This window comes from Trachurus japonicus, chromosome 3 (assembly GCF_045865225.1).
Source record: "Trachurus japonicus isolate A0001 chromosome 3, Traja_1.0".
In the NCBI taxonomy this organism is placed as follows: domain Eukaryota; kingdom Metazoa; phylum Chordata; class Actinopteri; order Carangiformes; family Carangidae; genus Trachurus; species Trachurus japonicus.
Window position 1 is genome coordinate 2021548 of NC_140909.1, and position 72089 is coordinate 2093636.

The window sequence follows — 72089 nt, forward strand, 5'->3', positions numbered from 1 at the left end:
TGTCATGGAGACGTTTGCTCCTGAGGACGGTGTCGGTGTTGTTGACTCAGACCTCTGCTTGGGTCATAACAAGTGAACTGAGCAGCAGACCTGGTTATACACACCACTAGCCCATTTATATGTACAGTATTAGTAGTGACGTAGTTGAAATTGTGCACACTGGCTGAGTGAGTGGAAGCAGCATAATAATAAGTTTATTTGAAAACAGGGACAGTGCACATTAATAACATCCCTGTAAATGCGCCAGAATTAGCCAAGAGGTTATTTTTCATCTGTAGTCCCCAGACAGATGTTAAAAAGTCACCCTAAAAACAGAATATGAATATGATTAAAATTACAAAGTTATTAGCCAAGGAAATCTACAAACATGCACAGCAATTAACAACTTGACAAAAGAACATATATGACATCAATCAGAAAACATAATTCAATACATCCCCAACACATGCAGCAAAGACACATGACGCAAGACGCATCACACCACAGCATGCAGAGCAGAAGCACAGACACAAACTGCATGCATACACAGTAAAAACGACACCACAAAAAGACATGCATGCTGACACAGACAGACAGACAACAACAAGATGAACAGCAACAGCTAATATAACTGAGTGGATGGAACAAGTCAGTAAAAACACAGAGTTCTGCCAAAATGTTAATGCTGTGAGTTTCTGAGATGTGACAACTTCAGACAACGTTCATAGACGGATTATCATGACCACGGGCCCTGGGCACAAACTCGCCACGGGCCCCTGCCTACACATGCAAACACACATGCAAACAGTGGCAAAGGCGCTCTTCCCATTACGCACACCGGGCAACACACAACAAAATTACTGTCATTTTAGGTCTTTTTTGCGAGGGGGTTGGGGGGGTTGTGCTCCCCTGAACCGGGCTCTACAAACACTGGTGCGCATCATGCCACGTAGCAATGGGATTGGATTATTAATAAGAGCCTATTGCACAACTGAAAAACTGTAAATATTGTAGCGACCCCGCAGTAACGTTCTTGTTATGATGTTTAAGTTCTGTGATTTCTGACTGACTGTGAATGTGTACGGTACAGTACGGGCAGGTAGGGTATGGTTGGATGAGGGGCCGGGGTGAGTGTGAGGAAGACAGATGTGTGTGTGTGTGTGTAGGTGAGTTAGTGAGGAGGAGCAGAGGAAGAAGTGAGAGCTGTCAGATACATTTGTGTTATGGTGTTATAGTTACGTCGGATCGGACACGACAATGTCAATAAAAACGTGAGTTTACCATAGACGTCGGACGTGAAATAGCGGCGCAGTGGAGCCAGTTTCCTTTCTGCGCCGTTAACAGATTGTGCCAGATGCGCCAGAGCGCGCACCTCTGTGCCAGGCTCGCGCTCTGCAGCGGTTTCTGTTCATTCATTTAACAACGCGAGAGAGATTACACACACACATAACCAGGGGGTCGGACTGCACTCGGATGCCGAGTAACCTACTCGAGTATAGACTCACCAAAACCACCGGCTTTTTCCTGGTCTTCTTCGAGGAAAAGTCTTTCATAAGGTAGTCCAACACTCGGATCAGTCTGTCCTCTACGGCCACTTACATAGCGCAGTTTCAGCCGTTTCAACCGTTTCAGCTTTTTCTTTCCTTTGTTTTCGTCTAGCAGCAGCGCCCGCGTCTCCATTTAAAAAACGCACTGTATATTTGACCCCAGCGCACGTAGGCTACGTCATTGTGTCATCACACATTAGCCTACTGATTTATAATTTCTAAAGCATTCAATTGATTTTATAATCATACTACATTTTCAAAACCACATTCATTCCAATATATATATATATATTTTTTATTGTACAAAAAAAAAAAACTCTGAAGGCCAAGGGCCCCTATTGGATCTGGGGCCCTGGGCACACGCCCACTTTGCCCATGCGGTAATCCGTCTATGACAACGTTAAGGATTTTTATGTGTCATAGACTGTGTTGTTAACAAAGTAAATGTGACTCTCATCTTAATCATGAAACCTTAATAGTATGTGGGTTTGAAGTTCCTTTTAGGCTCTTTTGCACAGGTATTGTGGATATATTGACAGGTGAAGCAGCTCCCTCCCACTGAGCCTGCATATGGACACGGCCCATATTTGTGTGCTATGCCAGTGTTTGCACATACAACACAGCGTGACAAAGCAGACATAGAAACATATCATACACAGCAGCAATAACCTAACTGGAGCACCAACAACATGAGAATGATATCGGTGACTTAGCGAGAATGCAGGGCAGTGAGAAGAAAGGAATGCATCTGACTGGTTTCTGTAACAGGTGTGTACAGTATTAGTACGATGATAGCTGGGAAGTATGTGGGGCAGAGGGCACGTTCCCTGACCAGGAACTGACTGAGGCTATGAATAAAAACAAACAGTGGAGTTAGAATTATATTATATAATATATAAATTATATTTTTATATATACAGTATATAAATATTGGATTTTTTTTTATGGTTGTACAAACTATAGAGTTTGATTTTTCTTTTTTTTTTAGTTAGTTAGTTAGTTTTAGTTTATTTCAGACATGTTAAAAGGAATAAAACATAATACAGAATAGACAGACTTAACAAATAAAAACTTTGCAAAGACAACACATGAACAAAAATAAAATAAAATAATTGAAAATAAAGATAATTTGATCAGTTTCTTTTTTCATATCCGAAAAGGAGTGGGAAGAAGCAGGGCCAGATTAACACTTCGCTGTACCCTGGGCAACAATATTCAAGGGCCCCATCATCGCGACCCCAGGATCACTATAATCTGGCAAAATACAGAATAAATTCCAGTAATATACAGTAAATATACTCAATACTTCAATATCTAACTGTCATTAAGTGCACTTTGATGTGCAAATGCTCAGAACTACAAATACACCACTGTGTCCTCTTGTCAAAGCCACTCACTCACATACGATGCTATGAAAACAAAACACATCAGCACTTTAATCTGGCAAAATTGACCCACTGCATAGAAAGAGAGGGAAGTGTCCTCCATTTTCACAAAAAAATAAATAAGCAACCACTTTCAAAGCCTTCAATATTTATTTAACAACACAAATATTATATATATTGTATTGAATTGATTTTGAATTGATTGACATTTTGAAATCTGAGAATTTTCTCTCAACAACAAACAATTTACAGCATTTTCATGGAGCCACCACAAGGAAAAAATAAATAAAATGCAGTATCATCTGCTCAAATTTTGGTCCTAATCTCATTTTAACTTGTTGTAAAACGGAAAACAACCTGTCACATCACAATTCAACAAGACAGGCAAGGGTTAAACATTTTTGTGCAACATAAACATCTAGAAATCTGTCAATTTCTCTCAATTAGACAAGACAAAATCTGGCAAAATACACATTTTTAATAATGGGGAGGTGCATTTAAGTGCAGTTTGAATTTGGAATGCCAGATTTCATTTGGCACCTTTTACACTGGCATTTTTCTGCACTTTGAATGTGCAAACTGTTGTACAATATCTTCGAAATCAAGGGCACTAACAAGTTCATGTTCGATGGCCAAGAGAGAAAGTGCAGAGAGCCTTGTCTGTGACATTGTGGTCCTCAGCTCATTTTTAACTCGTTTCAACACAGAAAACGTTCTCTCACCCTCGCAGTTAGACACAGGCAAAGTTAAAAACAGTCTTAGTGCCACATAAACGTTTGGAAACGTCGTCTTAAATCCATCTCTCACAAGAGCTTGCAGCAGCTGTACAGGTGAAATCTCATTCTGCACAAAGTGCTTGAACTGAATAAGTTCGTCTGACAAGGAACCATCCAGATCTGTTGGATAGGTGGAGCTCAGCTTAGCAGCTTTTTCACGCACATCACAATCACTGCAGTCCCTCTCAAATAAAACTCCAAAGAGGTCACATACGTGTGTGTAGGCTTCAATGCGCTTGGATAGGCACGAACAAAGTCTGTCAATGATGACATAGTACGTTTCGACCTTAAATCTCTGACTACTATCAGTAAAAGCTACTTCGCTGTCATCACCAGACTCGTCTGCAAATTTCTTTCTTTTTCTCACACGTCGCGTGTCAAACTGGTAGTGTTGTGTGGCACTAACAGCACGTGCGGATTCTTCGAGCTCTGCAAACTGCTCTCGTAGACTGCCAACAAATGAATGCAGTGACTGCAAAAGTCCACGAGCAGTAGCTAAATCCATATCGCTTTTTTGGAGTTGATCACTTGTTGCCTTAAATCTACGCAGTACACGGTCCCACAACATAGTCATTATTACTGTCTCAAGTTTATCAAGTTTTGCGACCAATGCAGCAGCTTCGAGTTTGGTTTGTGTTTTCTCATTACAGTCTGAAGCTATTTTGGCTAATGTATCTCTAATTGCCCCATAATTCTCATTGAGAGCTTTTGTGGAGTCTGCTCTGCAACTCCATCGAGTGGTGCTGAGGGATTTTAGAGTGTATTTAATGTAATGTTCGCTATTATGGAAAACTGTATTCCAGCGATGTGTTGATGCGCTGCAAAATGTATACATAGACTGCAACAGGTCAAAAAAAGAGTTCACCTCCTCACAGGAATTCTCAATGCAGTTAACACCAACGAGGTTCAGTGAATGGGCAGCACACGGTGTATAATGAATTAATGGGTTTTGTTTTTTCAAGTGCGCCTGTAGCCCGTTGTATTTGCCAGACATGTTGCTAGCGTTGTCATAACTTTGGCCACGGCAGTTTGACAAGTCTAACCCCAAGCCTCGCACCATTTCAATCACAGATTCAGCTAGGCTCACACCTGTGTGGCTGTGGATGGGTTCAAACCCAATGAATCTTTCCACTACTCTGCCATCTGCACTGACAAAACGAAAAACAAATGTGAGCTGATCTATGTGTGCTAAATCTGGTGTTGAATCAACGATTACAGAGAAATATTTAGCGTGTTTGATTTCCTCTGCTATCACTTGCTTAGTTTTGTCACCCATTAATGAAATGAATTCTTCGCACACAGTTGAGGACAGGTACGATGGCTTACCTCTACCCTTATTGCCATGCTTCTCAATGTGCTCCTTTAAAAACGGATCAAACTCCGCTATCAGTTCAAGCAGTCCCAAATAGTTCCCATTGTGCGCAGAGCCAAGCAGTTCGTTGTCGCCTCGAAATGGCAGTCCTCTCGCTCCCAAAAATTTAATAACAGCAACCACACGTCTAACCGTGCGTTCACACCAAACGCGATGGACGCGATGCCATCGCCCATAACGCGAGCATCGCGTCGCTTGACATATTTGTCACATTTTTCACCATCGCTTCATCGCTTCATCGCGCTATGATGCAACCCACCTCCCGCTATTTTCTTTCTCTCCTCAACCATGGCTGAGAAATAATAATAAATATAAATACATATGAAATATTCACAAGGAGGAAGCTGTAGGTCCTCTGACCCTCTGCAGGCATTATCTTTTTTTATTACGACCGCGGTAAAAGTACGACGTCGTGTCATAAAGCTCCGGGAAACGGCCATGGATGTATATTATTGATCTGGGGAAAACACACACAGCCCCTGGGTTGTTTTTTTTTTTTTTTTACACAGCCACAGGTTCTCTGGAGGAGGGTCTGGTGAGCGAGTACAGCCACAGTGATCTTCTCCACCATGTTTTGAAATGTGTGTCTGCAGCTGTGTCGGTGACGTGGTTGAATATCAACACTGATTGGATGTCGCGGCACAGCGTCACGCGATGTCGCTTGAAAAGTTCAAATTTTTCAACTTCAAGCGATGGACGCGATGATGCGATGGCCGCGATGGACGCGTCATCGCTTCATCGCGTCGCTCGTATCGCCCGAAACGCGCCGCCCGACGCGCCATCGCGTGTCATCGCGCCATTTACATTGACTTTTAATGGAAAGTTGTGGCGTTCATCGCGTCCATCGCGTTTGGTGTGAACGCACCGTAAGGACTTCTTTCCAGTACTGCTGTTCCGCCTCACACTGTCGAGCAAGAGAAGCGTCCACTCTGCTTGTGTGTTTAGACCGGTGCAAAAAAGAAAGCATGTTTTGTCTGTGTTCTGCACTCCTTTCGTGGTCACTAATCCTCTCTGGATGTTTCCAATCACAGAATCCGCTGATAAATGCATGCTTTTGGGATGACAGTAGTTTACAGGCATAGCAATAAACTGACCCGGTTGATGGCGAGTAAATAAGCCATTCCCTTGGCACAATGTCGTTGTTTGGGAGACGGCAATGAAGCAATTCGTTGGTGAGGGAGCGTGTCCTACTCCCAAGACCGGACTCCCTTACCGATGCAGGATACTTGACAGCCCGGTTCTGGAAAGCTGCAGGCCCGCGGTAGATCGCCTCTTCCCGGATCTGCTCCGTAACGGGCCCCCACAGTGCAGGATCCCCAGGCAGTGGAGACGTTGAGGTACAGGGGCTGCTCGCAGACTCGACGAGCGGCTCAGATGGAGGTGAGACTCGAGACCCATCACCGCTTCCCTCAGCGGTCGCGCTGGCAGCAGAAGTCGGGCCGTCGGTTGAAGACGCTGCCGGGAGCTCTCCGCTCTCCGGGCTGTTAACATTAGCTAACGTTAGCGCCGCCGGCAGTGAAAATATGTCCTGGCCAGCTGAGCTGGCTGAGCTGTCCGGCTCATTGACGGAAGCTGCCTTAGCAACGGGAGTGAAGAAATTACCTATTTTCGGTATGTATTTTAAACCTTCTGCGTTTCTGCTGTCCTTCTCCTTTTTTAATTTTCGTTTAGCGCTCCCACTTAGCTTCTTCTCCATCTTTGCATTTTTTGAGTTGTGTAGCGGCGCTTGACGTCACTCGCCATGGTCAGCGCACGTTGATTTGCGTCACCTTTGACCAGCCTTTTACGGCTGACCAATGAAGAGAGTTTCTCAGCTCATGATCAGTCACGGGCTGACCAATGAGGAGAGGGTCTCAGCTCATGTCACAGACACACACAGACACTCACAGGCAGGTGCAGGAAAAAAAGAGAAAGAAGTGTAAAAGGTGCAGCGCAGCGGCTCGGGCGGACAGTTTAATTTATAACGTACAGATAATCAGATGTTTTGCTTATGCCTTCACTGCCCTGGGCCCTTTGAGGTCGCGGGCCCCTGGGCAATTGCCCAATTGCCCATATGGTTAATCCGGCCTTGGGAAGAAGTAAAACATTTTTTTGATTTTTAAAAAATGTATTTTAACAGTAGAGTTTGTTATATATATGTCGGTACATAGGGCCTCTATATATATATATATATATATATATATAAACTTTGCAAAGACAACACATGAGTGTAAAACATTTCTTGGATTTTCATTTATTTATTCATTTATTTTTTATTTTAACAGTAGAGTTTGTCATACATATACATATACATATATATATTTCGGTATATAGGGCCTATATATATATCTATATATTATATGTATATATATTTTTTTTTAAATAAAAATATTTTTATATATATAGGCAAAAATGCCTATATATATATATATATATATACTTAAATATATATATACATATACTTTAAAAAAAAATAAAAAATAAAAACATATATATATATATATATATATATATATATATATATATATATATATATATATTTTTTTAAGTATATAGGCATTTTTGGGGTTGTTTTTTTTAATGGTTGTAGTATACTCTGTGGAGTTTGTTATATTGAAAAAAATATAGATAGGCTATATATTATCATTATTATTATTTTTGAATAATGATAATAATTTATTTTATTTATTTATCTTTGCTTTTTTTGTTGCTGTTTTTTAACGGTTGTAGCCTACAAACTGTGGTGTAGTTGGTGAAAGTGAATAACGCTCAGTGCAGTAGCGCGTGATGTCCAGCAGGGGGCAGGCGGTAAAACAATATGGCGGATGTCAGATTCCAGAGAGGAAGGAGAAGAAGACGAGGAGGAGGAGGAGGAGGAACTAGAAATCAGGAACCAGCTGTCAAAAAAAGTAGCTGAAGTGTAACATCGGACCAGTGAGAGGTAAATTTACAAACTCGATCTTATCTAATCAAACATTTGGCCTTTGTTCATTCTTTTCCTACAGGATTCACCGCTACCGTTGAGCGGGATTATCGCCGTTGCCATCGTTACTGCAGCTAACGAGCTAGCCCAACGGTTAAGTGCGTGGAGCTCCCAGAGGCTAAGATGCTACATGCTAACTAACATTATGTAGGCTATGTAGATGGAGACAAAGCTTTAGTTTAACATTTAATTAGATTAACGGGGTTAACTTGAAACAAACCGAGCTGTAAAACACTCGTCAGTGTGGTAAACTGTTAACCGGCCGAGCTAAAGCTACGTTAAAAGGTCAGCAAGAAGGAAACTATCTAATGTTGTTGTCGTCATTGTTGACAACATGTCCTGCGCCAGCTAACTACTGTACAACCACAGGAGGAAACAGACATAAATAGAGTCAAATAAAATGAAATGGAATAATAATAATACGGTAATAATAAAATAAAAATAGAAACGACTACAACCAGAAGCCGACTAATGTTGGCTGATGTGCTGACAACAACCAAAGCTGCGTAGTTTAATGTAACTTACTGAAGCTGTGACATGTTTTTATCTCCGTGTAAAAGTACTTACAGTAGTTGTTAAATGTCTGCTGGCAGATAAGTCAAAGCTAGCAAAGTAGCGTGTCACTACAGGGGTAAAAACAATAAAATAAAAATAAACTAACATATCACAATAAAACTTCCCAAGTTTACCACTTACATGAGGTGAGTTACAAGTTTTGTCAAATTTTATGTTTAGATATGTAAATGAGGCAATGTCTAGTTAAATATGCGCTAATTTGCATAGGCTACTTTCCCAGAACAGAAATCTGAACAATGGATAAAGCTACTTTCAAAATTCTTGTTTTATTTTGTTGACACATTAGAGTCAGAAGTTTTCACAGAGGAGGATTTTGTATATCTCTTTTTATCACTCTGTAAATGAGAAAATACTGTCACCAGCCCTAAAAAAACATAAAATGTCTCCATGTTTTTAGTAATAAAATGTTGTATAAATGAGGCTGTGAATGATATGTCAACAAGCCCCTCTGTAAAAACCTTCAGAATATAGAAAGGAATCAAACTGGAAGCAGGGCCGGCTCTAGCCATTTTGGTGCCCTAGGCGAGATTACTCTCAGGTGCCCCCCCAACAATGATCATAATGATCATAACGATAACATAGCAGTGTATCTCTACGTCCTCTCTGACCCTGAGATACACAACTTGCACATACAAACTGTTGTTGTGCTTGAAATGGGTATACGAAAGTCTGGGCTTCACAAAAGCAGTGGAATATACTGTATGATATAAGGCGATAAGTGTAGAAAAAGATTTGTGAAATTGCTTTTTGAGCATAAATGTTATTGTCATTCTCACCAAATGTCTCAAATGTGGGATAACAGAAGCTAAATATTGACTTCACGTTACATTTCAAACTTCATGAGATGTGTGTAGCCCTAAATGAGAACATTTCTCCAAATATCAACTAAATAGACAAAAAACACAAAATTTACAATATTTAGCCTATACAATGTACCCTATATGTGTTGTCACTGTGGTGCTGTTTGAGAGGTAAAAAAAAAAAAACTAACTGGCCCTGCTGTCTGAGCAGGCTGAAGTCTCAACTCTCTCTTCTTTTTTCATAATCTTCATCATCAAATTAGTCAGAACTTTCAGCCTCTGAAGCACCGTCGTCATCCTCACTGCTTCTCTCTCTTTCTCTCTCTATCCCTCTGAACGACTGCTGTTTCGAAGCGCTTCACAGTTGGTGTTTTGATTGACAGGTCATCAAGGGCGTGCGGCCGTGCGTATTTGAAAGAGGAGAGTTTCCCGATCACAGTAGTTGAACCGCATTTCTACTGCGTAAATGACAGACACATGAAAAAAAAAAATATCAAGACGGTCGCGCAAACGCGCCGGCATTTGTGCCACACCTCTAATTACAGTAAAAATGTGCGTTGCGACTTGCACCCCGTCCTGACATACAGCGATGTGACAGCGACGCGAGCGAGTGAGGAAAAGTGATCAGAATGCGTTACTTTTCAATCAGCCTGTCCTGACACGCCGCTCTGTCTCTATCTGGACGACATTTCGCGGCGGTGTCCCGCCCCTAAACGCTTCTTATTGGTTGAAAAGTTCACGCTGCTTCCTGTTGACAAGCTAGTTATCAGAGAGAGGAGAATATGAGAGGAATAAAATTTAAAAAACACTCTCACAAGATGTGAAAAACGGCAACCAGGAAATGCCAGGAATCTCAAAATAGCGCCAAAAGTTTGTTTACGTCCCTCGATAATTTGATTGGTTTGGATTCTGAACCAATAGAATATACTTGTGACAAAATCGTCACGCTGCCGTTTCGCTCGCTCGCTGTATGTCAGGACGCGGTGTTGTACTGTAAAATTACATAGATTGTTATTGTCAGTTGTACTTTTATGATTAGTTTTTGGAGATTTACAGCGATACCTAACATGGCATGGGCCAGACAACAGGCCACAGTAGCATGTTAAAGCAGAAGTAAGCGATATTTTTGTGTTAATATAAGTCTTAAATAGTTGTATCTTCCGACAGCAATCACTTACATAGAGTGTTTGGACCGAAACACGGGTCTGTCAGTCACTCTGCTCTGCTCTGAGCCGAGGAGAAAACTTTTCTCGTATCCTACAAGTTTTATCCAATGAGGAGAGAGAACGGCATGAAGGGCTGTGTGTGCAGCCAAGGGATGCGCGTGAATGTGGTGACGTAGGGACGAGGACCAATAGATCCGTAACTCGTGTTTTTCCGACCTGTGAAGTCGTACCAGTTCGATCTGGTACGAGTTCACGGGTCGGAAGTTACAAGTGGCCGTTATAGTGACTTTCACAGGTAAAACAGGTGCAACAGGTTGGAAAAACACGAATTACTGGTTGCCTGGAACGCTACAAAGTCGTAAGTCGTGACTTGAAGCTGTAATTCACGGTTTCAAAAGCCTTCCTGGAACGCAGCATTAGCCCAAACGACTGGATCGCTTACTTCTGCTTTAACTCTTGGTGAATTTAGGAGAAATCTACAGACGGAAGAGACAAAATGAAGTAAAATAAAAACCTTAGTGTGGATTTTCTATCATTTCTTTCCACTATTCTGAAAGAAGACATGTTAAAGCAGAATGTTTGTGTTAATATAAGTCTTAAATAGTTATATCTTCCGACAGCAATCACTTATATAGAGTGTTTGGTCTGAAACACGGGTCTGTCAGTCACTCTGCTCTGCTGTAAGCCGAGGAGAAAACTTTCCTTGTATCCTACAACCTTTATCCAATGAGGAGAGAGAACGGCATAAAGGGGCGGTCCTCTCTCAATCTCAAAATTGATCAGTGCATGAAAAAACAAGAATGTTTTTGCCTGCAGTGTCTCGCCTTAAATGTAAAATATTTATAGTAGTTGCTATGATAAGTGAAAGCTTAATAGTGTTATCTGCTGACCTAGTTGATAATAACATAAGAGAAGCTGATGATCATCGAACTGTAGTGTTGTAATGTTGATGCTGCTGACGCTGGTTCAATAACAGTTAACGGGAAGAGGAGCAGCAGTTGTAGTTGTTGTTGTTGGATGGTTCATGTGTTCACTTCATTTGGTTTTGCTGTCACAGACATTTGTTCCAGAGATGTCCAGAGCCTGTTTACAACAACACTGACTGGTTCCCTGCGCTGCTGTGACCGAACCCCCCCGCAAAGATGCCTGCAGTGTCCACCGGCGTCAAAGAGCTGTACCTGTCCACATCTCTGGGAGACCTCAACAAGAAGGCCGAAGTGAAGCCGGACAAGACCAGCACCAGGAAGTGAGTGGCACATACTTTATTTATTGATATAATAAGTAGAGAGCTGCAACAATTAATCAATTAATCCAACAATCAACTATTTTGATAATCGAATAATCGGTTTGAGTGGGGAAAAAAACTCCAAATTCTCTGATTCCAGCTTCTTAAATGTGAATATTTCTGGTTTCTTTGTTCCTTTATGACAATAAACTGAGTTTGTGGACAAAACAAGACATTTGAGGACGTCGTCTGGTGGTTTGAGAAACACTGATTGATAGTTTTCAACATTTTTTAACGTTTTATTGAGCAAACAACTAATAGTTTACATAATTGACAGATTAATTGATAATGAAAATAATCGTTAGTTGCAGCCCTAATAATAAGCCACCACCAATTACCAATGAAGATTTATTTTATTTTCCACCAAACGTAGGTGGTAATACTCTTAAAGCCGTGTTAAGAAACCCCGATGCATAGATTTGCAGTCCACTTTTACAAAAGTTTCTTAAAAAGCATCTCTACATGTACGACACTCGTTCATTCCAGTTTCTTGCTGGGATTAAACATAGACTCTTCTAAGTTAAAATATTGTTGTTTTTTTGCATTATTATTCAAGGTCTGAAAAGACTTGATATTTTTTGTTATTTTAAACCAGTTGTCATTTTCTGCCAATAAATAAAAGCTCTAAATGACAATATTTTTATTTCAGTTTTGGGAGAAATGTTGTCAGTGGGCAATAGAATAAAACAAAAATGTTTATTTCACTCAAACACAAACCCATAAATAGTAAAACCAGAGAAAAACTCATCATCACCGTGCTGGAAACATTGGTACAGATGCATCTTTCTATCCTTTTAGTGATTTTCATTTTATGAATGTTATTAAATATGAACTTTTAGCTTTCATCCACTGTTTGGTGATGTCTGTTTTTGTGTCGTGTGTCTTGTGTATGGACCCGATTCCATAATAAAGTTAAACATGTTGACATCTTGTCTTGTCCAACCCAAAGATGCTCAGTTTACTGTGACATATGAGAAAAAAAACATTACATTTTAAGAGAGAAAAGTTGTAGTTACAGATAATTTTTCTGTTGATCCACTCATCGATTACTTGACGACTTGTGTCAGCTCTTGTTGGACTTTATATTCAATGGTGTCCACCCATCAAAAGCCCTTTAAACCCTTTAAATTGCACTCGTATACAGAAGAAGTGTGGATTTGAACCTTTTTTTTTTTACTTTTTTGAATTTGCTTTCTTGCAGCTATGTTCAGAGTGCCTGTAAAATCTTCAAGGCGGCAGAGGAGTGTCGCCTGGACAGAGATGAGGAGAAGGCGTACGTACTGTACATGAAGTATTTAACAGTATATGACATCATCAAGAAGAGACCAGAGTTCAAGCAGCAACCGGTAAAAGAGTTAATCATTGTAAAACTGCAACTTCTTTTCATCAAAAACCTCGTTGACCTGAGCAAATGTTCATATTTAAAGTTATTCTTTTCTGTTCCAATGCATACAGGACTATTATCTGACCATGCTCGGGCCAACCAGCTTTAAGAAAGCCATCGAAGAAGCAGAGAAACTTTCTGAAAGCCTTAAACTCAGGTCAGTTGTACACTTTTAAATCCACATAGTTGAAGATATGATGTCAGAGAAGTATGTTAACTGCATTTTTTTTTTTTTTCAGTTCTACTCGGCTAATTTTGACATTTTTTCAACAGGTATGAAGAAGTTGAGGTTCGAAAAAGACTCGAGGAGAAGGAAAGACAAGAGGAGAAGAAAAGAAAGGAGGAAATGACAGAGAAAGAAAGTGGACGATCATCTCCGAAAGCACCGTCGGCAAACAAGAAGGACAGCAAAAAGGTAGAAACATCAACTAATGCTTTCTGTGTGTTACAACACATTCACATTAAAATGTACAGTGAACATCGTGCGTCCAATCTTAGGTCACGCTCACAACACACCCACCAGACAGACACACAGCTGGGAGTCAATTATACATTTAACAAGTGGATGTTTAATCTGTAGTTTCACTGAGTAAAACTTCAACTTCTACCACTTATTTATGTGTTTGTGCTTAAAGCGGCAGACCTGTTCTCTGCTCTATCAGATATTATCATCTCCACATTTTTAACTCTGTAGTTACCAGCAACAAGAGTTTTATTGGTCTTGTTATAAGTCATAATATTTGTTCATCACTCTTATAGTGTTATAGTCGACATAAACAAGATGATTGATGCAGCATCTGTTTTTCTGTGTGTGTTGTAGGTTAAAGCAGAGCAGAATGAACTGAAGAATGCAACTCCAAAAGGTAAAACCGGGAAACCCAACACAAGTCTGATAAACATGTGCAGTAAAAATCATTTTATAAACTGCCACAGTGTTTAATCTGACACCAATTTAGTCTTTTTCAAACCTTTTTTTTTTTTTTTTACCTTTTGTTTATTTAACGGCCTCTTTTCCGACAGCTGCGGTGCCAGCCGGTGGAATCACAGCAGAGAAACTCTTCCACATGATGAAGGACCAGTCCATTACGATAATCGTTATGGACGCTCGCAGCCACAGAGACTTTGAGGAGTCTCACATTCAGGTCCCGGCCCAGACGTGCATCAGCGTGCCGGAGGAGGCCGTCAGCCCAGGGTGAGGACGCCAGTGTCATAATGAATTAATAACATGATAATAACACGAATTAATGCATGATCTAATATCACTGTTTTACTGTTCATTCTTCTTTTGTCATTACCGTATTGACCCGAACATAAGACGACCCTGAATATAAGACGACCCCCCTTTTTCAAGACCTGTCTTTGGAAAAATACCTTTTTCAGAAAAAAATCAAAGAAAAAATTAATCTTTTAAAAATCATGTTTTCAGTATGTGTGAAATAACGTTCTGGTAGATTGTAGCGCCCACTGATCTCTCTGGATGTGTGTAGGTGTGTGTCCATCTCTCTTGCGCTCTGTTAAAGGGACAACGAGGAGTTTCTCCATCGGCAGAACGAAAAATTCCGCAACAATAAAAAAGTCTCATATTAATGTGGATGAATCTACGCTACCCACACTTGTGAATGGGCCCATTTTAGATAAATATATCGTTTTGTCTCTGTCGTTATTTTGTTATTATTAGTGGTGGTGGAAACGCTGGTCGAGTCGACCAGCGTTTCTTTACTTTCGGTATGTGATCGTCTTCCAACCTCTGACTTTAATTCTTGATGAATGAAAACATGAGTCTGTCTTGCGCCGGTCAAAGAATTTCACGGTGCGGAGGCTCATAAATGAAAACACTTTGCGTTTCCAAAACGCCTCGTTGTCCCTTTAAACCAATCATTGAGCCATGTAACTTCTCCCTGCTCCTCTCCAACCAGGGAATAAGAAAGTTTCGTGTTTTGGTATGTTTAAAAAATGAGCTGAACTCTGATTTTTCTGATCTGGACTTTTCAGAATCACTGTGACTCAGATCGAGACGAAGCTCCCGGACGTGTCGAAGGAGCAGTGGAGGCGGCGAGGTTTTGTGGACTACATCGTGCTGCTGGACTGGTTCAGCTCTGTCTCTGACCTGGCACTGGGCACCACGCTGCAGAGCCTCAAGGACGCACTCTACAAGGTAACTGGTTGTCTGTGTGTGTGTGTGTAGATTGGCTATTTGTGCAGTTGCGAGCTCCAGTATTAACGATGTGTTTGCGCTCTCTCTCTCTCTCTCTCTGCAGTGGGACAGCATGACCATCCTGCGCAGCGAGCCGCTGGTGCTGGAGGGCGGCTACGAGAACTGGCTGCTGTATTTCCCCATGTACACCACCAACGCTAAAGTTCGACCCCCCAGACAGAATATTATCAGCAGCGCCCCTCAGTGTGAGTCTCACTACCTGTCACCACCACACAATACACAACAAACATACACACACACACACACACTTAGCTTTGACACAATGATGATTCTAAAAATAGCTTGCACCGACAATTAAAGGATCATAGGGCAGGATTAATGAGAACGGCCAGTGACGCGACGGCCGCTGCGCGTAACTACAGCAACCAGCGAAGCCACCGGCACGGGAGCGCGCACAGACTTTTCACTGTTTACTTTACTCTTTACAGTCTTTCCTATCTGGGGAGGGAGGGGGGGTATTTTACTGTAGGTTCTCTCTCACACAGACAGACACAGACAGACACACACACACACACACACACACACCTGCCTCTTCACTGTGCTGCAGCAGGAGGCTGCTTGTCTGTTCCTCTGAGCTCCTCATGGATCTGTATGGGCTCCTACATGTAGGCCTACGGGCCGGTACCGAGAATTAACGCGCCGGGTCCGGGTGTCGGACCGCATCTGTCAGGGTCCGCGGTCCCATGAAAACCAATAAACACCGGACATTCATGATTTCATTAAAAAAAACAAAAAACGGACGCGTCGCGGACACGCCGGCCAGGACGTGAAAAGTGGACGTGTCCGGGCAAAAGAGGACGTTTGTCCACCTGCCTGATAACGTTGTTAAAGTTATAACGTCGGCTTTTAACCGCTAGCTGCGGCTAACGGCTAATAATAAGACAGTAGTGAAGAGGGAGAGAGTGTGTAAGTTAGTGACCTGCCTGCTGCTGTGAGCGTGTGTGAAGGGAGGGGGAGAGAGAGTGGCGGTGGGGGGGGGGTGGGGGGGGGTAAACAGGGCTTTCAGTTGTGCTGGGTCGTTTGGTGGCAGTAACAGTAATTTGGATCCACCGTGGTTCAGAGCGATTGATATAACAGGGAGTATCGCCACTCTGTTACTGTATCAGTCGCTCTGCCGCGGTTGCCCTCTTCATGTCTCCATTCCATTGATCCATTCGAAGGCAGTCGTGGACGCGCTGACGTCAGGTCCGCCGGCCAGCGCGCGAAATTCACCCCCTGAATTGCAGCGCATTTTGCATCACAGACCCCGTTCAGGGCAATGGAGAGATACGCGGGTGGGCTCGTTCTTTTTGGTTTTGAACGCTTCCTCACCCATTATTATTTAAAAAACGTAAAACGCATGGGTATTTTCCGGTATTTTCTCACAAATCCTGCCCTATGATCCTTTAAAGGTAACGAACCTACTGCTATGACTATAGGGATTATGGCAATGGGCCAATTTGACAAAATGTTGAACTATTCCTTTAAAGCAAGTGAATAAAAAACTGTTTTATTTGTGGCTCATTAAGGTTAAATAGTTATTTCTGAACCGTATGTCTCACACTTTGTTAGTGGTGCAGAAAATAATAAGATTAAAACAAAAACTAGCTAAATTATGTCTAAATCAAGCTCAGCTTGCTGTTTTTTGTTTCATGTACTTGTGCCTGATGTGTTGATCTTGTGTCATTATTGTGTTGAACCATAAACTCTTTGTACTGATGGAATTGCCTTAGATGGTTAGGGTTAGGTTAGATTGTAGGTCAGAAATAGGAATTGTTATTGTCATAATATACTATATTGTTGTTTTGATGTCTCTGGGCCCCCGTTCATAAGCTACAGAAGCTTCTGGGGTTACCCTTTTTACATGATCATGTCTGCTGTATATTGTGAATTGAATTTGTATTTTGTATTTTAAAATGATTTGTAAAATAAAACGAACCTTGATTGATGGCCTCGATCAAGTGACTGCACCTGCACATGGGTGTGGTCTGTGTTCAGTAGCTTAAAGGGATAGTAGCATTTTTTTAAAAGTGGGGTTGTATGATCTACAAATAGCCCCTAAGTACTTTAATTGCAGTAGCAGACTCTCTACACTCCTCCCGTTAGCAACGCCAGCCCATAGCCCTGCCCAGAGATTTACAACATACAGTGTTGTGAACAGACCCAAAGAAACGGCCTATTTTCACGGCCTAAAAGAGGTTTTACCTGAAAAAAAATACACAGTTCCATTGTTCGCTATAATATAATTTTTTCCAGCCCCTCAAAGTGCAGGAAAAACACAGTTTTTATTTGGAGCTAACCTGCTGATCGGCGGGCGCTAACCCTGGGCGGAGGGATACGTGAGTTGGTTAGGTCCAAATAAAAACTGTGTTTTTCCTGCACTTTGAAGGGCTGGAAAAAATTATATTATAGTGAACAATGGAACTGTGTATTTTTTTTCAGGTAAAACCTCTTTTAGGCCGTGAAAATAGGCCGTTTCTTTGGGTCCATTCACAACACTGTATGTTGTAAATCTCTGGGCAGGGCTATTATGGGCTGGCGTTGCTAACGGGAGGAGTGCAGAGAGTCTTCTACTGCAATTAAAGTACTTGGGGGCTATTTGTAGATCATACAACCCCACTTTAAAAAAATGCTACTATCCCTTTAACATCTGAAGGAACGAAGGACTTAGAAAAAGGATCAGTTTTCCTTTAGGAGCACATTGTAACGTTGTGTGTTGTCTTCTGACGGATCGATCCACAGTGAACTTCAGCTACCCATCCCTGGAGGAGCCGAAGCCTCCGCCGCCGCCGCCTCAGCCTGAGCCCGAGGTCTCACCTGAGCCTCAGGAGCCGAACTCCGCTCCCGTGCTGGTGAACGGCGTGACGCCGGCAGAGCACGCCGCCTCCAAAACCTCCACGGTCACCGACAGGCTGCCGGACGCCGTCGACTCCCCCGTCAAAGTGTCGTCAAACTCTGGTCTGGACGTCGGTAAGAAGAGCTCGTCCAGCCAGTCGCCTGCAGCGGCCAGAGCCATCCCACAGGTACCGAGTCTCTGTCCTCCTGAGAATATGAAACACAGAGATCTCCAGATAAATCTCTTGTTTTGTCATCCAGAATGTTTTCACAATTAATCGCAGTATTAAACGCCACAATTAATTAATCGTAAAGATCCCAAAAAAGATCATATCGGAACCATTTCGGCAGATGTGCATCAAAAAATAAAGGTAAACACACAGATACTGGTCCATTTATTTAACGTAACATTGAATTGGGAGGAATTTAAATGTTAGCGTGTCATTTGTATATAAAAAAACAAAAAAAAAAACAACTAAAATAAACACAAACATTTGGTATAGATGACAATTTATGACCTGAATATTTCAAACGCTTCCCCCAGGGGGGTTAATAATTGGTCATATATTAATAGATACTGGAAATATTTAGTGTAAACAATGAGTAAGGTAATTATATTTTGACTATATTTGATTTTACACATTCATAGTGTTGTGAAATTAATTAATGCATAATAATCGTGATAATCGTAACACCGTGATTATTTCTCTGACAATAATCGTACCAAGAAAATGTGTAATCGTGACATCCCTACTCTTTACTTTTTCGTTTAAAGCTCAGTTGGATTAGATCAGTCTGATCCAGATAGAAACTTTTCAACATTACCGAGTCTAGATAAAGAGTGTTTTATATGTGACTGAAGGCTGATAGGTCTGTAAACAACACGTAGAACAGCAGCATGGAGACTCATTGTATTGTATTGTATTGTGAATATTTTTCCATGTGCTTCAAAATTCAAACTTTAAAATTAATTTAATTATCCAGTAGTTGGTTGTTCATTTGTGGAATCATCAAAAGTTAATTTCATTTACTTTATCACTGTACTGGTTTAAAGATAAGATGCAAAGGTAACACTTTATAATAAGTACACACTATTAAGCATTAAATACTGAATTCATCATTTATAACACATAACACATTAGTATGTAGTTTATAAACACAGTTAAAAATGTTTTACTCATCATTGATAAGCACTAACTGTATTTATAAACTACATACTGAATTCTTCATTTATAACGCATGAATACTCATGAGTATCTATTAATGCTTAACTGATGGTTAATAGCGTGCAAAATATAAATGTTTATATTCTACATTATAAATGTTGTTTATTTGACCAATTTCAATTTAATTTAAATCCCATGTTGTTCCTGAATCCACCAAACTGCTGGGATCAGAGTAATCCCCATGTTCTGGATCAAAGTTTTCCCATTCTACTAAAAAATCTAGATCAACACAAACTGAGGGTTTGATCCAGATTAAAACCAAGACTGGATTATGTGATCTGATCTGATCTCAGAATCTGTTTTTAGTTTTGAAACAAGCCATTTGATCCAATCCATTATCCAAAGTCTGATCGATCAATCAATCAATCAATCAATCAATCAATCAATCAATCAATCAATCAATCAGGCTTTATTAGTATAGCACTTTTCATGCCCACGGCAGATCAAAGTGCTTCACATGATAAAAACAAGGAACATAGGGAGGAACACATATTGGGAGACACACATACATTCACATACACATTTACACAATAATTTTAGAACATTGGATTTTAGAGTCATCGAGGAAACGCTATCTTACACTCAATCATTTGCAATGGGGAAAACACTAGATAAAATGAAGTAAAATAGATAAAATGAGAAGAAGAAAGAGACACTAGATAAAATGAAGTAAAATAGACAGGTGTAGTAGGATAAAACATAATAAAAATGGATTATCTTTGAACAACAACTGCTGTCTAAACAACGTTGCTCCTGGTTTGTTCTCCCAGTTCGACAGAGCCAAGAAGCCGTCGGTGCGGGTGTCGTCGGATGAGCCGAAGCCGAGCCAGAACGGGTCGGCGAAGAACTCGACCCAGAACGGTCCGTTTGTTCCCGACCGCACCGGAAAACCTTCCCTCAGCTCCAACAACAACTCCCTGTCTAAGGAAGAGCAGAGTCAGATCCACTCGGAGGCCGTGGCGGTGATGGAGAAGGCCAGACAGGAGCAGGAGAAACGCAGATCGGAGGAGGAGAGGCGGGAAAGGGAGCAGCAGCAGAAGGAGAAGGAGAAGGAGAAGGAGCAGAGAGAACGGCTGGAGAGAGAGGAGAGTGAGAAGAGGAGGAAGGAGGAAGAGGAGGTGGGACGACAGGAGAAGAAGAAGCTGGAGAGGCAGAAGGCGGAAGAAGAGGAGGACAAGGAGAAGAAGGAGAGGAGCTCAGACACTCCCTCCAAGAGCATGTCTCTGGACTCACCGGCTACAAACCACATCGTCAACGAGATCAAGGTGAGTTCTTCACTTAGAAACATAAAAGAGAGAATAAAAAAGAGTAAAAGAGAGAGAGAGAGTTCCTCGGAGGGGCCTTTAAACAGGGTATCCGCGGTCTTGAAAAGTATTAAAAGGTGATAAATCAATTTTGGGAAAATTAAAAAGTATTAAAAAGTCTTTTCACGACTTTATAAAGTCTTAAATTTTGAAGGTATTTTTTCTGAATTAGCCGTCCAAGAGTTTGAGTCCTAAAACACATTGTGAAAGTGTGTGAATTTATTCGTTTCATTAAAAAACAAAGATGAACCGGTACATAAAAAAGAAAAGAAGATAGTTGTTTTTGTTTTTTGAGAGTGGAGCAATGTTTTGTTTTGTTTTGTTTTTTTGATAAACTTTGCATTTGATTTTTTATCCTAGCCTATTTTGAATTCTGTTGTATCATAGTGGTCTGTAGTCTTTATCACAAACTAAAACTGTAAAGTTAAAAGTGTCACTGATGTAAACGGTTACAGCTTGAAGTGGTGGTGAGGTATTGAAAAATATTGATAATGTCTTAAAAAAGTCTTATTAAAGTCTTAACTTCAAGATTCCTGCATTTACCCTGTTTAAACACTGATATGAGTGAATCAAGTGGGGAACACAAATCTGAAGGAAACACTGGAGGGACAAGTTGTGTTTTTCGTTGTTTTGATTGTTATTTAAGTCTTTGAAGGGGAGGAGAGCGCACACCGGCGTTGATGAGGTGCTCACAAACGGCAAATAGACGGAGGAGAAAGGATGTGGCACACTCGTAGCCTTAGATGCAGGAAAAGATTTAGTAAAGTTGTTTTTATTATTTGTAAAATTGTTTTTTAAAACATATTTCATCTGTGTGTGTGTGTGTTCTCCACAGCGGGAGCCTCTGACCAGAGCCAGGAGTGAGGAGATGGGTCGGAGCGTCCCCGGCCTCCCAGACGGTTGGATGAAGGTATCACATGTCTAAACCTCAGATATGCTGAGTCATTTCAACTCAACTTTGATAGATAACCCTATGAGCTTGAAAAACTAAAGACAAATATTCTGTCCCTGAGGCGTGTATCATATACGCACAAACTGACAGATAGCTAACAGCAGGATTTAGAGAAAGTCGGACACAGGAGTATGTTTACTGAATCCTTTTTACTCTTCTTTCCATCCTTTTTTGTAAAACTGAAATGAATATAAAGTTACAGTACTTTAGTAACTCACAAAAATACAATCCAAAATGAATTTACATTGATTACAGTCTCAATGCACAATCCATAACAATAAGCTACATTTAGCTTAGCTTAGCATTTAGCAAACTATATTATCACAGTTATTGTGTTTTTAAATCCAACTTAAGAATTTTTAAATTATTTATATGCTCTGTTGAACAGATAAACTAACAAAACTTACAAGCAAAGGCTCTCCAAGGCACTCACGTAGAGGAAAAGAGGAGAGGAGCTGTCTGCCTGACTGCATGGAGAAAGAATGACTGCACTTCCTGTAACTTACGGTCACATGACCTTAACTGACCAATAGAAAAACACTTAACAATATAGTCTCTTTTATGACAGATTTCAACAAAATAAGACATCTAGAGGCCACAAAATGTGTGCCCTGACAGCAAACCTTTATTTCTTTATGCTTGACTGTTGTTTGTTTCTGTCTGTCTCTTAGTTCTTGGACACGGTGACGGGGACGTACCGATACTACCACTCCCCCACCAACCGCGTGCACCTCTACCCGCCCGAGGTCACCGTTCCTCAGACTCCTCCCTCCACGCCGCCCACGGCCAAACAGAAACCGCCACGAACGGCCGAGCCCGACGCCGGCCGCGACCGCGACCGAGAGCGCGAGCAGTCCAAACTGAAACGCTCCTACTCGTCTCCAGACATCAGCCAGGACCTGAGGGAGGAGGCGCAGAAGAAGACCGCGGCCCCGACCACGGCGCCCGTCATCCCCACCATCAACAGAGAAACCAAGTACGGAGCTAATGCAGTGTTTTATTATAATTCATGTTTTATCTCTAAAAACATTCATCCACCGTAGAGTCACCAGGTTAACACAGAGTTTTAGATTTAGATTTAGATTTAGATTTCTTCTGCACAGTTAAAAATACAGATGTAAAAGGAACAATTTGATCATTTTCAGTGCTGGAAGAGGCAAAAACCAATGGTGCGGCAGCTATAAGCTTTGCTTCAGCTGCAACCCTTTTCGACCAGCTATATAGTACTTGTTACTACCTTGAATTTGTTTTTTTGTTTGTTTTGTAGAAATTTTGATGCTGTGATCGAAACAAACATTCATTCAAAACTCAAAGAGCTTATTAGAAGCCTCCAACTGTAGTTAACAATGAATTATAAAATCATACAAAAAGGAAAACAGAAATATATAAATGATAAAAATAAAAGAAATAGGGAAATCTACTGTAAATTCTCCAACAGACTCCGGTCTGGCTCCAGGTTTGAACAGATAAAAGCCTCACGGTCTCAGTTAGAAGCCGCGTCTGTTTCTCTTTTCTACAAGTTCTTGTTAATGTACAAAACCTCTGGAGGCATCATTGTCACTAGCGCTGTCCCAAACGATTATTTTTCTCCCGATTAATCTATCGACTGTTTTTTCGATTAGTCAATTAGTCTAACGATTCATTTTTTGACTAAACTAACGATTATTTTTCATCACTTCTGAACTTCTCTTATTTGAATTCTTCAGATACTCTTTCTGGTGTGCATTCCTCTTCATAATCTTTTTTTTTTGCTCCTCTGCTCTCCGTCCTCCAGACCCGTCGCTGCTAAAGTTCATCCTAAAGTGGAGATCGCGCGGCCGTCGGCGGCCAAACTCCGCAACCTGAACCCTACGTTTGGAGGCCTGGGGGCGTCGCTGACCGGGCTCCGTAACCTGGGCAACACGTGCTACATGAACTCCATCCTGCAGTGTCTGTGCAACACGCCGGCTCTGGCCGAGTACTTCAACAACAACTACTACCTGGACGACATCAACAGGTAGGAAGATGCAGTCGCTGCAAAAATTGTGGGACAAGAAAGGTTTAATAGGTTTCACAGTTTTTGAAAAAAACAACAGAATGATGGACTTTCAATTTCCCATCCATAAAACATAAAATACTTATAAAGCCTGAGGAGTTGTGATGTTGTTTCAATTCAGAATTTTGACTCATTTATAGACAAAATAACTTTAATTACCACTAGGGATGTCACGATTACTTGTTTTCACAGTTAATCGTGGTATTATGGTATTAAACGCCACAATTAATTAATCGTAAAGATTCCTAAATACCGTCACTTTCACAAAAAATTTATGTTGGAACCTTATTGGCAGATGTGCACAAAAATAAAGGTAAATGCACAGATACTGGTCCACTTAACTAACGTAACATTGAATTGGTAGGAATTTTAAAAAAAGCAAAACAAAACAAAAAACGATTCAAATAAACGCAAACATTTGGTATAGATTACGATTTATGACCTGAATATTTCAAACATTTTTCCTGGAAGATTAAGAATTGGTCATATATTAATAGATACTTGAAATATTTATATATAATGAGTAACGTAATTATATTTTGACTATATTTGATTTTACACATTCATAGTGTTGTGAAATTAATTCATGCATATTAATTGTGATAATCGTAACACCGTGATTATTTCTCTGACAATAATCGTACCAAGAAAATGTATAATTGTGACGTCCCTAATTACCACACAGACACACAAAAAGTACCTAAAACAGGTACCGTTGTTGTCGATTAAAATGTGAAGCGAAAATTAGTTTGAAACAAATGAAAATGATCTAAAAACAAGTTAATTTTTAGGTGATGAGTCTTATATTAAGTGAAAATAGTTCAGTTTTGACTAGAAATTAGACATTTTGACAAGAAATAAGACAAATATTCTTGGAAAGATTTTGAGTTTTTGCAGGGAAGTTATGCACATGTAGGATGGTGTTGGAGGTGAAACGTGCTGAGTCTCTGTCCTCCGTCCTCAGATACAACATCCTGGGCCATAAAGGCGAGGTAGCGGAGGAGTTTGGCGTCATCATGAAGGCTCTGTGGGGCGGCTTGTACAAGTACATCAGCCCGCGGGACTTCAAGGTCACCATCGGGAAGATCAACGAGCAGTTCGCCTGCTACGACCAGCAGGACTCGCAGGAGCTGCTGCTGTTCCTCATGGACGGACTGCACGAGGACCTCAACAAGGTACACACACACACACACACACACACTGATCTCCTGCTGCTCAAGGACGTAAACATCATAAACTTTGTGTGGTAAGAGCTGGAGAAGAAACAGAAACATGAACATGTGCTAGAATTATTCAGTCATTGATCCTCTCAGCCTCCTCGTCCCTCTCCTACCACAGCTGTGTGTTAGTCGTGTTTCCACTGCAGGAGTTCCTGGTAAAGACCTATCCAGGATCACATAATCCATCTTAATTTTATCCCAGTTGTTCAAAGTAGAAGTAGGATTGGATCAGTCTGATCCAGATCCAAACTTTTCAAGATTACCAAATCCGGATAATGAGTGCTCTAGATGGGACTGTGCATCACAATGAAGGCAAAATTCATTCAATTCAGTTTTGGGGGTAAGTAGTTGGGGAAAAGTTTTTCAGTTGTAGAATATGCAAAAGTTAACTTTATTTACTAATCACTGTTATGGTTTAAAAATTAGATGTAGAAAACTACATTATAAATATTGTTTGTTTGAATTTTGTTTGAATTTAATTTAAATCACATTTTTTTCCTGAATCCACCCGACTGCTGGGATCAGAATAATCCTGTTTTTTTGGATCAAAGTTTTCCCGATCCTACTAAAAGGTTTTGAACAACACAAACTGAGGGTTTGATCCAGATGAAAACCAAGACTGGATCACATGATCTGATCCGATCTCAGAATCCGTTTTTGGTTTAGAAACAACCCATTTTCAAGATTTGATCCGATCCATGATCCAAAATCCGATCAGATGACTTTTGAACAACTGGGCCCTGGGTTTTAGACTAAGATTTTAAACTAGGAGCACAGTGACCCCCCCCCCCAATTTAAAATTTCGGGGGCGCAAACAGAAGATTTAGGGGCGACACCGTAAATCGACTTTGTAAAGCAAATATTCACATTTCCTTCTCATTCATGATCCTCACACACATTCGTCTGACACCTGTAATGACAGAGTCCAGGTCCTTTGAGTCGCTCCTTCTATGTTTCAGGGTTAACTGGACTCTTAACTTAACTCTTAAATGCTTTAGTTAACAGAAAGTAAACAAGAGCTGTTGTTCTGAAAAGATGTGTCTATCCATAGACGTCCTGGTAAGCAAGTAGACTTTTACAGCATTTTTTGTCACACAAAAAAACAAAATCACCTTTTAAAGGATATCGTCAGACATCAGACGTGCAACAGTTTCGGTCATCGTGCGATCGTTGTGCAGCAGGCAGCACAGACACTTTCTAATAATACTGGGTTTTAAAAAAGTTGTTTTGATTGTCGTAGTTCTCTGTCCACTTATCACACGTATTTTTCTGACTTATTCTCTTTTCTTCCGGCCGTGGAGATGCTTTTTTTTAATAACGCTGGGTTTTAAAAATGCCGCTTTCTCTTCGTGTCACATCCCGCTTTGATCGGGGCGATCTGAGACTCTACCCCGAGGTAGTGACTAGTGACTCGTTTAGCCCCGTTAAAGTTTCTGGAGATGGATATTCAAGTTCCTGCAGTGTTGACACGCACCAACGGTCCCGTAAAATAGAATTACCCTGAAGTTCCTGCAGTGGAAATGGCCCCATTGTTGCACATTTTACCTGTTAACGATAAAAAACTTAGTCTATTATTATATTATTATAAGTGTATTATTTTCCTTCTGTCTGTTTTTTTCACCTGGTTTCATTTTGATGACAAATTAGAGAGTAAGTAAAGAGCTGTGTGTCGTTTAACCCTCCTGCAGCTGTGTGTGTGTGTGAGTCTGTGTGTCTTCTGCATCTGTCAGAACCTCTGTGCATGTCGACCCAGGACGCCTCATTGCCTGTACCGACTGGTTCTGACCGGTTCTGACTGAGACTCCAAAATATTGGCATTTTATTTTCAGGAAGATTGAAAATGTATTCATCAAGACTTGGCTGGTTCAGTTTACAGTCAAACGTTTTCATAATCAATTATCTCCAGGTGGTAACTTTGTGGAGGACGGTCTGAAGATGCAGTCGCAGCAAATTTGGTGAAAATTTAGCAAAAATTGTGGGACAAGAAAGGTTTAATACGTTTTTTATAGTTTAAATGTACTGAATTTTTCAAAGTATTAGGGCGACATTTTGTCGGAAGTTGTAAAACTGTAGCAGGTACAGTTGGTTTGGAGACAGAGGTTATGAGACTGGAGCTTTGTGCAAAGTTGTGGGATGTAGGGATGGATGGGTATCGAATTCTGTACTTTTTTTGGTTTTCATTGAATGACTATTTGGTATTCAAAAATAATTCCCCATCCCTAAAACATAAAATTACTCTTAAAGGCTGAGGAGTTGTGATGTTGTTGAAAAATAAATATTCAAAATTCTGAATTTTGACTTATTTATAGACAAAATAACTTTAATTACTACACAGACACACAAAAAGTACCGAAAACAGGTACCGGTGTTGACCGGTACCGATATCGATTCAAATGTGAAAGGTTCCCATCCCTAGTGGGAAGTAGGATTTCCTAGGAATAAGAGGAAGAAGAATAGTGGTGAAACAATAAGGTGAAGCTGCCATGAGCCAAACAAAACAAAACAAAAGACAGAAAAGGGTTAATATTTACTCCCAGAGACAAAACAGCAGTGAAGGCAGCAGTGTCTCCCCCTGGGGGGGAGTTAGAGAACTACACCCCCCCAGTATTTTATTATAAGGGCAAGGTGCCAGTTGAAGTGGAACAAACAGCTGATGATGATGATTGATGAGGATGTGCATTGACTTCATTTTTATTTTATTTAATCTTTATTTAACCAGGCGAGCAAATTAAGAACAAATTTTTTTATTTTCAAGTGCAGCCTGAAGGGGAAGGGGGAGGGGAGTGCTAAAAGTGAAAACAAGGTTATATAAATTACACAGAAAAATTCAATATAATACATTACAATACAATAAAACAGTTAATCAATAGGGCATGACAGAGGCCTGTTAGCAAGTGCAGGAGTCGACTGTGATTTGTAGCAGATTTAGTTTGAAAACGGAGAGAGAGGTGAAGACAGAAAGTTTAAGGGTGTTTTGTAGGGTGTTCCAGTCGAAGGCTGCAGCGAACCATCATGACACACACTCTCCATCTTCTCATCTGTGTGACGTTCAGTCCTGTCTGTCATCAGCCTGCCCCCCCCCCCCCCCCCCCCAGGATAATTGATGACTAATTAATGACACATTAATTAGCAGCCTCTCATTTTCCTCCTGTTTATTTTTTACTGAATGAACTGTGTGAGCTGCATGCTGAGACCACAGACAGTTTGGTTTGTTGAATATCAGTCTGAGCTGTGATATTATTATTATTATTATTATCATTATTACTATTATATTATTATGATCAGTGAGCTTTATAAGGACGATGAAGGAGGTTTTACTGCGTGTGTTTCTGTATCTGCTGCTGCTGTTGCTGTTGTTCATCCCGGTGTTTCTCTCCGGTTGCCAGGCCGACAACAGGAAGCGCTACAAGGAGGAGGAGAACGACCACCTGGACGACCAGACGGCGGCCGACGTGGCGTGGAGCAAACACAAGCTGCTGAACGAGTCGGTCATCGTGGCGCTGTTCCAGGGCCAGTTCAAGTCCACCGTGCAGTGTCTCACCTGCCACCGCAAGTCACGGACGTTCGAGACCTTCATGTACCTGTCGCTGCCTCTGGCCTCCACCAGCAAGTGTTCGCTGCAGGTCGGTCACACCAAACACAAACATCAACGCTCTGGGTTTTCATCAATCATGACATGTTAAAGGGACAACGAGGAGTTTTGGAAAAGCGAAGTGTTTCCACACTACATTTATGAGCCTCCGCACCGTGAAATTCTTTGACCGGCACAAGACAGACTCATGTTTTCATTCATCAAGAATTAAAGTCAGAGGTTGGAAGACGATCACATACCGTCGTAGTTCCCACCATAAACGGAGATTCGGCGGCGTTATTCTCATGACTCGCCACGAAACCGAAAGTAAGGAAACGCTGGTCGGCTCGCCCAGCATTTCCACCACCACTAATAATAACAAAATAACGATAGAGACAAAACTATATATTTATCGAAAATGGAGCCATTAACTCATTGAGTGCCGCGCTCCTTTCCAAAGTTTTAGTCAAGTGTACCGGCAAATTAGACCATATTTGACTTTTTATTTTAGAGCCATAGTGTATTCTATATTATTGCCACCAACACATACTGTGGCTCATTTGAAAGGTTTAACTTTATCCTTCAAATGGCCACAAACCGTTTGTTTCTACGTGCCTCCGTTCCTGAGAAAAGTCAAGCTAAACATGGCTGGGTTTCACCAAAATCCCTCCTTTTTTTCTAGAAAAGGAGATAGAGCGTCTTTTATGAAAGGTGCTCTGTTTGTGCCTGTCGCTCTTCTGACACTCGCATTTCTGGATCAAAGGGCTCGTGTAAGATAAATATACACAACAATTGTTGTTCTATTCACAAAACCACCATCGGGGGCGGGGGGGGCGCCACTAAACAACAATAACACAGACGCACCGTGCCGTGTCACAGCCTCTCGCCGCGGAACGTGAGGCTCTGCCGGCCACAGCGGCTCGGGAACACTGGTCCCGCCGGTGGTCACGGTCCGTCTGTGGTACGGGTCGGTGGTGCCGGTCTGCTTTGACCCAGAGACCATCAGATTTTACCGCGGGAGGACTTTGGGGAGGACACGGTGTTGCTCCAGATGAAGACCGGGCGGGACAGTGGGCTGAGAGCTTCCTGGTTCAGCTCCCAGCTGCTGCAGCCTCGCGGGTGAGAGCAGAGCAGCTGCGGCGCAGCTGCGCTGCATCTGCATGCAGAACTCCGTTTGCAGAAGCTGAGTTATGATAAAAACTTCCAGATCATGAGCTGTCATGTGACTTTGATCGTCATCTATTTCAGTTCTCCTCGTCGTAGAGTCCCCAAATTTACATATAATGTGTATTAAAGTGTCTATTTTCATAATTTAAAAAAAAAAAGCAAAAAACGAAAAATTTCGTTTTTGGCACTCAACGCATGGGAACGAAAAACGAGAAATTACGTGGTTGGCACTCAATGAGTTAACAAGTGTGGGTAGCGGAGATTCATCCACATTAACGTGAGACTTTTTTATAACCAAATAGAAACTCCTCGTTGTCCCTTTAAAGAGGAACTACTGTAAATCCTCCAACAGCAGCTCAGGCTTTTATTTGCTTCAGCTTGGAACAGGCGTCTATATGGGACAGGCCTTTATTTAATGTTTAAACTGAGTTTTCTATTTTCTTTTTTCTTTTCTTCTCTTTTTAAGGGAATGAAAACAAATAATCAGGTGGCAGCAACATAAAAAAGCAAACAAGCTAAAACAAGACGGCATAAAACAACAGAAAAGGATCCAAACGGAACGACTTTTATTTGCGAAATTAACAGGACTCCTTGTCAAATATTACTTCAATACAAGTAAAAGTAGCTTTGCCAAAATTTTATTTAAGCAAAAGCACTAAAGTATGTGCTTAAAAACATTTTTAAGTATTGAAAGTAAAAGTAAAAACATCTCAAACATAATTTTCATCATCGTAAATGCCACTAACAGGGTTCCTACACAAGTATTTGATTTGATACATTTCCAGGTCTCGAAAAGTATGGACAATGGAAACTATTGTATGGAAATATATTTCTTATCTGGGTTTGGTCTCATCTGAAGTTATTTGGGTTAATTATTTTGTGCGCACTATTGTACTTAGCTACAATCTCCTGGAAATTATTTAGTGACATTAAGACATACACATTAAGAATAATGAAAACAAATGATTAGTTGCATGATTCATTTACATGATACACATCTGTTTACTCAAATGTCACAAATTATTTGAATTTTTTTTACAGAGAAGTCTGGAAATAAGTGTCTGGAAAAAGTATGAATTTTGAAATTTCAAATGTGTAGGAACGGTGCCAAGCCGCTGCTCCACCGTGCTGCTCTGGTTACACACCAGTTGTTAAAGTTGTTTCACTTTTCTTTGTGTTAACACAAAAGAAACCAAACCACAGAGCAGTGAATGCACCACTCTGCTGTCCAGCTTCTCTCTAAAGCTGAATCCCGTGTTGACTCTTTCTTCCAGGACTGTCTGAGACTCTTCTCCAAGGAGGAGAAGCTGACCGACAACAACAAGGTGTTCTGCCGACACTGTAAAGCTCACAGAGACTCCACCAAGAAGCTGGAGATCTGGAAGGTTCCCCCCATCCTCCTGGTGCACTTAAAACGGTCTGGTGGACCTTAAGTCTGGTTTAAAATACTCACCTTGCACACTTTGGGAAAGGAAACTGAGGTTTTTTTTTTAACTGATGTGGTTTGTGCAGATTCTCCTACGAGGGTCGGTGGAAGCAGAAGCTGCAGACGGCCGTGGACTTCCCTCAGGACAGTCTGGACCTGGCCCAGTACGTCATCGGACCCAAGCAGAGCGTGAAGAGATACAGCCTTTACGGAGTTTCTGTGAGTAGACGACACGTGACTTTAATTCTGTGATTCAGTGATTTAAAAGGTAATTGCCGTTTTTTACAATCTGGACCTTATGTCTAGCATAAAATCCGATCATTTCCTCCCCCAGATAACTTTGGTGTCATTACAAGTTGTTCTGATGAAATTAGCTCCATAATAACACATTATCTGCAGAGAAACTCCTTCATTTCACCAATATTTAGTTCTGATAGGCTAGTGCTATTCCCCTCTGAGTCCGGGGTTAGCTGTTATCAACATCCGGGGTCTGTAGGTTGACCTACTGACCTCTGACCTGGATGATGTCATCTCTGAGCGCCGCCCGGCTCATTCTGATAATAATCATTCTGCTTCGGCATTCGGGTCCATTTTTATCTCAACTAGCCGGAGCTTTAGTGAGATGACAGCGCTCAGAGATGAGGCTGCATTCTGCTGCCCTGTAGACTCCATTATACGGATATACGCGACTCTCGGCTGGAGCTACACTGCAAAAACTCAAAATATTTCCAAGAATATTTGTCATATTTCTTGTCAAAATGTCTAATTTCTAGTCAAAACTAATTAAAGTAAGACTCATGACCTAAAAATTAACTAGTTCTTAGATAATTTCACTTGTTTCAAACTAATTTTCACTTTAAATAAGTAGAAAAATCTGCCAGTGAAAGCAAGTTTTTTGTGCTTGTAATAAGAAAGAAAAACTTGCTCCGCTATCAGATTTTTTTTTACTTATTTCAAGTAAAAATATGCTTGAAAGAAGTAAAAATTGTCTAAAAACAAGTTACTTTTTATGTGATTTTACGTATAATGAGATTAGTTTTGACTAGAAATGACATTTTGACAAAAAATAAGACAAATATTCTTGGTAAGATTTTGAGTTTTTGCAGTGTAATTTCATCAGAACAACTTGTAATGACACCAAAGTTATCTGGGTGAGGGAATGATCGGATTTTATGCTAGAAATAAGGTCCAGATTGTAAAAAACTGCAATTACCCTTTAATAAAGAATATTTAACAGGAACAACGTCTTGTATTGGACGTCCTCCATTAGTTGAACAAAAATTAGAAAACAAAAAGAGAGAAGATTTTTTCTTTTCTTCTCTTTTTCTTCTCTCTATCTAAATGTATTTAATATTCTTGCTATTACTTTCTATCTTTTATTATTAATTTTTTTTTTTTATATACAGTAATCTATTTATACTTTTCGCTCGATTTTTGAATGCAAATGTAAAGTTTATGTGCAACTGTAAAAGGGAAATCTGTCTCATTTACAACCTGCGTCACATTTAAAGGGATACGCCAACATTTTTTTTTACGTGTCTTGCCTCACTCCCGAGTCCATGACCAGCAGATAGACACCATCCTTTCGACTGTGCGTGCAGTAACAAGGGAGCTAGAGCCGTATCGCCCGTAATTAGCTTAGCTCAAACACTGGAAGTGTATGGGTAGTGTTAGCCTGCCTCCACCTAAAGTCGCTAATTAGCTTAGCTCAAACACTGGAAGTGTATGGGTAGTGTTAGCCTGCCTCCACCTAAAGTCGCTAATTAGCTTAGCTCAAACACTGGAAGTGTATGGGTAGTGTTAGCCTGCCTCCTACCTGAGCCGAAGCAGTCAGAAGCTGATTTCATTTTAGCTCTAAACTCTGTAAATATATCACTTTATCCACATTTCAAACATTTTTAGGTGAGAAAGTAGCCGTTTAGATCAGCAGTGTGTCGTTAATTTGTCTAAATACCAGCTGTTTGCAATTTTGTTTGGACGAATTTGGCGCTACTCAAGCTAGCCGTTGTGACCAACGCACTTCCGGTTACTTTCACAAAATAAAACACCCGTTGCCCTTTACATACAGAAAACCATGACGATAGAATTTGTGCTTTTACTTTGAAACAGGAAGCTAACCTACCCTCGATGTAGCTAGCTTGAACCAAAATAAAGCATCTTTGCTTGAACCCTCCGTTTTGACCGATCTCGTCCCGTTAGCGGCATTTGACCGCTCAAGATGCCTTACCGGAGAGTTTTGTCAGCTCTGAGACGAAGATCGGCCTGCGGGTTTCTGTTTAGAGTTGCTGAAGAGTTTCTCTGATGACTTTAGGTGGAGGCAGGCTAACACTACCCATACACTCCCATGTTTGAGCTAAGCTAATTACGGGCGATACGGCTCTATCTCCCTTGTTACTGCACACACAGTCGAAAGGATGGTGTCTATCCGCTGGCCATGGACTCATGGGGAGTGAGGCAAGACATGAAAAAAAAATGTTGGCGTATCCCTTTAAATATCATGAATAACATGAACCTCCTTCTTCTTCATCCTCCTCCTCCTCCTCCTCCTCCAGAACCACTACGGCGGTCTGGACGGCGGCCACTACACGGCGTACTGTAAGAACGCCAGCAAACAGCGCTGGTTCAAGTTCGACGACCACGAGGTGTCGGACATCTCCACCTCGTCCGTCAAGTCGTCGGCCGCGTACATCCTGTTCTACTCCGCGCTGTGACGTGAAGAACACTACACCTGAGAGGTCGTTCTGTTGCTTTTCCTTTCTGAGATCACAGCTCTGAGGACTGCTGCTGCTGCTGCTGCTGCTGCTGCACGTAGTTGCGGATTAAACTAGTCGTGTGTGTGTGCGTGTGTGTGTATCTGCACGCGGACGTTCTGTTCGGCCAATCAGACGACGCGGACACACCGTGCAACGCTTCAGCTCCTAGAGGAACCTGTAAACATGCTGTCTGTCTCTTCACTTTACCGATCATCTAGAGACTAAACTGTGTGTGCGACCTGGTGGTTGTGTTGTTGTTGTTGTTGTTGTTGTGGAGCTGCAGACACGCGCTCTCCACTGCACTCTGTCTTTTTTTCTTTCTTTTTCTTTCGTTTTCTTTTGTTTTTTGTTTCTGTTGCACAAACGGATCTCCAGCTTCTTACAGACGGCATGTACAGTACAGGACATACTAACCAATGCTGATGTTGCACATTCAAACATGTAAATACTGGAGGGCAAGGTGAAGAAGAATATCTGTTAACTAAGTGACCAAATTATTCTTTTTATTTTCATTGAAAGTAGCAGCTCATTCACTCACTCACTCACTCATTCATTCATTCAGACAAACAAACAAACAACGTGTTGTAGGAGTTTAAACTCTGTAGCCTTCAGATCATCGATGAGACCGTGAGTGTTTTGAGTTTTACCCTCTCTGGGGAGTTGAGATTGTTTCTTATTCATATTAATTAATTAATGAATTGATTAATGAACCATGTTATCTTCATGCACTCACACAATATGCAATCAGTCTAAGTTAATTGGAGTTAGAAGACGTCGTTTTAACGGCCGGCGTTGATTCTTAACGACTCGGATGCTTTAAAACCCGACGCTGAAACAGTCGAGCCAGCGACAGAAAAAACAAAACAAAAAAAAAAACCTGCTTCTATAAAGTTTGTTGTAAAATGTATTCTCAATTTAAACATACTTACTGAACTCTTTACATGATTATATCCAGAAAACTATTTAGAGGAAATAATATTAACTGGTTCTGGTTCTGAACTGACTCGTTTGTTGGACTCTGATTGATTTAGTTTGTGTTTTTGTTTGGACCCTGGAGAATATGACGACCTTGTTCACTTCTACGCCGCCTGCCTGACCGACTGACCGACTCACCGACCGACCGACCGACTAATTAACCGACTGTTTGACTGGTGAAACTGGTATTTTTTTCTGAATGGACCAGATGTGAGGATCCAGATGTGACTCTTACTACAGTTTTATTGCCTAGCATGATGAGATCATTCTGTTTTTTCTTTCTACTTGTACATGTTGATTTTATTTCTTAATGCTCTAAAAAAACAAAAAAACATTTTGTTTCAGATATAATGATTATATTAACCTCAAACAACTCATATGACTATTTATTAAAACTGCTTCAAATTAGCCGTTTTGTTCTTGTCTCAATGAGCGTCTCAGTGTTTTGAACGATGGTTTAAAAAGACAAAGACGGTTCACACACACACACACAATCATTAGGACACAAGTAAAGTGGAGAGATATGGAGGTACATTTGTATCTTTATTATTCAATCCCCCCAAAAAAGTTGATTTAAACAAAAAAGCTATTTTCAATCTAAACAAACTTCACTTAAATCAAAACATTTCAATCAAAGAAAAAAAGGGTTTGAATGCAAAAAAAAATATTTGAGACCCAAAAAATTGCATTTGAACGCTTTTTTTTAATTGAGGTGAGTTATTATTTGATTGAAAATATTTTGGGGGGATTTGTATTTAGGCCATATTATGGGTAGGATATTTGTGTCTTTATTATTCAATCAAAAAAAGTTGATTAAACAAAAAGCTATTTTCAATCAAATAATAACTCACTTCAATAAAAAAAAAAAACCTTTTCAATCCAAAAAAAAGGGTTCAAATGCAATTTTGTGGGTCTCAAATTTGTTTTTGCATTAAAATCCTTTTTTTTTTTGATTGAAATTAAAGCAGAAGTAAGCGATATTTTTGTGTTAATATAGACCATTTCTATGTTTATAAACATTGATGACGTATGTTGTGGGCGGGGCTTCACTGGTGGCAGAACGTGACAGCTGATCTGGTGTCAACAGTGGAAAGCCGGCATCAAGAGCGATCAAATCAGAGGAAGATGGATCATACAGAGGCCTTCTCTGATTATTTTAATGTTTTGTCAACAGAAAACAGGTTGTCATACCTGAGTAGGCTAAGTTAACGATTAGCAACGGAGTGTGTTGTGTGTTACGGACCGACGTAGGCTACTGCCTAGGGACACAAAACGCTGCGTGGGCGATCATCAACAAGTCCATCAACTACGGTATGACAGCAAACTGTAGCCTACTTGTATGGCTGTATATTACAGTTTATTTAACGGATCCATGTCTGTTATTTCTGTATTAGTCAGACCGTTGTTAGGCTATATATCACAGACTGTTGCTAGGGACACCGCTCATGACCCGATGTGTGTAAAAATGAATGAATGAATGTCAAAATAAATGAATAAGAGGGTGAACGTGTACACGTGTTAACGTTTACACTGAATGAAACAGTAAATGTTTTAATAAAAATCCCTAAACGATGCACGCAATATCTACATATATTTTATACACTGACTGATAAGAGTATTTTTTCCGTCGAAAAAAGTTGGAAAGGACGGGTCGTCTGATATTCGGGGTCTAGATATTGTAGCCTACATGTGCAAATCAGCGGGTGACACCAAACAACGTCTGCCCAAGCAAGTCAGAGCTTTTCTTTCTCTCACACTCACACACCAGTGACCTAGAGATGCAGCCGCATCTGAGGGGACGCGCGTGTGTTGCCGCTTCTCCACTACACAGTTACAGCTCGGCTCTACTCGACTCGGTTTAGGTCCTAGTTTAAATTACAGCTGAGTTCTTTATAGTTCCTCCTCAGCAGTCGTTGTATCACCCCAATTTCCACTGGGTCCGTCAGCGTGGCGGTCACCGCTGATCACTCCTCTAATCAGCATTTCACCGGTCTCGCCGCGGCACGACTCTCTTTTTTCTCTCCTTTCGTCAGCTCCAAACTCACTGTTCTGCACCGCGATTACGAAAATTAAATAAAATTCACCCTCTAATGTGGCTCATCATCACAGCTTAGGGTCGTGCTGCAGCCAAGCAGCTGCGCTGCTTTTTAAAGTTGAGCTGTATCAGGACCTATGGTCAGGACGTGTATTTGTTGCTTACTTCCGGTATTTTTCTGCCACCAGTACGTCACTGTGACGTCGACGCCGAAGTGGTCTATAAGTCTTAAAGCAGAAGTAAGTGATATATTTGTGTTAATATAAGTCTTAAATAGTTATATCTTCCGACAGCAATCACTTACATAGAGTGTTTGGTCTGAAACACGGGTCTGTCAGTCACTCTGCTCTGCTCTGAGCCGAGGAGAAAACATTTATCGTATCCTACAGTTTTTATCCAATGAGGAGAGAGAACGGCATGCAGGGCTGTGTGTGCAGCCAAGGGACGCCGTGAATGTGGCGACGTAGGGACGAGGACTGTTATGGTGCGTTCAAGGAAACTCGTATTTTTCCGACCGTGAAGTGGTACCAGTTCGATCTGGTACGAGTTCACCGGTCGGAAGTTACGAGTGGCCGTTATAGTGACTTTCACCGGTAAAACAGGTCGGAAAAACACGAGTGGGTTGCCTGGAACGCTACAAAGTTGTAAGTTGTGACTTGAAGCTGTAATTTACGATTTCAAAAGCCTGTCTGGAACGCAGCATTAGCGAAAACGACCGGACCACTTACTTCTGCTTTACTAAATGGTCATCTACGGTATGCGCCTTATAATCCGGTGCGCCCTTTATATGAAAACAGTTCTAAAATAGGCCATTCATTGAAGGTGCGTTTTATAATCCGGTGCGCTTTATAGTGCGGAAAATACGGTAGGCTACCAAGTGAAAATAATCTACTAAATAATTAATAATTATTTGAATTGGAATAATTGAATTTAAATTAATTTAAATACAAACGTTTTTCTTTTTTCTGGTCAAAAGCAGTTTAAAAATGGTTTATTTACTTTTCATATTTAAAATAATAAAATGTAAAATCTCTGGCAAATAGAAGAGTCAATATACTGTCAAGTGCATGGAAATGTTACAGAATGTGTGTTTTTGTTCTTTCTTTAGTCAAAAACTCTGGAAGTCGGTGGTTCTACAGAAGCAATTCAGCCAGAAGAATTAAAAATTCAAAAGGGGGCTGTGAATTGTGCAAATAAAGTGTAAATTACAACCAAAGCAAACTGAGTCTGTTTTTTAGTTACCTATAGTAATGATAGTGGTCAAAATGATGTGAAATTGCACAGTTTTTGGTAAAAAAAAAAAAAAAAACCTTTTTAAAAAAATGTAAGGCAGAGGAACGCTAACCCTGCTGCTTCAGCTGCCCGCCCCCCTAAGACCTCTAAAAACCCAGGGAAAACCCTGCCATTATGTTTACGTAGTGACCACGCAGTTTCATAGTGGTGTCAGAATGTTTAGTGATTATTAATATTCATAATATAGCGCTCATGCCTCTGAGCAAGACGCTCAAGATAAAAACACTGTTGACACTCGGGCGTCGTCGTCGAGAGCTTGTCGGGCTAGCAACGGTAACTAAGGGGGGCGGGGCTTTTGCGAAAGGTCGTGATGTCAGATAAATGACTGGTACCGGTATCGGTACCAACATGTTTTTCGATACTTTTCCAAATAAAAAGAGAACACAAAAATGTCGTTAGACTTTATTTTAATAGAAAATATTAGAACTATAATATATGTATCAGTAAATAATCAGTAAACAATCACTGCTGCTGCAGGATTAAAATTGAAATTTCCATCGATATCAATCTGAACTCTAAAACATTAGTGGTCTGTTTAAAAATGAATATCAACTTGTTTTCTTTGCATTATTTGAGGTCTGAAAACACTGCATCTTCTTTTGTTATCTTGACCAGTTGTAATTTTTGGGAGAAATTGTTATCAATATTTTATATTATACAATATTATATTTGTTAATAAAACATTACACACGTTATTTCAACACTCTTTCCATTTATTTTAATTTGAAACATTCAAAACATACCCTGTTAAGCAGGTTTACTTTTCGTGTCCCGACATCTTGATCTGCACTGTTTTTTCGCCTCGGTTATTGCGGTCGGGCGGCATATCAAAGCACATCGGCACCTCGTCCATGTTTCCAATTTGGCCGAGTGCATATGAATTCTGCCGGCGCATTTTAATAATGAATCGCTGGAACGTTATCATTTTTTCTTAATAGTCCTTCGGCATCTTTTGTGAGATGCGAGTTCTTCTTCGAAGGGATAGTGCTCTTCTTTTCATGAACCTATCATACCAGCTAAGGCCACCACGGAAATCAGTCTCATCCAACTCTTTCGCCACCTCTATTGCTTTCATCCGAATCGTGTTTTTTGACACGGGGACTAGTTTGCGTCTTTGCTCAGCGATCCACTCAAAAACAGCATCTTCCACCCGTGGCCACAGACATTTTCTCCCTCTGTTAGCTTTCTTCGTTTTCGCCATGACTTCAAGTTTAGCTTTGTTTCTCCGCCAGTCACGAACCAGTTTCTCATCAACATTAAACTCTCTCCCCGCGTGGCGATTTCCATTCTGTTCGGCGAACTCCACAATGTGGAGTTTTTGGGCTGCCGTGTAGCTCTTTCTTGTAATTTTCCCAGGCACGTGTGGTCGTCGTGTCGGCGTCGGGCATGTACCTGTCAGGGATGCAAACAGGTCAGGACCAAAAAAGAGAGGAATTGTCTGGTTTGCTCACCATTTAAGTTTTCAGAAGGCCAACACTTCTATATTAAAAATGCTTAAAAAAAAATTCCTTTGCAATATTTCAATTTTGGCGATACTGAATTTTAGGTCTTCACTGAATGTTAGTCATAATTATTACTATTAAAATAAACTGAATAAATAAAGACATGGGATGTTTCATTCAGTGTGTAATGGACATATATATAGGTTAAGGTCAAATTTACATTATTTAGTAACAAAACAAAAGATTTTTCCAGCGAGTACAATTATACCAGAAAGAGACTTTTAAGAATGAATTTTTTTCATACAACCTAAAACAATAAAAAATATAACACATGCAAATCATTTAATTGTATTGTAATAAGCTGTCTCAGTTCAGCTCAACCAACAACTATGCATCCATAGGTAGTCTAATGCTGCCTCAATAACATAAACACGTTTCCATGTACAACAGATTTGTAACATGTATTTGTAGCGTTAATTCCATGAACACACTTTTTTATACCATTTGAAAATCATACAAACTTTAACAAAATATTTTACAAGTGAAACTCATTTTCACTGGGTAGTGAAGAGCTGTTACAGCTCAATAACTGCAGCCTCACAACTGCTGCTGCCTTCAGTAACATTCCTGACTTGACATACACTCATATGTTTCCTCTTGCCAGAAATATCAGAGAATTTCCAGCTACAAAAACTGCAACTGTATGTTTTTTTCCTGTGTGTGTGTCTGGAGATATTTCTTTTGAACAAATCTTTTCCCACAGACACTGCATACAAATGATTTCTCTCCTTAATGGGATTTCATGTGTCTTCTGAGATTCCTTTCCGCCGAATATGTACTCCCACACACATTACAAACATATAGTTCCACTTCTGCATGGACTTGCTTGTGCTTCTCAAGATCATCACGTGCATCATCAAATGCTTTCTCTCTTGTGTGAACTTTCATGTGGCGCTTAAGAGAACTAGGCTTGAAAAACATTTTCCCACAATCATTACAATCATATACTTTCCATCTTTTATAGGATTTCAGGTGCAAACCAAAATCCCCCAGGTCCATGAAGGTTTTCCCACAAACACTGCAACCAAATGGCTTCACTTTTGAATGGGCAACTGTGTGAAAGAAACAATCTATCAGATGGGCAAATCTATGTCCACAAATAGCACAACCAATTGGTTTGTCATCTGTATGGACTCTTATATGTCTTCTAAGATTACTTTTAGAGCTAAATTTTTTACCACAGAATGTACAGTCAAACGGTTTCTCCCCTGTATGGAGTTTTACATGTTCATTAAGAGTCCGTTTATATGTAAATTTTTTACCACATGTAGCACAGTCATATGGTTTCTCCCCTGTATGGTGTCTTATATGTTGTGTAAGATGACTTTTATATCTAAATGTTTTACCACATGTAGCACAGTCATATGGTTTCTCCCCTGTATGGAGTCTTTTATGTTCTTTAAAATGACTTTTGTGTCTAAATTTTTTACCACATGTAGCACAGTCAAATGGTTTCTCCCCTGTATGGAGTCTTATATGTTCTTTAAGACTCTCTGTGAACCTAAATTTTTTACCACAGGTAGCACAGGCAAATGGTTTCTCTCCTGTATGGACTGTCATGTGTCTCTTCACAACCCATGGTTGGTTGAATGTTTTCCCACACTCTGAACAGCGGCAAGACTTCTCACGGCGAGACTTCTTAGAGTGAGACTTCTTACCACTGTTCCATTCTTCATCACTTACAGGAGCAGCTTCACTGTTCAAACCGGACTCAGATGCTCTGGTTTCTCCCCAGTCATCATCACTGTCTTCAGCTTCAGAGGACGACTCTGAGACCTCATCATCTGTATCTGGTTGAAAATCTTCAGGTTGATCTGAGCTCCTGGCTGGTTCAGATCCTCCACAGTCGTCTCCATCAGCCTCTATCTTTACCTCTATCTGTTCAGCTGAGCTGCTGGATGGAGGCTCTGCCTCAGTTTGTCTTTGATGAGGTTGTAGGGACTGAGGTTTCTCCTCCTCATCCTCACTCTTCACATGAACAGAAGTGAGGGGGAACTCTGGAGTGGTCAATAATTCTTCCTTTTCTTCTTTAATATGTCGACTCTCTGGGTTCTCCTGACCCAGACTTGTGGTCAACTCAGGAGGATCCTCTACTTTTATCATCAACAGGCGATGATCACCTGCAGAAACAATGAAACACACATCATGAACAACAGTGTCTTCATACTGTCTAGGGCTGTCCCAAACGATTCTTTTTCTACCGATTAATCTATTGACTTGATCGGCCCTCGATCGGGGTGGGGATTATGAGGTCTGACTTTGTCGTGGTTTTGTCATGCAAATGTAGCCTATTACTCTTTTGAAATTACTATTTACTTATTTATTTTTGTTATATCTCGGACTGATGTACCATAATAAGTTTTTATTTTACTTATTTAGAGAATGTAGACTGGTCTGAAGACAAATGTTTATTTTTTGTATCTCTGGATAGTTAAAGCAACATTGCGGAGTTTCAGCTCAGTGCTTCCACCATCTGGTTGAGAAGCGCTATCGTCTGGGGGGGGAAACGAAACTTAACGAAAACGGCAGTAATGTTTCAGTGGTTCTGCCCACAGCAGCACAAGATGCAAACAAACAACAATGTACACTAGAAACGTGTTTTATGAGAGGGAAAAAAGGAGGTGTGTTAAGTGTTAAAGGGATACGCCAACATTTTTTTTTAACGTATCTTGCCTCACTTCCGAGTCCATGACAAGCTGATTAGACACCGTCCTTTCGACTGTGCGTGCAGTAACAAGGGAGATGCGGGCAGAGCTGGGGCACAGCTGATTAGCTTAGCTCAAACGCCGGACGTCTACGGGTAATGGTATCCTGCCTCCTCCTAAAGTCATCAGAAACACTCTTCAACAAAATTTTTACTGCAAATGAATATCGGTTCTACATAATGGTTATCGGTTTCCCTTGATTATTAATAATCGTTATCGGCCCTGAAAAACCCATATCGGTCGATCCCTAGTTTTAATGTTTTTCAACCTCTTTTCAACCGTCTAAAAAGCGGTTAGAACATCAACGTGTCGCAAAACACATATTTGTTTAATTTTGGTTGATAATCATTTCCGTTGTAGCTCTCAAAAGAGATTGTATTGATTAGATTGACGTTGAGGGAGGCGAAATTACGTCTAAACAAAACGTAATTTCAACACATTTAATGTTTCATGTGGGCTTTGTGCTGTTGTGCTGTTAATAGAAAGTTTCCAGTACATCACAATGGTGATATTTTAATGAATTTATATAAAATTAGAGGATGGCGTGTACTGCTGTAACGCGCATGCGCAAACACTTGGCTGAGGAGGACTACCTTGACCATAACCGGTTGGTGTACTGAGCGAGCAGGAGTGCAGTGAACGAGTCGGTCCTACTCACGCTGCCTGGGTCATCAAATACGGCATTTTTGGTAAGTGCATGTACTACTGAACAGTATTTCCTCTGTTGCAACAAGAAATTATGGCACCATTTGTTTCATTTTACGCTGCTCACGATGCGGGCGAGGCCGCTCGTTTGGGCATGCTAGGTTAGCATGCTCGCTTGTAACGTTTTGATGCTGTGGCCTTGACAAAACTTTCTGCCCGACTACTTTAAGGCGTGTGTTTATAATGTTGGCTCACTATTGCATGTAATTTCACACTTGGACTGTCGACGTAGCCTTCTAAATTTAATATTCAGGCCATTTTACATTGAAAATACACAGCTGAAAGCGAGGGGGCTGCAAGCTGGGGGAGGGAGTGAATGAGGGAGGGATTGTGATGATAAAAAAATGGCCCAAAACTTTGTTGTTTGTCCTACAACAACATAGAGAAAGTATGACCAGTGGGAAAAGGATTAAAGCACATTCACATTCAAAAGACGTATGATAGTAGTATTAGTAAAGACATAGGTGTTTTTTTTAACTTTTTGGGTTGGAGTTGAGTTGTTGATATTTTTAGGAACTAAAAGGTTCCTGAGGCCCACTGCTGTGTTTCCACTGAGGTCTACAGTCCCAGGGAGATTATGCAAATCACTAAATGTAGCCTACTAGTCTCAAAAAATTACAGATACAAGAACAAAGATTTCTTCTCTAACATATTGATTATGCATGGTGAAAAACTAGGATCAAGAGGTTTGGGGCAAATTACTCTGGGAATTAAATTACTGAATACTCCTTTAAAAAGCCAGTTAAATTGCAGAAGTATTTAGTGTTGTTGCATTTTACACAGAGGTGGGTGGTAACGCGCTACATTTACTCTGTTACATTTACTTGAGTAACTTTTTGGATAAATTGTACTTCTAAGAGTAGTTTCAATGCAGCATACTTGTTACTTTTACTTGAGTATATTTCTTCAGAAGAAGCGGTACTTTTACTCCGTTACATTGAGCTTCATTCCGGTCGCTACTCGCTACTTTTTCTTATTGATCCAATGTGCGGTCTGTTTGTTTATGTTTTCATGGAGATACGTCCGAGCCTCTGTCACATGACTGCGTTTCACCAATCAGATGTAGCCACTCGCGAAGTTTGCCTTCTTTTAACCAATCAGACAGAGCCAGGCAGTCACATGACCGCACACAAAATCTCCGCGGTAAACAGGACGGCTCAAATTTGAGAAACTGCGGCTAGTAAATGATTAGGATGACGTCAGCCCTGGTACGTCGTGGATAATGTCCGTGAAGGTTTTCAGTCATCCAGGTCGTCTTATTCTTCTTCCTCCCTAGGAAGTTTAAACCCCATACACACCTGGAGACATGTGACTCAGGGCTCCAGACTAACTTTTTTGACTAGGAGCACAGTGGCCCCTAACTTAAAATTTTAGGAGCGCAAGCAGAAAATGTAGGGGCGCACACCGAAATCGACTTGCAAAGTAAATTTGCACATTTCCTCTAATTTTCACTGTATTACTGATAAATACTGCATAAATGCAGAAACTATAATGTTTTAAATTCACATTTTATTGTGCAACAGTTAAAATATTGAAAATATAAAGTTAATGTTTAGGCTGCACTGACCAATAACAGAACAAGTAGACACACCACTTGTGGTAAACTCATCCTAGAACAGACCCCCCCTCCGCCTGTGTAGGCCAGCCCTTGTTGGCCTCCTTGTCTGCTGACCCTGACTGAGCCACATGTGCACGGACTCCTTGGCATCAAACTCGTCGTTTCCGAGCCTAGTCTGTGCAGCGCGTTCTGCAGCGCGAGTCAACCTGCTTCGTTGCCTTGTGACGATTTGAGTACCGCTGCTGAGAGCGCGAGCATATTATGGGATGTTTAAGGTTTGTAGCGAGCCGTCGAAAACAAAGTGACAAAGCACACACACACACACGCAGGTCACCGGTGTGTGTCTCCTGCTGTTTCACACGGAGCTCTGCTGTGGAAAGACGTCTCCTCCGCTCCGAGATGTAGAGAAGAGAAACACACGCTTCTTTTCACACATTAGCCGATCACAGTGGTCATTAAAGAAAAAAAAAATCGGCAAATTTACTGGTCACACATGCGCGAGTAGATGAAAAATTTACTCGCACTGTATCAAATTTTAGTCGCAAAATGCAACCATTTAGTCGCAGTCTGGAGCCCTGTGACTCCTAGTCACATGACCACCCCTCCAGTTTCGGGGGTGTGGTCATGTGACTTTGGTTTCACTAGACACGCACGCACGCACGCACGCACGCACGCACACACACACACACACACACACACACACACACACACACACACACACACACACACACACACACACACACACACACACACACACACACACACACACACACACACACACACACACACACACACACACACACACACACACACACCACACACACACACACACACACACACACACACACACACACACACACACACACACACACACACACACACACACACACACAGTTTCTGGAGAGCAGTCTCACTCACCAACCCTTCCTCGAGCCAAAGACAGTTTGCTCGAGCCAACCAAGCCTCGGTTCTTTCAAAACAACGTGCTGCGTTGTGGGCGGGTTATGGGCGGGTTGTTTGTTGCTAGGCTACTTAGAGTGTTGCATTTACGTTCTGAACTACAGTAGGAATTTTTGTTTTTCTCAGCTTTTTTTGCTCAATCACGAGCCAGCCCACTCGGGTATTGCTTCTGGGCAGGATGTGGCCCACGGGCCGCCATTTGAAGAGCCCCGGGCTACTGTATGCAAGTAAAAGTAAAGGGGAAAAAACAAAAACAACAACAAAAAAGGGCCTTCAGGGAAACTGTGGTGTACTCTGCGATTAAAGGTAATTATTGCTAATAATGAAGTTTGTCTGTATTACTGAGTGGTTGCACAGTGAAATCCTTGCATCTCATAATTTTTATGCTCTTCTCCTAATATTTTAGATGCTGTCATAAGGTTGAATCCCAGAGCCACAGCAGGGTTTCCCGCAGCGCTTTCCTGTTAAGGCGGCCGCCTTAACAACAAAGAGCTGCCGCCTAAACTAACGTCTTAAAAAAAAAAAAATGTAGCGATATTCGCCGCCGCCGCCGCCGCCGCCCCCCCCGTCGGACGATGGCCGCATCCTCTCACACCAGTGTTGGGCAGTAGCGACGTTAGTAACTTAACTACATTTCTCAGTAGCGTGGTCGTAGCGTCGCTGTTTTCTACATCAAATAGCTTTTCAGTAGTTAAGCTATTTAATTGATCAGTAGCGCGGTAGCGTCCACAGAAGCTACATTTCCCCAGGCATCTCTAGACCTTAAACGCACCGCTTCCATGTGATGTCATGTACGTATCTGCTGATGCCCATCTGCTGCAGCGGCGCGGCACGCAGCAGGTGACAGAGGAGGAGGGATAGTTAAGTTCGTGAATCAGAGCCGTACTGGACAACTTTATCGCTGCACAGCGACCGCGCGCACCGTTGCACGTCGCTCCAAGAGCCGGTGCGTCCTGTCTGCAGCGGAGACACGGCCACTGAGAGGACTGAGTGACGGGACCGTTCCTGTAGGAACGCGCCTTTTAATGAATCAAACCAAACACCCTGAACAGCATGCCTAGTAGGCTACGAGAGGGAGAGACGACTGCAGCAGTTAAAACGAAAGCTCCTTGTCCCAGCATGTCTCCGTCCGTGGCCGACGTCTTTTAAAACAGTGTTTCCCAACCTTGGGGTCGGGACCCCAAGGGGGGTCGCCTGAAATTCAAATGAGGTCGCCTGAAATGTCTAGTAGCCTAATTGATGAATTTAAAAAAAATCTGACCAAGAAAGGTTAGGAACCACTGTTTGAAAAGACACTTGGGTTTTTTTGGAATGTACTTGCATAGATCTTTCAGCACTCACAATGGGCCGATATAAATGAAAAACTTTATTTAACTTCTAAAAAAAATAGCTTTGATGTAGCTAAGCTACTTTTGTCATTTTATTGTAGCGTAGCTTGCTACATTTCTCTGGTGGGTAGCTTCAGTGTAGTGAAGCTTCATTTCATGTAGAGTAACTTGTAGCTTAGCTCACTACATTTTCCAAGTAGCTTGCCCAACACTGTCTCACACACATACACACCACAGAGAAGCGCGCATGCATAACAGCAGCGCGTGTTGAAAGCGAAACTTAATACGGCGCGGCGCGTTCAGCCCCCCCCCCCCCCCCCCCCCCCCTCCCCCCGTCGACAGGTCAGACACCACCTTAACTAACAAATTTTCTGGGGGAAACACTGCACAGGCAAATGTTGACAGCGCCATGGCAGTCCTCCCTCCAGCCCTGCATTCCACAACCTTTGTTCTAAGCAATTTCATTTAAAGAAGATTTTTTTTTTTAATAAAATAAATAAAATGAGTAACTGGTATTCTTTAACAATTTAAACCGGTGTTTCCTGATACTGTTACTGTCTCAAGTAAGATTACTTGAAGGACTTAATGTGTTATTTCCTCAAGAAGAATCTTTCTGTAGGCTATATTTTGTGACTCTTTTCCCACCAAAATATTGCTACTTTTTTCTAGAAAAATCCCCCATGTCTGATTGTTAGTGGTGTACTGTATTGTCATATTTCATAAATGTGTCTGTATTTAACACTGTTGATTTTCAATATTTGAATAAATTCAGGTTTATTGTAGCCTTTGTCTTTACTGTAAACTGTCAGACAAAGTAGGCCTATATAGGCTGGTGGTTGAATTAGTATGCTATAATCTGCAATTATATATTACAGTGAGCATTTTTACATTTAATAGACGTTCAAAAAACATCTATGTTCAAAACTAGTTCAAAATTGGTTGAAAAGTGAAAGTTATTTTTACCGGCTATATGTAGACGTTTAATGAACGTTCATATTTAGACCATATTTAACCGTCTTTTGCAATAATGGCTTTCAAATGAGAAATTTTAACAAAATTTACCAGTTATGAACAACCATAACAATATAGAGAATGTGAAGCTGAAGTCACGCCGCTTTGGCGTTGTGGGACGTCGGCGCCATCTTTGGAGGAACGCAAACGTAAACAGAGTGGGGAAAACGGAGGAAAACGAGCAAGACGTAAAATAGAAAGAAAAAGAGATGAGGAAGACGGACAAAAATAAAATTAAAAAAAGAAATGGAGAAGGGGAAGGGAAACGAAGGAGGAGCGTATCGTGATAAACTCAAATTTAACGAGAAAAAACTACAACTTATTAAGACCCAGATTTACTCCCTCCACTGACTTATCCAGACATCGTGAACTCTCTCGTTTTTGGTATTAGTGCATATACTACTGTGGCATTTTTTTACGCAGCAGTACTGTCCCACAATGATTACTTTTAAGCGACTTTGGGGACCTTTTTTTAGGGGGACGGGCAAGTGTTTACATCCGCGATCCTCCAAAGATGGCGCCCAACGTCCCACGGCGTGTCGTAACTTCACATTCTCTATAGGCTACTATGTCTGCACACTAAATAAGCAGAAACTTTTAAATGTAGCATTTCCTGGTGAAATATGGTTTATACGTTAAAGCTCCAGTTGGTAAGTTGACGAAAGTGAAAGTAAACTCCGCGACTTGGTCGGAAATTTCAAGACAATACTCCGTCAGGTCCCTTTATGAACCTCTGCCAAGCGCCCCACACACACACAGACACACACAAAGTAGCCATAAACGCACCCACAGAAGATGTACCGTATCCATAGCACGACGTGTAGGAGCGGCGATTGGCTGCTCCTCCTGCTCCCTCTACCTGACTGGTGGAGAATCGTCGGTCGCGGTGGATTTTGGCAAATACGATTACAGGCTGTAGGTGGAGCCAGAGGAGTTGGATTTTGTCCTAAATTACTCATTTAATGTCTGACCATCAGAATTAGGGATGGGTACCGAAATTCGGTACTTTTTTGGTACCGACCGAATTCCCACCAAAGTACCGAGTATCGATTCACATAAAGTCAATCGGTACCACATTTCGGTACCTGAACGCACCTTCGTCGTGCGTCAGCAAGAGTGCAGTCTGCATGAGCACCGCACACTCACGCACCCCCTCCGCTCTCTCTCTCCCTGAAATGAGACGTGGAGAAGCGGTAGCTCCAGCCCGTCGTTTTAAATCACCACCTGAAAAACAGCCGTCGGTCATTTAACGTGAAGAACGGACTGTTGTGACAATCCGTACCGAAGCGGTCCGGTCCCGACTCCCGAGTCCCGCTTCTCATCACAGCGGCGCCATTCAAGTCCTCGTCACGTAATGAGAGCAGATCTAAACGAGGATGAAGTCTCTCCTCTCGTCAAAACGTGAAGTCCACATGTTGCAGAGTTTGCACTGCAGTTTCAGTTGTTGTTTTTTTCTTTGACAAAGTTTCACACAGAGCTTTCTGATGGCTGTAGGAGTCTCTCCATGTTTCTCATTTTCCCACAGTAAAAAACGGAAAATTTTTCAGACAAGAGGATAGTCTCATAAACCTTTTTTTTTCATTGAATGACTATTCCATTATATGAAAATCATTGCCCATCCCTAAAACATAAAATACTCTTAAAGGTGGGGGGTTGTGATGTTGTTAAGAGGTAAATATTAAAATTTTAGACATTTTTATTATTATTATTTTTTTAATTACCACACACAAAAAGTACTGAAAAAAGGTACCGATTGGTACCGATATCGGTTCCCAGGTACCGAGTATCGATACCGTATCGATTCAAATGCGAAAGGTACCCATCCCTAATCAGAATATAGTGACAGTTCCAGCAAATATGACTGAATAATTGTTACCAACTGAAGCTTTAAAGTTGAACGTCTACAAATAGCCGTTAAAAAAAAACTTTCACTTTTGAACCAATTTTTAACGTCTTTTACCGGTTAGCATAGACGTTTTTTAAATGTCTTTTCAACCAAAAAATGCTTGCTGGGTACCCACAAAAAAAGTGAAACTATAAAAGTTAAATGTAGTACCACATGTCCTCTTTCTCTACAAACCAGGATTTTGAGGTTCATGGATTTAAAACTGAAGTCACAGCCGCCCGAGTGATTCTCAGGGTATAGACCAGAGCGGCTTTTTTATGCAAATGAGAATGACTGATGCATCCTGGGTAATTTAGGGGCAGCGCCCGGCATCCCTCCATTGAAAAGTTCAGCCTAACTGGCTTGACAAACTAACTAACAAAAAGTTGGCTATTAACAGGCTATTTACAGACAACACTTAGCCAAAACCTCCCCGGTGATTCCACCAAATACGTGTAGATGTCTGGGTAAGAAATTTCTGGCCACTTTGTGGGGTCATTGATCATTGTGGGAGGCTAAATGAGCATACCGGTAGATTAATTAGGCTAATTGTAATTTTTCAAGATAGCGTGAACGGTGGGTTTCAAAGAGGGTGTCAAAATAATTATGAGACATAGTGCTACAAAAGAAACAAAAAATTAAACATTCAAATTGATTGTTAGTTAGTCTACGCTCCATCAAAACACAAAAAGCCACTGAGTGCAATGTAAAAATGCCGGGTGCTGCCCCTAAATTACCCAGGATGCATCAGTCATTCTCATTTGCATAAAAAAGCCGCTCTGGTCTATGAAAAAGTAGCCTAGGCTACGTCCTCTCCAGATGTTAAAAAGTGGAGGGAATTAATGTTGGAGGTTGTATCATATGAATACATGTTAGCTAGAGTCAATGATGCTGATAAATTCAAGAGGTCATGGGACCGCTTTCTCACTTGTAATAGGCCTACAATGTGAATATAATTTTTGGATGCTTTGGTTGGTTGTTTTAAAAAATGAGCATTTATCATGGGATGTGTTGTAACTAAAAACAATACTGTCTGTTTATATATGTTCATATAAACACATAAAAACTTTAACAACAACAACAACAACAAAAAACTGAATCACCGACCGGTTTTGTGGAGGACGACCCGAGGCTGCAGGCGAACATCCACCATGTTCCTCTGCGGCTCGATCCCCTGTCTGAAGCCCGAAGCCTGCGCCTCGTTCCCGGCTACGACTCCGTCCACGGCCGCTGAGGTTTCCTAGGAGACGGCGGTGAGTCTCTCGGTAACGAATCCTCTCGTATCCTCGACCTCAGATATTTTACTCAAACTCTCGGTTGTTCCCGCCAAATGACTCTATTGTTTCCTCAACCGCGACTCACAGATATCATCCTAGAAACCGCGACAACTTCAACAAACACTTCTTCAACCACAGGACATCGTGGTCTCTGTTGTCTCCTCCAACGAGACCCGCGTTGCTCCTCCTCTTCTTCCTCCTCTTCCTCCTCCTGCTTCTTCCTTGTTGTTTCCGGAAGTGTAGCCTACACTCGTCGAGGCCATGGATGTGGTCGAGGCGCATCACTGCCCTCTACTGGACAGTCTTAAGGGTTTCCTCCTTTTCTGTGGGGTTTAAGCCTGCACCCAGCTGGTTCCTGTGGTTCCCTCTCCCCCTAGTGTCAACAAGTAAGCAATACAAGTCTCCACAAAAAGTTTGTTTTTACTGCCCCAGTTTTAATGTAATAATGTTTTATTCTATTTCTATTCTATTTCAAATGTCCTTGTTAATTTAAGCCATCACTGGTGGTTGTGGGATGTTTACTTCTGGAGTTATAAAGGAAAATAACAATATAATACAGGCGAAAATAGGTAAATTCATGTTTGGATGGGTTTTGGACACTAAATATTAATCCCCCTAAATTAAATTTTCAAATGGCATTTTACTTATGTAACTAATGTTCCTAAAAGCCATCAAGTTTGTGATTGGCCCCAATAGGTTATCTGTTGGAAAAAAAAAAAATCTCACTAAAATCTTGCAGTGTGCATTTTAGCCAAATTGGACAATTTTGGACAGGTTTTGCACACTGGACATCGCCAAGGGACACTCTTGGGAAAAACTCTATTGTGCCTCAGTAGTTTTACATATCAACCTAAAATTTGGTACATATGTGGAAAGGGAGTGTGTGAACCATATATGTAAAATTCAACCTGTTTTATAATTAGGATTTTGAAATATCACCTTTTCACCAAAAATTTCAAACTCGTTTTTTTTTTTCCAAAAAAAAATGTATTTTCAGAAGCTCAATTTTTTATGGAATGACTCAATTCAATATTTTATAGATATAGATGTAAAGGGACAAAGGTTGTCTTTCATTTAAGCCATAAACCATAGTTGTGGGATTAGTACTTCTGTGGTTATAAAGCTTTAATTGCAGTGATACAAAAACAGGCGGAAATTGCCAAAAATGGCCTCTGCATGAAGAGGTTAAGAGGCTTGAAAGAATTGTAAGAATTATCCAGGTAGCCTACACTACAAGCAGGTAGGGAAACAGTGGAGAAGAACTACCGTATGCAGGATATTGATTCATTTTTACTTTAGACAGCTTCATGTCAGATAAATGACTTGTAACTTGTTGCAGGGAGAGGGAAGGCGCCCTATAAGAAATATTATTATTTGCCTGCAGTCATTTGCTTGAGATCAGGCGCACAAGTGTGGTTTGCATGGGTCCAGACTGGCTTGTTGTTTGGTGTAGATGCTGACCCAAGCTCAGACTTTAGGAAGAAGTTAGTTTGAAGGCATTCTGTAAAATCATGAAAAGTCCATTTGCTATTCAATTTCTGTCTTTTTTCTCACTCAGGTCCAATAAAGGGACATCGTCAACACAGCACAAAATCTGGTGTTGATGTTAAAGCAGAAGTAAGCGATCCAGTCGTTTTGGCTAACTTTCTGTCAGCCGATGGAGTTAGCAGTCCCCGCCCTCGTCCCTACGTCACCACATTCACGCGCATCCCTTGGCTGCACACACAGAGAGGACCGCCCCTTTATGCCGTTCTCTCTCCTCATTGGATAAAGGTTGTAGGATACAAGGAAAGTTTTCTCCTCGGCTTACAGCAGAGCAGAGTGACTGACAGACCCGTGTTTCACACCAAACACTCTATATAAGTGATTGCTGTCGGAAGATATAACTATTTAAGACATATTAACACAAAAATATCGCTTACTTCTGCTTTAAAGCAGAAGTAAGCGATATTTTTGGATATGCAGCATTACCTAAAACGACCAGATCGCTTACTTCTGTTTTAAGTAACAGTGTACCAGCGAATGTCAGGCCAGTCAGACAGGGAACTTCAGGAGAAGCTGCTGTTGGACAGGGAGTGCAGTCAGTTTCAACAGCGAGGCAGCCTCAGCAGGCAGTGCAACAACTTATAAGATCTCATAACAATGGACTGTCAGTGAAACAAGAAATGGCGTGGTAGGGTACATTGGTCATTTATTGCACTCCCAGTTCAGGCACATTTGGCCAAAATGGGTCCCTGATTCTGATTCAATCAGAAGGCAGTGAAACAGCTGCAGGTTGTTTAATTTTATAATTCATTTTCTGGAGCTTCAGACCATCACCATTGTATAATATACTGTATATAAAACAAATTAAACAAATTTACATAAGCTAATCACTTAGTCTTCTAAGTTAGTTTGCTTTTTGTTGTTGATGGAATATAAAAGACGAGAATAATAGTATGCCATCTTTTTAGGTCTTTTCCAGGATTTTTTCAAAAGGAGGCAACAGGCAAAAGGCGTTTTGCACCATTTAGGACGAAAGAATCTGGGAAGAGCTTTTTGGTGAACTTCTTGAAAAACAATAAGAAAAAACACCAAAAGGAGAAGAGGAACTGCCACTCATGCTGGCTGGCCTTGGAAAACGTTCACTATCCATATCTGAAAACATGACACATTCAGAGGTAGGCTACTACCATTAATTTACTGCCTTGTCTCAAGGCATGTCTCAAGAGAAAAACACCCATCTTAGAATTCATCTTGACACATGATTTAATTAATATTTGCATGATGATATACACAGTAGTTCATAAATATGAGTCATTGCATTAAAGCTTTAACTATTGTTTTGCTTTTGAGTGCATATCCAAGACTGGCAAATACCTGTGGTGGCTGGATGCTGCACAAGTCCACAGGTATGCGTATACACTGGATTAATGTTGTTTCAAAATAATCTATATATGAGTAGTTACTCTATATTCAGGTTTGTTTAGTATCCAAAACTTTTCAATTTTAGGTAGGGGTGGGCGGCGGAGCTTGGTTGTTATCCCTCCAGATCTACATGGATACACTGGCCAGCAGCTAAAAGCAGTGAGCGGGAATGGGAAATAATACACATTGTACATTTCTCCTCTACAAGAAGAACTTGATACAATTCCATTACCACCCGAAGCAAAGGAGTTTGAGAACATGCCCAAAGCCCAGTGTACAACCTGCAAGAAAATGGTTCCTCTTCAGATTCTTCCAGTACACATCAAGGAATGCAAGACAGAATTTGTAGATTTGTCCTCTTCTACCAAAGAGGTATGTCAAAGTTGAGTCTTTTAGGCTTTATTTCACAGCTGTTTATATTGGAAAATGAGATGTTATTCTCTATTATGTTCTAAACAGTTACGTATTATTGTTTTTCTCCCCCAGGAAAGCTGCAACGAAGAACATAAAGATGAATCCCCAGATTCCATTTGCAGTCAGACAGACACACCGCATAGCCTACCGCATCTTTGTAAAGTGGTGTTGGGGCTACCTGGGGGCAAGGTACAGGGAGTCCATCCCATCATGTGTGGTAAAGCGGATCAGGGCTGCCTTCCCAGCTCCTTCAGAGGAAGGCTACACTGGCTTCCAGTTACCGCCAATTCATCCTACTTTTCGTGTGAGCATATGTCTATAATGTCTTATATTTTCATACTTGCTAATAGTCCATGTTAGGTACTACGGTGATGAGAGCATCTACGCTGCACAGCCCTGACAGGAGCAGTGATCTTTGTTTCCTGTCCCATATTATTGGATTAAGTGATGAACCAGGTGTGCGCTGGGTGTGTCCATGGTGTGCCGTACACCGGATTAATGACTTAATCCAACAGTATGAGACAGTAAACAAACATGAGTCATCCAGTTGGGAAGAAGTGGAGTCGGCGTAGAACCTATTATATGTTGGGATGCATCTCCTGTAGAATGTGGTAAGGAATTTTGTTGTTTTTGATGTTTTGTTCAAAGTTACTATATTTAATAAAAAAAATGTAGACATGTACATGCTTGTACAAGCTCAAGTCATCAACTTCTTCCCCCTACTGTCAACTATACCTTACCATGTCACTGTAGTCTACCTACGCTGTTGCCATTGTCCCTGCCATAGGACATCTAGTCAGTTTGCTGGACTGCAGCCATCATAATGATACAATAATCCCTAGGAAATTAGAATGGTTAGCCTTTATCACAGGATACAGAAGTCAGTTTGCTGTACTGCGCTGCTTTCCCCCCATAATGTTCTTTATGTTCCTGAAATTGCACATGAAGACTTATCAAGTTGATTGTAAGCATGGAAATTCAAACAAGAATATGAAATCATTATGGCAATGCAGTATGGATTCACATCCTCACTTTTATAGTCAAAAGAAATACAGGACTTCACAGGTGTATATGTTAATAACATTTAACAGAAAGTTGGACTTTACAAATCATTCAATCAGGGGTTAATACATGAGCAAGAGCATACATGCAAGAGCAAGTTTTGGTGTACAACACCAGTCTGAATGTCAATAAAGTAGTGGAATTTCTACAGGACCAATTCAGAGATTAAAAAGTAAACGATGTCAATATATAGTATCAAAATGATAGTAAAGTGATGGATCATTGCTTACATTGACAATGCCTTTACAATAGCCACATAGCACATTGCATGACATTAAATTCGTTAAAGGGGACCTATTATGCTCCTTTTTGCACAAACTAAAATAGTTCCTGGGTGTCTTAAAGACATGTCTGTGACGTGCTTCGGTTAAAATACCCCAAAGATCAAACATCACAGCACTCTCAAAAACAGGGCTCTGCAAAACGGTCTGTTTCAGTGGCCCCTCCCTTTAAATGCAAATGAACCACTCCCTCAGCATTGCGTTACCATGACAATGTCTACTACTAGTACCTATACTGATTTGGCCAAAATGCAGTATGCAAACAAAAGCTAAATCTGCAGTAGGCAAATTGCCAGATCTCCAGTCTGCATCTGACCAGTCTACATTGTGTAATGAAATGTGCCCATGACCTAGTCTCACCCTAACCAAAGATGGTATAGAGTAGTCTTTGCCATGTAGGCTACTGTAACCATGTAACATGTAATATAACTTAATAAAATACAGTATATTAGAAATATATGCAGACTGGTCAGTTCATTGTAAAACAGTTATTTATTGATGTAAATGTGGTGATTTGTGCACATAGACTACAGAGCTCCGCAGCACTGCTCCTCTCCTCTCCTCCTCACAGCTTCACTTTTCATTCAAACTAATCCAACTGCCACAATTGTAAGATTTCATCAATGAGACCAACATTTATCTCCTTAAAAGAATAACCACACGGCGGTAAACGTCTAAAAAACCTGCGGGTATGTTTATTAGCGATCGTTTTCTCCACCGCGATGACCACGGACGTCCGCCCGGCCGAGGAGGCCTGCAGACGGACGTCTGCCCGGCCAAGGAGGCCTGCAGACGGGCTCTGCCTGTGTGAGGAGCCGCTGCAGCTCCGGAGCTCCGGAGCTCCGGCGGTCCAGCGTTACGTCGGTCCGGCGAACAACGTCGCCGCGGCGGTACGTCGCTGCTCACACAGGTACAGCTTCACTTACATGAAACGTCGGCGTAAACTTCTAAATAAAACTTAGTAAAGTGACGCTACAGCGCTAAAACATGCAGGGAAGAAGCAGGAAGTAGACCGCTCCGCTCTCCGCTGTGACACCAGGCACAACAGAGCAGCATGGGAGGAGGCGGGGCCGGCTGGAGCAGAGACCTCGGCATGACCATGTAGGGGAGTCCGGCACGCCATGACATCAACACGACCTCATGTAAAAAAACAAAAGTCAGTGCAACCGAGTGTAACACTGTGTGCAGAGAAATCCCAATCATCCAGCAGGGTTTACCTCCAAATGCATTAACCTCAGGATATGACACTTCCACGGCCTCTAGAACCATTATCCAACATTTTAAACATATATAAAAGTCTGAAAAGCTGGAAAAGCATAATAGGTCCCCTTTAAAGTCCGTAGCTTCATTCAGGATCAAAACAGCCATGTCTTTAACTATCAGAATTTAAAAAATAGAGTGCCTGCTTCTCAAAAGAGGCAAGAAATCAGTACTGGGCCAGGGGTATGCTGAACTTAATCTTGCCAGTAATATTAATACAGACTATTTGCGGCAGGTGTGGAATAATGTAATCAATCTCAGAAAGAATGGATGAAACAACATGGGCAGAAATTTGGCAACTGGGGAAAGAGATTTCTAGATGTAATAGAACCAGAGAACCCAGTTTAGGATACTGCATCGCCTACAGATCACCCCCCAGTTGAGACATAGGATGAATCTGAGTTTGACAGAAATGTGCTCGAAGTGCCACGTGGAGTGGGGAGTTACAGGTGTTGTATCTGGTCATGTGTTCATATTGAGGAGTACCGGCGCAAATGTTTGTTTGTTTTTGTTTGCTTGTTTGTAATGTGTACAGTTTGTATGTTTATGGAAAAACCATAATAAAACCATTACTCAAAAAAAAAAAAAAAAAAAAAATTAATAGAACATGATCCCACTCGAAGGGTCCAGATTCCCAAGCTTTCTGGCTGAACAGTTATTCCCGCCGGAGCAACTCTTTGGACCTCAGAGGGGGAGGGAGAGAGAAACAGTATGAGTGCTTACGATTCATTAATAGGGAGGGTAAGAGTAGTTGTTTTTTTAATTAAAGTATATTTTTTGGCTTTTCATGCCTTTATTTGATAGGACAGTTGAGAGAGACAGGAAATGGGGAGGCAGAGAGAGGCGGACTGACACGCAGGATAGGGCTGCCCGACGCTGGACTCGAACCGGAGCCGCCTGCAGCGAGGACCATAGCCTTAACACATGGGGCGGGTGCTCTACCAACTGAACTAAATACCACCCCAGGGTAAGAGTAGTTGATAACTACTCACCAGTGTAGCTTCCCAGTCGAGAGACATGGTTATCTGCTTCATCATGAGTAAAGAGTCCCAGCTATGTTCTGTAGCATTACTCACCAACAAGAGAAGCGATTAAAAGAAAGCTTGCCAGAGTCATTGTATAATAGTGTCTGATGCTGGCCTGGAGGCGGCTATCCCCGCTCCCCCCCCGGCCTGTTGAACCAAGCGGGGCCCCCCAGTGCCAGCCGGGTGCCCCAGAAAGGGTTGCCAGATGCAGCAGGTGAGGGGCTGACCAGGTCAGGGCTAACAGGCTCAGGAACTGGCTGGGAGGCAGAGGAGACAGGCATGGACAAAAAAGTCATTCACCTATCCAGGGAGTTGTTGCCTTACCCAGGGCTGAGAAGACACCTCCTGGCGAGCCTTTAATAAAACCTGTCTCCTTTCTTCACAGGAGGATGCATGTTTAAAGGGATAGTAGCATTTTTTAAAAGTGGGGTTGTATGATCTACAAATAGCCCCTAAGTACTTTAATTGCAGTAGCAGACTCTCTGCACTCCTCCCGTTAGCAACGCCAGCCCATAGCCCTGCCCAGAGATTTACAACATACAGTGTTGTGAACAGACCCAAAGAAACAGTCTATTTTCGTGGCCTAAAAGAGGTTTTACCTGAAAAAAAATACACAGTTCCATTGTTCGCTATAATATAATTTTTTCCAGCCCCTCAAAGTGCAGGAAAAACACTGTTTTTATTTTGACCTAACCAACTGCTGATCGGCGGGCGCTAACCCTGGGCGGAGGAATATGTGAGTTGGTTAGGTCCAAATAAAAACTGCGTTTTTCCTGCACTTTGAAGGGCTGGAAAAAATTATATTATAGCGAACAATGGAACTGTGTATTTTTTTTCACGAAAAACCTCTTTTAGGCCGTGAAAATAGGCCGTTTCTTTGGGTCCATTTACATGTTGTTTGTATGTTGTAAATCTCTGGGCAGGGCTATGGGCTGGCGTTGCTAACGGGAAGAGTGTGAGAGTCTTCTACTGCAATTAAAGTACTTACGGGCTATTTGTAGATCATACAACCCCACTTTAAAAAAATGCTACTATCCCTTTAAAGTCATTTCGGAGGCATACCAGGGAATAGATCACCCTAGACGTCTGCTGGGTCCATGAATGGTCCGATCATACTGTCAGGGTTGAGGGAGGAAGGACCCAAACGCAGACAGCCAGGATACCAGTTTCAGTTACACAAAAGAGGTTCTATGTCATCCCTCCTGACCGCCAGAGGCGGTGCTTCAAGCACTGGATATTTCCGTCTCGCGCATGCACGGTCGAGTACCTATACCAACAAAGTCACCTGTGACCCTCACGTGACCCGAGGTGATAAGTTCCGGTGTCACCTGAGGATCGATTCCTTTTCATCTTCTCGCTTGCACGTGAGGTCGTAGTCTGTGGAGCACCGCTTCTTTTTTCCTCGTCCCCGGTAGCCTCGCGTCCTGGTAGGTCGGAGCTGCGGACTGGTCGTTCGCCCTCCAGAGGCTGGGACTGTGTCGATGTCGTTGGTGCTCTGAAGAGACAAGGTAGAAGGAATTTAATTCTGAATTACGCAGCGGAGCTGTAGATTTTGGTTGGGGCCGCTTACGGCGTTAGCATCGCAGCCCCGTATTAGCTGTCGCTTTCAGTTATCTTTTTTCCCCTCTTTTTTTTTTCGCCGTCCCGGTTAACACGGGTAGCGGCGTTTACGCTCTCGCCCGTTTGCCGTGGTTTTGCTTGTTTAGCCGTTATCGTTGTCGCAGTTTTTACTGTCGTTTTGAGTTAGACCGGCCGCAGTGATCCCGCTCACGCCGTGTCCGTTATTGGTTGTTGGGGCTAGCAGCAGTGTTTCCGCTCAGGCTAGCGGCGGAGACTCCCGGTGAAGGCTGCGTGTCCGCACCCTCTCCCGGTAGGGTCGCCCCTGTAGCGCCGAGATGGCGCATGTGTGTGCGGATTGCATGGCTCCTCTGGAATTGGAGGACGGCCATGACCGCTGCCCCCCCTGTCTTGGCGTGGACCATTTGAAGGAGGCCCTATCGGAGGATCCCTGCATGAACTGCAGATGCATGCCGTGGGCGCTGCGTGTGGCCAGGCTGAAGGAGGTGGAGCGGCAGCCAGATGAGGATTCGCTGGAGCGGGATGCGCTCCCGGCCGCGCAGCCCAGCGGGGTTAAGCGCCCAGCAGCCGATGGCGGGAAGAGGCCGGCAAAGAAGAGGGCCACGGGGGGCAGGCTCGCAGCCCAGGTGCAGCACCTGTCAGCGGAGCTGCATCAGGTCAAGGAGATGCTGATGGCGCTCCAGCCGGCCCGTGCACTGGAGCTGCCGGTGGAGCAGGGGTTTGCGGAGGAAGACGCGATCTCCATCGCGGCATCAGCGAACCTGTTTGGAGATCCGTACGAGGATGCGCCGTCCCCAGCATCAGAGCCGGGTTCGCTGGTCTCCTCTCGGGACTCATCTCGGGAGACGGAGGATACCTCCATGGGGGCCATTGTTAAAGGGGCCCTGGCACGCCTCCAACTGGACGTGCCGCAGGAGAGCCCAGCTGTCGCCAGTGTATTCTTCAGACGACAGCAGGCTCCGTCCACGTTTGCGGTCCCCCCATCTGCGGACTACGTCAAGGAGCTGCATGCCTGCTGGAGGGACTCAAAGGCACTCTCCCACTCCACCTCGGACGGCCGAGCACTCGCGGCCATGCAGGATGCAGCTAAGTATGGGCTGGGGCGAATGCCGGTGGTGGAGCCAGCCATCGCGTCCCTCATTGTGGCTCCGGAAGAGACGCTCCGCCAGGACGCCAGGTGTCCGCGGCCCCAGTGTCGGGTCACGGACGACCTGCTGGTCAAAGCCTACGAGGCCGGAGCGCGGATGGGTCGTATCGGGAATTCCCTTTCGCACATTATGCTGGCGCTCTCCACGTCCTTCCAACAGGGGACTCCCGACGCCCTCGTGTCAAACTTTAGCGATGCGTCGCTACACGCCTTCGCCCTAATGACCAGAGAGCTCGGGCGAATGATGTCCACCTTAGTCCAGGCCCGTCGCCAGGTGTGGCTGGCACAGTCCCCACTAACGGACACGTGTAGGAGGGTTCTCCGGTCAGTGCCTGTGGAGCCGGGGGAGCTGTTTGGGCCGGCGGCCATGGAGGCCCTGGAGCGGACGGCACAGGCAGGGCAGACCCGGCAGCAGCTGGCGGGGCTGCATCGGAGCGCAGCAGCCTCAGGCAGACCGAGACCAGCTACGCCAGCCCACCACCATCGCCCTCGTCCTTCGGCGAGCTCGGGCAACCGCCAGCCAGACCCGTGGCAGCCATTTCGAGCCTTTCGTGTCCCTGAGGGCCCGCCCCCGGGACCACACAGGGGCTCCAGGTCCGGCCCCCGTCCTCCTAGGGGTGGGGGCCGCAACAAACGTTGACTCCCCAGGGCCGGCGGTCGGCTGCTTCTCCCGGCGGCAGCTCAATTACTGGGCTGCGTGCACGCCGGACCCCTGGGTAATCGCCACCCTTACCCAGGGGTACAAGTTGCAGTTCGGCCGCCGGCCTCCAACCAACGGCCGGGTCCGCTGGACCATCATCCGGGACCCGGCCAAGGGCGCAATCGTACGGGTGGATCCAGATCAACAGCCGGGGGGCTTTTATTCCAACTATTTCCTGGTGCCCAAGAAGGATGGGGGGTTTCGGCCGATCCTCGACCTTCGGCTGCTCAACAGGTATCTCAAGGTCCTACCTTTCCGCATGGTCACCGCGGCAGAGGTGGTCAGGGTGATGGCCCTCGGGGAGTGGTGTACGCTGGTGGACCTCAGGGACGCGTACTTCCACGTGCCCATCGCACCTCAGCACCAACAGTTCCTGAGGTTCGCCTTCCAAGGGCAGCACTATCAGTTTCGAGTGCTGCCCTTCGGACTGTCCTTCTCCCCGAGGGTCTTCTTCAGGTGTGTGGCTGCAGCCCTCGCACCGCTCCAGGCGGAGGGGCTGAAAATACTACCGTACTTAGACGACTGGCTGCTGTGCGCACCATCTCGGCAACAGGCGGTACGGTGGACAGACCAGCTGCTGGACCACGTGGCCCGTCTGGGGCTGCGGGTAAACGTGAAGAAGAGCCAGCTGGAGCCCTCACAGTCTGTCGTCTACCTCGGGATGGAGCTCAACACCATCAGCATGAGAGCCCGTCTATCCTCCCAAAGGGTAAGCAGCATTTTGAACTCTCTCCTATCTTTCAGGAAGGGCAGGGTGGTCACTTACCTTCAGGTGTTGCAGCTGGTGGGCAAACTGACATCAGCCGCGGCAGTAGTCCCGCTGGGCCTGCTGAAGCTGCGCCCCCTTCAGAGGTGGATGAACACCTTACACCTCGACGCCAGGCGCCACAGGCTAAGGAAAGTCAGGGTGTCGGGGGCTTGTGTCCGAGCCCTGGCGCCATGGACCCAAGCGACTTTCTTGTCTGTAGGGGTGCCGATGGGATCCATCCCCTCCCGCAGGGAGGTCGTGACGGTCGATGCTTGTCCCAGAGGCTGGGGGGGCGGTCTGGCAGAGGAGAACCGCACAGGGGCAGTGGTCTCCCCGGGACAGCGCCCTCCACATCAATGTGTTGGAACTGCGGGCCATAAGGATGGCCCTGGAGCATTTTGGGTCCTCCCTGAGGGGGAGACATGTTTTGGTTCGTTCGGACAACACGTCGGCAGTGGCACAGGTGAATCACCAGGGGGAAACCAGGTCGGCACGGTTGCTGCAGGAGGCAACGGAGCTGTTGACATGGGCAGCTCCCCGCCTGGCTGGGCTGAGAGCCATGTACCTGCCGGGGGAACAGAACCCCGTGGCAGACTTCCTTTCCCGCCACAAGCCCCCGCCGGGCGAGTGGCGGCTTCATCCAGAGGTGGTGAACGAGGTGTGGAGGCACTTCGGTCAGGCAGAGGTGGACCTCTTTGCCTCCGAGGAGTCGACTCACTGTCTCCAATGGTTCTCCTGGACGGAGGGGTCCAGCCCTCTCGGACAGGACGCCCTGGCTCACGATTGGCCGAGGAGTCTGCTGTATGCCTTCCCCCCGCTTCCGCTGATTTGGCCAACATTGCTGAGGGTCCTTCGGCAGGGTGACCGGCTGCTGCTGGTGGCCCCCTGCTGGCCGGGGAGGACTTGGTTTCCACTGCTGCGCAGGCTCTGCTGCAGCTCGCCATGGTGCCTCCCCGACAGGAAGGATCTCCTGTCTCAGCTGGGGGGTCAGATCTGGCACCGAGAACCGGCCCGCCTGAACCTGTGGGTGTGGCCTCTGCAGGGCCCGACCCACACCTGCTAGGATGCAGTGACTCTGTTCGGAGGACGATTCTGAACGCCAGAGCTCTGTCCACTAGAGTCCAGTATGAGTGCCGGTGGCAGATGTTCTCCAGGTGGTGCGCGGACAGGCAGGTGGATCCGCTGTGCTGTTCAGTGACTGTTATTTTGGAGTTTTTACAATTTCTGTTTGACAGGGGACGCTCCCCCTCCACCCTGATGGTGTTCGTGGCAGCTATTTCGAGCAGACACATTCAGGTGGATGGTGGCACAGTGGGGTCCCACAGGTTGGTCTCGAGGTTCCTCAGGGGGGCCCTGAGGATGCGACCGCCCTCGGTTAGGAGGGCCCCGTTGTGGGATTTGCCCCTGGTGTTAGAGGCTTTGTGTCGGTCTCCCTTTGAGCCCCTGGCCCAGGTGGACCTCAAGTGGCTGTCGATGAAGGTGGCTTTTCTCCTTGCAGTGGTCTCTGCGAAGCGTGTGGGGGAACTGCACGCTTTGTCAGTGAGTGAGAGTTGCCTGAGGTGGACTCCAGATGGTTCAGGAGTGACGTTGTGGCCGAACCCGGTGTTCCTCCCCAAAGTGCTGACAGCCACCTACGTGAACCAGCCCATTCACTTGATGCGCTTTGACGTGGTGGAGGGAGGGTCTCCGCTTCTGTGCCCGGTGCGAGCTCTGCGGGCCTACATCGACGCCACCGCCAGTCTGAGACAGGGCGAGCAGCTGTTTGTGTGTCATGGCGGTCCGAGGAGGGGCGGGGCCCTGTCGAAGCAGCGACTGTCCCACTGGATCGTTGACACCATTGATCACAGTTACAGGTCTAGTGCACGCCAGCCGCCGGTGGGGCTGCGGGGCCACTCCACGAGGGGTGTGGCAGCATCATGGGCCGCCCTGCGAGGGGTGCCCCTGGGTGAGATCTGTGCTGCGGCTTCCTGGTCGGCCCCCAGCACCTTTGCCCGGTTCTATCGGGTCAACGTGGCGGCCCCCTCTCCTTTGGGGGCGGTTTTGCAGTCCGCATCATCTGCGCCGGGCTCCTGAGGTGAGTTGGGGCGTTCCTCGTGACTCTGTTGGTATGGGTCATCCAGTGCTTGAAGCACCGCCTCTGGCGGTCAGGAGGGATAACATAGAACGAAAGTTACGGAGGTAACTACGGTTCTATGAATCCTGGATGACCGCCAGAGCACCTGGTCACTCAGAATCTTGGTGTGTTCGCGAGAAGATTTCAGTGGAATCGATCCTCCGGTGACACCGGAACTTATCACCTTGGGTCACGTGAGGGTCACAGGTGACTTTGTTGGTATAGGTACTCGACCATGCATGCGCAAGACGGAAATATCCAGTGCTTGAAGCACCGCCTCTGGCGGTCATCCGGGACTCATAGAACCGTAGTTACCTCCGTAACTTTCGTTTATTTCACTCACAAATCCACGGGGAAACACAGGAGCACAGGGAGTAAGAAACACAGGTCATGAACGCAGACAATGCGACACAGACAAAGGGAGACATTGAGGCTAAATACACAAGGAATAACACAGGTGGTGCAATCAAGACAGGTGAAACACATTAGGTAATCAAACAGGCGGGAAACTTAAACGGAAGACAGGACTAAAGCCCTATTCGCACAGGATTAGTTTTACCTGAGGACCTCTGGTAATTTGTAATAATTGCGGAGGACGTCTGTGATCCTAATCCCGTGCGAAAGCGCCATGTCAGTAATTTGTAAAGTAAAAATTCCCCCGCAAATGACCTACTATATTTCACCAAAGACCGACGTCCCGTGGTAAAACTAGTCCCGTGTGAATCTGCATCTCAGTAATTGAGGGGCATTTTTTGTTTTTGTTGTTTTTATTGCGCACCTTTTCTACTTCTTCCCCGGTTGAAACCATACTGTGGTGGCAAAAAATGTTGTTCCTTCAATAAAGTATTTAAAAAAGGATGACTGAACACGTCAGCTGTCTTTCTTGAGTTTTAATAAAAGGCATTCATGAATGGAGTCACACAAACACAATCGAACAGGAGTACAGTCAGTGAGTGAGTGCCCTAAAGACGTTCTCAGGGCGCTATCTTTATAGTTCCCAAAACACATTGAACAGCAGACAAAATATATGGCACTGGTAGCTGTGCCTGGCTTCACCGCCAGGACACAACTCCCCTTGTAAATGAACACAGAGCACTGGTCTGACCTTTAACCTGCTCTGTGTGGATTCAGTGATTTGTGTCTGGTGAATGTCATACAGGTATCAATCATCAAAGGGATTAGCTGAGTACCACTTTCCACAAGGTGAAAGGAAGTTCACTTAGTTAACATGGTTATACAACCCTCGTAAAGCATACAATGGGTTACACCAAAATTTCCCATTACAATACTGTACGGGTTGAAACATGGAGGCTGCGGTGGAAATTATGAGCTGCATTTTCGAAGGCGTTTTAGGTGCAAACATCGGCTCGTATCGGTGCTGGAGACCCATTCGAAAAAAGAGCAGGCTCCGTTCCATCAAAAGAGCGAAATTTCTGAGGATATTGACACGCGGGTTTTTAATAGGCCATGACGGCTCGTTATTGCGACAACACAGTTGCAAAGTCATGTTGCTGCTTTGACATTTTATTTACATTTGCTTCAGACGTCCCCAGATAATACTAATCCCGTGCGAATAGAGCTTAAAACATGGACTTCAAAATAAAACAGGAACATAACATAAGACAAAGACCATGACACAGGAAGACAGGACACAGAACTTCAAAATAAAACAGTAACTAAACTTAACCAAACAGGGGGACACACAGGGCGTGACACTGAGTGTTCTATAAAATGCCATGATTGGGTGCACTGTTTTTTTGTTATCGCATTATTGTCAGTGTTTGTGCATTGGGCATGGAATGGCTGCTGTTGTTATTGTACATACATCCCCAAGAATGGGAAATGCGTGTGTTTGGGCGCAAAACGTAAGATGATGCTATGGAAAGCTTCAGTGGCAGAGGTCTGAAATCGAGGGCTCAGGTGTTCGATGTCCTTTAGCAGTTGTTTTGCCTGCATTATGTCACAGAGCCTCTCAGACGCCTTGGTATCTGTGAAGTAGATCAGAAGAAGCAAAGACAATACAAGGAGTTTGAGAATTTTGGATTGTTGGAGTAAGCAGAAGTATATAAAAAGGAAAAGATAGAAGAAATTATAGCTGCTGCACAGCAATGGTCGGGGCTGGGCAATTTTTTTATAGACAAAATTAGGCAATTTTAAAGTGAAAGTTGCAAAGCCGTAGCTCATATGGTTGATCTGTTATGAATTTATTTTCAAAGTTTTGAAATTTAGATACATACAACACTTTCACTATTGTCTTGTGTTATCATTTTGATTTGATTGATTGTCATCACTATCACCCCTGCTGGGGGCTTGAACCCACAACCTCTGGCCTCTGGCACTAACAACCAGCTCCTAACTCAATGAGCTAATTGTCTGGAACTGGTCAGTGGATTTCCTTGGAAAAAGAAGAAGATTAACGAAACTGATACGGTCAATGGTTGGTGTGGGCAAATTTTTTTTTCCTTTTTAAATTTAAAGGGATAGTTCACCCAAATTTGAAATTTCACTCATTATCTACTCACCCTCATGTCGACTAAGGGCTGGGAGAAGTTTCAGAGTTATCCGTGGCTTCTCTGAGTTACAGGGGGTCTCGGCGTAGCAGTGCATGTCCATATGACGGTTGCAAATGGATACCAACTGTCTTCGTAACAAAAAGACACACCAAAAAATATCCAAATACCTCCATGCTGCCCGAAAAAAATTAAATAAGTCTATATTTCAAGCTTGTTTTGTAGCGGAAGCTTCTTGAAGCTCCTCTTCCCGGTTCGTCAAATTTGGACGAACTGGGAAGAAGACAGACCCTGGTTCGTCCAAATTTGATTAGTCAGTTCAATTTCTCTGTTAAATAAACTGTTGTTACTTTTTTTTTTGTTTATTTATTTATATTTAAGGAGGACAGTGCACATTAATGAACATTAATAAAGGTAAAGGTGCCAGTGTTAGCCAAAGGCTAATTTCCGACTGTAGTCGTAGGTGTTAAAAGCCATTAAAATGAACAACAAGGACATAGGGAACATAATTCATAAAAGCAGGAAAACATAAGAAACACACAAATCAGCACACAAATTGGAACGTATCCAAACAGAAACCAACAGACAATAAAACTACAAAAAGAGACAATTAACATGACACTACTATAAAAAACAAAACAGCAAACAAAACAAAAAACAGGATGTATAGTACAATTAAATAAATTTAGGTGAGATGAACTGGTTACGATGGATAAAATGGATGGAGATGCAGCAATGCAAAGACCAGAACAGGGTTTCTTGATGGAGTTGTGCTAAGATGGATTGAGAACACAACGAAGCCAAACAACGGAACCAAATATAATACAGTGTAATGAAGTGCTACAATGATCATGTAAATTGGGCGAGATAAAAACTGTCAGGGATGGATAGATGAAATGGGGGTGCAGCAATGCAAGAACCAGAGCAGCCAACAAGCGTGTGAACAGCAGTTTTGTGGCTCCTGATGATCCTGTTCACTTGATGCTGGAGTTAAAACTCCCACTGTTGTTTCCTCTCTACAGACAGAGTCCATGTTAAGTGAAGTGGGAACATGTTGATGGGAGGAGCTGATCTTCCTTCTGACATCAACAGCAGCTCTGACACTTTGTCCATGCTCATCACAAACACAAGACGACTGGTCAAACCACAAGGAAGTTTTTCAAGGAAAACAGAGATTACAAGATAATTATTTTTTATTTAGTTGTGGTGGAAAATTGCTGCCATTGGTATTCTCCTTGAAATAAGTGGTAACATAGTCTTTGAAATGTTGTAGTAAAATCTTGTAGCAATCCTGTTAACTCCATTAGTGGAGACATACTGACTACAATAAACCTGGGGCAGAGGAAGGACACTAGGATGACCCACGTACAACCTTGTATACTAACTGATCTAGGTTGTAAATTCCTATAGGTACAACAACAACAACTGGGGGAGACATTTGTTGAGTAACACATCTGTTGACTTGGTTTATTGTCTGGGAATGAAGTAACCAGAGTCATTTTAGTTTAGTTTAAGTTTATTTCGGACATGTTAAAAGAAATAAAACATAATACAGAAATGGACAGACAGAACATATAAAAACTTTGCAAAGACAACATATGAACAAAAAATATACAGTATATATAAAAAAATAAAATAAAATAATTGAAAATAAAGGTAATTTGATTTTTTGTTTGTTTGTTTCATATCCGAAAAGGAGTGGGAAGAAGTAAAACGTATTTACTCCCACCCCTTATTCATAAATTATCTATCAAGTTATCTAGTCATTATTACTTAAATTTATCTATCAAGTTATCTAGTCATTATAATCTATACAGTAAGTTAATTTATGAAGTTATTTAAATTGATTTATTTTATATTTATATTTATATACATATAGATTTATTCTAACATATGATTACTAATCTTTATCTCTCTATATAGTCATATACATATAAAAACATATACAAACACATTCATACATACAAAGACAAACTGAAAGTAACATGAACCGAGCAACAAATAAACTAAGTCGGTAAATAATACCCAAATAAATAATAATAATAAGCACCTTGTGGTTGTCAGACACCCTCATTTCTGTACATACTGAAAATAATTTCTTTGTATGTCATAAAGTGGGGTATCAGAAGGGACTGCAATCCCTGTTCTTGGGGCACTACTCTGGAGAATAAACCTGGGGCTACCTCTCCTGTCTTGTTCTTTGACTCGCCACCGACAGAACCGAAATTTCCACGACATATTATTTATTTGTAATTTCTTCTGCACCAATCTACATAAAAAGAGTAAATATTGTTGCCCCATGCAACAAGTGTCATAACCACAGTGAATTATAAAGTAGCATAACGAATTATTCAAATATACTAATAAATAAAAACAACAACAAAACAATAGTACATAAGCAAAACTAAACAAAAAAGAAACACAAAGCTGGAGCCTTAGCACAGTGCTGTGACTGCTGACGTCACGTTAAGTATAGACCAGAGCGGCATTTTTATGCAAATGAGGATGACTGATGCATCCTGGGTAACTTAGGGGCAGCGCCCGGCATCCCTCCATTGAAAAGTTCAGCCTAACTGGCTTGACAAACTAACTAACAAAAAGTTGGCTATTAACAGGCTATTTACAGACAACACTGAGCCAAAACCTCCCCGACCAAATACGTGTAGATGTCTGGGTAAGAAATTTCTGGCCACTTTGTGGGGTCATTGATCACTGTGGGAGGCTAAATGAGCATACTGGTAGATTAATTAATTGTAATTTTTCAAGATAGTGTGAACGGTGGGTTTCAAAGAGGGTGTCAAAATAATTATGAGACATAGCCTAGTGCTACAAAAGAAACAAAAAATTAAACATTCAAATTGATTGTTAGTTAGTCTACGCTCCATCAAAACACAAAAAGCCACTGAGTGCAATTTAAAAATGCGGGGTGCTGCCTCTAAATTACCCAGGATGCATCAGTCATTCTCATTTGCATAAAAATGCCGCTCTGGTCTATCGCCAGGGCTGAGGCGGTACCAAAGACTATCAGGTAGGAGGGGCTGGAGGAGAAGGGGATAAAAGCGAGTAGAGCTGTGCTGGACCGTACTGAGCTAGTGGAAAAGCACCAAGAAGAGGTCCTGTCTGACCAGGACCAGGATGAAGGAGGAGAACCTCAACCAGGACTACAACAACATCATGATGAAGGAGGAGAACCAGGATCCGGATCTGTTTGGGCAGACTGGGACTACAGGGGAGGAGCAGGACGCGGTCCACCAGGACAACGAGCCCCCCGGTCCGTCCGGTTCCAGTCCACAGGTCTGTGTTTCTGTTTTGAGTGGGAGCCAGTCAAGAGATGAAGCTAACAGCTCTTACATGTTGTATATTTTGTGGTTCACTAAAAAGTCTACAACCTACCCTTCCTACTTTATGTCTGCTCTAGCGCTGTTACGTCACTTTATTAAGTTTTAACATTTTTTCATGTGAGAAAGAAACTGTTTAACTTCTTGAGCGTTTTATTGTCAGTATAATATATATATATATATATATATATATATATATATATATATATAGAGTTATAACAGGGGAAACAGTAACTTTTTGAGCCGTTGTTTTATAAACGCCCTCATTCCCATCACTGCTCAGTTTCAAGTACCCTATACTGGAAATAATTCTGCTTGTAAGAATTCTAGTGTTTTTATAGTGTTTTCCTACTTTTGTTGTTGTTTTTTCATCACATTGGCACTTTAAGCAAGTGTGCAGCTATGGATGTTCACTTTGTGACTTTTGTAGTTTGTGCCTTGCTGTTTTTGGAAATATTTGGTGTGGCTGTGGGAAACACACTCAACCATGGCTCCCCATTCAACCACGGCTCTATTGTTTACACCCGGGATCAGCAGTTAGCCCTGCGTCACACACCCCTTCTCTACGGAAGAGGAAACAAGGATGCAGATCGGGAGTGAAGCGCAGGGAGCGGAAAAGACTGTATAAACCATGTTAACCGTCCGTCATCATGGGAAACATAAGATCTCTCCCCAACAAGATGGAAGAGCTAACGGCTGTTAGCGGTTAGCATGCAGCCATACTACCTCCCGAGGACGTTTTCACATGTGATCGCTGTGACTGTTTACATCCCCAGATCAGATCCACATCGTCTCTCAGCTCCAAAACCAGCACCCCCAATCCCTCCTCCTCATCTCTGGTGACTTCAATCATGCTTCCCTGTCCCACCTTCACCCAGTAAATGGAATTCCACACCAGAGACAATAAAACCTTGGACCCCCTGTATGCAAACATCAAGGATGCATACACTTCATCCCCCCTCCCCCCGCTGGGTCGCTCTGATCACAACCCCATCCATCAGGTCGCAGACTACACCCCTGTCGCAGACTACACCCCTGTGGTGAATAAACAACGACCTGTGAAGAGGCCTGTGAAGTAGGCTAGTGGACTGAGCAGAGCAATGCTGAGCTCAGAGACTGCTTCCAGACAACCAGGGACCAGTCCCAGCCTGGTCAGATGCTACATGAACTGATGAAGCCTCTTGGATGAGAGGTGAAACGTCTTCCTAGACAAAGTCCAAGTCCAGTTGCGTTTGATTTAAATTTCTTTGGGGATGACGATGACCTGGACAAATGAGAATATTCACAGGCCCTTCCAGACAACACATTGGGATGCACTCTGTAGCCCCCACAACAGTGACATCGACAGCATGACCGACTGCATCACGGACTATATTAACTTATGTGTGGAGAACACTGTGCCTTCCAAGATTGTACAGTGTAGGGCTGTCCCAAACGATTATTTTTCTCCCGATTAATCTATCGACTATTTTTTAGATTAGTCGATTCGTCTAACGATTAATTTTTTGACTCATCTAACGATTATTTTTTGGTTGACGATTAGTCATTTACAAAAAAACATTTCTGAACACTTCTCTTATTTAAATTATTCAGATATTCTTTCTGGTGTGCATTCCTCTTCATAATCTTTTTTTTTTTGGAGGGGAAAAACTGTGCCACATCAGTTTGCTTTAACCTGGAAAACAGACAGATAAAGCAGAGTGCACACTGAAATATTAGCACAATGATTTTGAATAGGCACATTTATTTAGTATAGTCATGGAGGAGCAGTGTTTCCTCTAGGATTGTTTAAGCCGGGGTGCAGGACATCTCCCTCACATACGATCTGCATGCTGTGCTGCATCTGGGTGCACACAG

The 72089-nt window shown here is 42.7% G+C and overlaps 2 protein-coding genes across 3 annotated transcripts; one reads left to right on the forward strand and one right to left on the reverse strand.

Annotated features, from left to right (window-relative positions):
- The first annotated feature begins 7835 nt into the window (after positions 1-7835).
- Positions 7836-35298, forward strand: usp8 (ubiquitin specific peptidase 8). The gene is made up of 19 exons (XM_085804729.1): positions 7836-7979; positions 11621-11809; positions 13050-13194; positions 13304-13389; positions 13506-13647; positions 14053-14095; positions 14253-14424; positions 15225-15387; positions 15491-15632; positions 18169-18449; positions 20258-20752; positions 21627-21701; positions 22415-22719; positions 23518-23739; positions 24743-24953; positions 28385-28621; positions 31011-31153; positions 31249-31381; positions 33715-35298. The coding sequence occupies exons 2-19, from the start codon at positions 11706-11708 to the stop codon at positions 33871-33873; spliced, it is 3258 nt and encodes a 1085-aa protein (XP_085660855.1). The 5' UTR covers positions 7836-7979; positions 11621-11705; the 3' UTR covers positions 33874-35298.
- Positions 35299-39925: 4627 nt separating this feature from the next.
- On the reverse strand, positions 39926-51237 carry LOC146989394 (uncharacterized). 2 transcript variants are annotated; one of them, XM_085773063.1, is made up of 3 exons: positions 50980-51236; positions 40569-41840; positions 39926-40532 (listed from the first exon to the last, which is right to left on the reverse strand). In XM_085773063.1, exons 1-3 carry the CDS (start codon positions 51023-51025, stop codon positions 40450-40452), a joined length of 1401 nt encoding a protein of 466 aa, XP_085629189.1. In that variant the 5' UTR covers positions 51026-51236; the 3' UTR covers positions 39926-40449. The 2 variants fall into 2 exon arrangements, with proteins under 2 accessions (XP_085629189.1, XP_085629188.1); XM_085773062.1 differs by having other exon boundaries at positions 39926-41840; positions 50980-51237.
- Between the last annotated feature and the right edge of the window lie 20852 nt (positions 51238-72089).

Bases quoted from the DNA above. Each gene is read 5' to 3' on its own strand.
- usp8 (XM_085804729.1), top strand. From the start codon at position 11,706: ATGCCTGCAGTGTCCACCGGCGTCAAAGAGCTGTACCTGTCCACATCT. The intron at 13,390-13,505 runs GTCAGTTGTACA...TTTTTTCAACAG, and splicing joins TCTGAAAGCCTTAAACTCAG to GTATGAAGAAGTTGAGGTTC. The intron at 13,648-14,052 runs GTAGAAACATCA...TGTGTGTTGTAG, and splicing joins ACAAGAAGGACAGCAAAAAG to GTTAAAGCAGAGCAGAATGA.
- LOC146989394 (XM_085773062.1), bottom strand. From the start codon at position 51,025: ATGGTGGATGTTCGCCTGCAGCCTCGGGTCGTCCTCCACAAAACCG. The intron at 41,841-50,979 runs GTCGGTGATTCA...TTGTTTCTGCAG, and splicing joins GGTCGTCCTCCACAAAACCG to GTGATCATCGCCTGTTGATG.